The 72,089-nt window shown below is 39.3% G+C and overlaps 2 protein-coding genes across 2 annotated transcripts in view; both read right to left on the bottom strand.

The window, feature by feature from the left end:
• Nucleotides 1–24,590: 24,590 nt before the first annotated feature.
• rpa1.S (replication protein A1 S homeolog) lies at nucleotides 24,591–58,390 on the bottom strand. Its single transcript, XM_041583312.1, has 17 exons — nucleotides 58,235–58,390; nucleotides 55,418–55,465; nucleotides 55,256–55,334; nucleotides 53,041–53,149; nucleotides 51,350–51,438; nucleotides 46,856–46,936; nucleotides 43,247–43,370; nucleotides 41,158–41,260; nucleotides 37,878–37,946; nucleotides 37,593–37,785; nucleotides 37,379–37,518; nucleotides 35,808–35,956; nucleotides 34,628–34,760; nucleotides 32,372–32,548; nucleotides 31,737–31,844; nucleotides 28,386–28,472; nucleotides 24,591–25,243 (listed from the first exon to the last, which is right to left on the bottom strand). The coding sequence occupies exons 1-17, from the start codon at nucleotides 58,268–58,270 to the stop codon at nucleotides 25,133–25,135; spliced, it is 1,836 nt and encodes a 611-aa protein (XP_041439246.1). The 5' UTR covers nucleotides 58,271–58,390; the 3' UTR covers nucleotides 24,591–25,132.
• Nucleotides 58,391–67,079: 8,689 nt separating this feature from the next.
• Nucleotides 67,080–72,089, bottom strand: part of serpinf2.S (serpin peptidase inhibitor, clade F (alpha-2 antiplasmin, pigment epithelium derived factor), member 2 S homeolog) — a 14,577-nt gene continuing 9,567 nt past the window's right edge. Inside the window, exons 6-8 of the mRNA NM_001094352.1 lie at nucleotides 69,241–69,383; nucleotides 68,786–68,990; nucleotides 67,080–67,879 (exon numbers count right to left, since the gene is read on the bottom strand). Of these exons, the coding sequence (NP_001087821.1) occupies nucleotides 67,566–67,879; nucleotides 68,786–68,990; nucleotides 69,241–69,383 (662 nt within the window). The 3' untranslated portion in view covers nucleotides 67,080–67,565. The remainder of the gene's footprint in view (nucleotides 67,880–68,785; nucleotides 68,991–69,240; nucleotides 69,384–72,089) is intronic.

Raw genomic sequence — 72,089 nt, 5'->3', positions numbered from 1 at the left:
GCACCAGTATATGTGAGAAGGAAGGGCAGAAAATAACACATTGCAGTGCCTGTGGTTGCAGAAGCATAAACGCAAAGATAACGATTTCCCGAGTGAGTAAAAGGTTTGAAAACCCCAAAAATAACCCTAGACAGACTTTTCCATCCTCTGAGGCATCTACTACAAAATGTTGAATGTGAACAAAATGTGAAAAATTTGCGCATTTCCCGCGAAACATCGAAAAATTCACGAAATGGCGCCAGCGTCTCGTTTTTGACGCCGGTGTCTGTATTTTTCGACGCCAGCGAAAAATTTTTTGACGCCGACGAATTTTCGCAGGAAATTCGCAAATTCATGCCTGGCGAATAAATTCGCCCATCACTAGTCCTTAAAAACCACCCTTTTATTTGATAGTCACAAAAAGATAGTGCTACGGATGTACAGTCTTATTCCAGGCATAGGATCCATTATCCTGAAAGCTCTGGATTATGAGAAGCCCATCTCCCATAGACTCAACTTTAAGCAAATAATTCACATTTTAAAAAGGATTTTCTTTTTCTCTTAAACAGAACCTTGTACTTGATCCAAACTAGTCATCAATAAAGGGAAACAACTCTTTTGAATTTAACGTTTAAATGCTTTTTTAATACACTTAGGGGCACATTTACTAAGGGTCAAATATCGAGGGTTAATAAACCCTCAAATTCGACCCTCGAACTAAAATCCTTCGAATTTGAATATCGAATTCGAAGGATTTACCGCAAATACTACGATGGATCGAAGTAAAAATCGATGAAGATGAAATCCTTCCAATCGAACAATTCGAAGGATTTTAATCGATCGATCGAAGGATTTTTCTTCGATCAAAAAAAGCTTAGCAAACTGATGGGGAAGGTCCCCATAGGCTAACATTGTACCTCGGTAGGTTTAAACTGCCGAAGTAGGTAGTCAAAGTTTTTTTTAAAGAGACAGTACTTCGACTATTGAATGGTCGAATAGTCGAACGATTTTTAGTTCGAATCCTTCGAATCGAAGACGAAGTCGTAGTAGCCAATTCGATGTTTGAAGTACCGGAAAAAAACTTTGAAATTCGAAGTTTTTTTCATTCGAATCCTTCACTCGAGCTTAGTAAATGTGCCCCTTAAAGTATGGAGAACCAAAATACAGAAAGATCCCTTATTCAGAAAACACCATGTCCCGAGAATTCCGGATAACAGGTCCCATACCTGTTTTTTTCTTGTTTATGGTTTTCATGGTCACTGGCCCCATTAAAAGCAAGTCATTGTTAAAGGACCAGTAACATAAAAAAAAAATGTCTAAAAATTCGTTATTCACAGCATTATGAAGTCCTGGAGTGCGTCTGGTGCTGGAAAACGTTACCAACCAGCAGTTTCGATTAATATATAATTAAATATTTGCATATAAGAGTCCGACTGCAAATTGCCATTGTTTACAACATGCTGAAATTTAATCTTAAGGCCAATCGCCTCTTTACCGTGTTTTTTATAATGTGGGTGCCGAGTGATTGGGTTCAGTACTTGCAATATTCTCCCATTATAAAGCATTCTTTCCCATAAAGAAATAGGGAATGTCCATGAAATAGTCATAGACAAGAGTCCGACACTGTGTCCCGCCGCTACACTCCAACCCTGCATCGCACAGGAATCTTACACCCAATAATCCCATTGCATTTCCAAAACACAAATAGTTTTCAAAAATTTTAGTGATAAGCAAATTTATTCAGCAGCCATAGATTCATGGTGAAATTCCAAATTTCGTCATGTGCAAAATTTTTCGAGGAAAAATTCACCGTGAAAAAACTCCCATAAGAATAAGAAAAAAATGCCCTTTGACTTTAATGCATACTGAGAATAAAATTTGCCATACGAAAAACACTTTAATGCATTTGGGCAAAATATTCGCCATAAGAAAAAACGTCCGTTGACTTTAATGCATTAGGACAAAAAAGTCACCATAACAAAAAACGTCCATTAACTTTAATGAATTTGGAGAAAAAAGTCGCCATAAAAAAAACGGGCATTGACTTTAATGCATTTGGAAAAAATGTCGCCATAAGAAAAAACGTCCATTGACTTTAATGCATTAGGACAAAAAAGTCGCCATAAGAAAAAACGTTTATTGACTTTAATGCATTTGGAGAAAAAAGTCGCCATAAGAAAAAATGTCCATTGACTTTAATGCATTTGGAGAAAAAAGTCGCCATAAGAAAAAATGTCCATTGACTTTAATGCATTAGGACAAAAAAGTCGCCATAAGAAAAAACATCCATTGACTTTAATGCATTAGGGCAAAAAAGTCGCCATAAGAAAAAACGTTTATTGACTTTAATGCATTTGGAGAAAAAAGTCGCCATAAGAAAAAATGTCCATTGACTTTAATGCATTTGGAGAAAAAAGTCGCCATAAGAAAAAATGTCCATTGACTTTAATGCATTAGGACAAAAAAGTCGCCATAAGAAAAAACATCCATTGACTTTAATGCATTAGGGCAAAAAAGTCGCCATAAGAAAAAACGTTTATTGACTTTAATGCATTTGGAGAAAAAAGTCGGCATAAGAAAAAACGTCCATTGACTTTAATGCATTTGTAGAAAAAAGTCGCCATAAGAAAAAACATCCATTGACTTTAATGCATTAGGACAAAAAAGTCGCCATAAGAAAAAACGTTTATTGACTTTAATGCATTTGGAGAAAAAAGTCGCCATAAGAAAAAATGTCCATTGACTTTAATGCATTAGGACAAAAAAGTCGCCATAAGAAAAAACATCCATTGACTTTAATGCATTAGGGCAAAAAAGTCGCCATAAGAAAAAACGTTTATTGACTTTAATGCATTTGGAGAAAAAAGTCGGCATAAGAAAAAACGTCCATTGACTTTAATGCATTTGTAGAAAAAAGTCGCCATAAGAAAAAACGTCCAATGACTTTAATGCATTTGGAGAAAAAAAGTCGCCATAAGAAAAAACGTCCATTGACTTTAATGCATTTGGAGAAAAAAAGTCGCCATAAGAAAAAACGTCTATTGACTTTAATACATTAGGATAAAAAAGTCGCCATAAGAAAAAACCCCCATTGACTTTAATGAATTTGGAGAAAAAAGTCGCCATAAGAAAAAACGTCCATTGACTTTAATGCATTAGGGCAAAAAAGTCGCCATAAGAAAAAACGTTTATTGACTTTAATGCATTTGGAGAAAAAAGTCGCCATAAGAAAAAACGTCCAATGACTTTAATGCATTTGGAGAAAAAAAGTCGCCATAAGAAAAAACGTCTATTGACTTTAATACATTAGGATAAAAAAGTCGCCATAAGAAAAAACCTCCATTGACTTTAATGCATTTGGAGAAAAAAAGTCGCCATAAGAAAAAACGTCCATTGACTTTAATGCATTTGGAGAAAAAAAGTCGCCATAAGAAAAAACGTCTATTGACTTTAATACATTAGGATAAAAAAGTCGCCATAAGAAAAAACCTCCATTGACTTTAATGCATTTGGAGAAAAAAGTCGCCATAAGAAAAAACGTCCATCGACTTTAATGCATTAGGACAAAAAAGTCGCCATAAGAAAAACCGTCCATTGACTTTAATCGTTTTGGAGAAAAAAGTCACCATAAGGGGTCAACAACATCCGATTGGTTGCTATAGGTTACAAGACCTGGTACAAATATCACTATATTTCTTAAGGGCAGAGACACCCGCTGCTATTTTGGGAGAATAGTCGCCCAGCGACAAATCGTTTCTTCTACCGGCGACTAATCTCCCTGAACTGCCTTCCCGCCGGCTAGAATATAAATTGCCGGTGGGATGGCACTCGGAACGCTTCGTATAACGAAGTCGCCTAACGAGGAAACTTTGGGCAGCTTTAGAAAGCCTAAACGATCCGAGTGCCAATCCTGTGGCTGATTTACATTCTAGCCCGCGGGAAGGCAGTTTGGGAAGATTAGTCGCCCGTAGAAGAAGCGATTTGACGCTGGGCGACTAATCTCCCAAAATAGCAGCGTGTGTCTCTGCCCTCAGTGTCTTTTGTACTTGTAAGAAAATGTGCCGAGTGTTTAGCGACGTTTCTCCGTCTCCATATTACTGAGCCTTTTGTTCATGACGGAGATGCCACATCTGAATGTTATTGATACTTTAATCCAATGATTCTCTGCAAAGTGTTTATTCTCATTCTGTTTTCATTACACGTCAGATTTGAATAGAACAGCAGTGCCGGCTCTATGCTCCGAGCGTTTATTCCGGAGGCTGAGCAAATAATCAGCCCGGATCCCAGATTGATACAATACATAGAGAAAGGTGCGCAAACCCATTTACTTATAAATATTTATACAGTTGATATCTTCTTCCTAAACACAACCGTTACAGCTATTGATGGATGAGTAGATCTTCTATTTCATTGCACATTGTATATAGGAGCCATTTATCCAGTGCACTTAATCTACCTGTTCATTCAGCACTGGTGCCTTATTGCCTCCAACTGGTTAAGCAAGTTAATACCTCTAGTAATAGAATTTCTGTGCATGGCGGGTTCCATTAAATTCCTGCATGTATGGGGTGAGCAGGAAAGGGAGTTTTACTAGAGATTCAAAGAGCCGTCCCTCAAGTATCAGTTGAATATCTGAGGCTGTGTTTAAAGGAGAAGGAAAGCTACTGAAGCAGTTTATTGCCAATATATTAGCCACAATAGTGCAAGCTATAACACTAGATTTATTCTGAAGAATGCTTTACTATACCTGACTAATCAGCTCTAGAAGCTCTCTCTGTTGGTTTAGGATAGCAGCTGCCATATTAGCTTGGTGTGACATCACTTCCTGCCTGAGTCTCCCCCTGCTCACTCATAGCTCTGGGCTCAGATTACAGCAGGAAGGGGAGGAGAGAGAGAGGAGCAAACTGAGCATGCTCAAGCCCTGGAGGTTTATGCTGAAAACAGGAAGTCTGATACAGAAGCCCATGAGTACACAATAGAAGGAAAGAAATGTGATGTTTCTTTTGACAGAGGACTCAGAGCAGCATTACTTTGAGGGTTTACTGGTGTATTTATATAGACCTTTCTGATAAAGCTTACTTACTTTTAGCCTTTCCTTCTCCTTTAATAATTATTATCATGATCAAGCATAATCTGGAATTGCTAGGGGCTGGACGGTCCATGAATAAGTTCATAGTGCAGGTATGGGAAGGCTTCGAACTATGGAAAGGCTGTCTCCCATAGACTCAATTTTATCCAAATAATACATTTTTTCCCCTGGAATAATAAAACAGTACCTTGTACAAGTATGGGACCTGTTATCCAGAATGCTTGGGACCTGGGGCTTTCCAGATAATGGATCTTTCCGTAATTTGGATCTTCATACCTTACTACTACTAGAAAATCATGTAAACATTAAATAAACCCAATAGGCTGGTTCTGCTTCCAATAAGGATTAATTATATCATCGTTGGGATCAAGTACAAGCGACTGTTTTATTATTACACAGAAAAAGGAAATAATTTTTTACAAAATTGGATTATTGGAAGATGTCATGATTTGCATAGAGTTTCATACAATAATCTCAATAATTTGTGGTTTTCAGGCATCAAATCCAAAAAACTTCATACAATTCAGATCTTGCTCACGATTTTAGCAAGTATTTTCCAGTACCAGATTTTTTCAAGTTAATTTATTGATAAATACAGTAAAAATGTGCATGGGAGTATGGTATGTGCAGTGGTTTTAAGAAAATAGTAAGACATTTTTGGATTTTTGTAAATAACCCCCTCAAATTTCCCTCCCTGGTGCACAATCACCTAAGGGGCTCTATACCAATCTAAACACTACTCCTTAGGACAACAGACTGTCCTGTCTCATAAGCCTTACTACAACTATCTTCCACTCCTGGTGAACTCACACCACCTTCTTACCTTCTACCACTACCTGCTCTGAAGGGAGTCGGTCTCATAAAAAATGGTCTGGCCATGTTGTCTTTGTCCTGCCTGTGGATGTGTCATGACTGACCCGTGACCACAGGAACAAAGGCAGGAATAGGGAACCAGGCAAGGTAATATCAGGTCTGTAGAAACAGGCTGTGGTATGTAACTATGTAACATAAGGAAACCAAAGTGTCTATAATCATTTGCGTAGAATCCAATCCCAAACGTCTCCAGTGGCTCAGTGAGGTAATGCAGGAACTTTACAGTATATAGTTCAGAGTTCCTGCACTTCCTTATACAGACTCCTGAACTTCCTTATGTAGACTCCTGCACTTCCTTATACAGATTCCTGCACTTCTTTATACAGACTCCTGCACTTCCTTATACAGACTCCTGAACTTCCTTATGTAGACTCCTGCATTTCCTTATGTAGACTCCTGCATTTCCTTATACAGACTCCTGCACTTCCTTATGTAGACTCCTGCATTTCCTTATGTAGACTCCTGCATTTCCTTATACAGACTCCTGCACTTCCTTATGTAGACTCCTGCATTTCCTTATACAGATTCCTGCACTTCTTTATACAGACTCCTGCACTTCCTTAAACAGACTCCTGCACTTCCTTATACACACTCCTGCACTTCCTTATACAGACTCCTGAACTTCCTTATGTAGACTCCTGCATTTCCTTATACAGACTCCTGCACTTCCTTATGTAGACTCCTGCATTTCCTTATACAGATTCCTGCACTTCTTTATACAGACTCCTGCACTTCCTTAAACAGACTCCTGCACTTCCTTATACACACTCCTGCACTTCCTTATACAGACTCCTGAACTTCCTTATGTAGACTCCTGCATTTCCTTATACAGACTCCTGCACTTCTTCTCCCCATACAGAAGCGCAAGGCCACAAAGGGGCACAAACGAATGCCTCTAAGTGGTCAGTTAAAATGCATTTGCACCTGGGGTCTGGTTGTGCTTTGAACCTTGAGGATAAAAATTTCGGTGCCAGGTGCAGAGCACAGTGTTGGGCAGTACTGGGCCATAAATGAACCCAGGTAATCCCTGCCCCGATCTCTACTAATCTCCCTGCATCCTCACTCCTCCCAAACTGTCCACAACCATTTCTGCTTCTATTTCCTCCTCCCCAATCACCTGCTCAGGGCGATGAACAGCAGCAAGATTAGGGGCACCCGATATGTAAATCTGGCCCTGCAGACGGGTCAGAACCAGGCGTAGGCAATGCAGAGATAAGCCTAGCCCTCCTCCCCCCAAAACTGTTGTCCTATAGGCACGTGTCCAGCATTTTGTAACCTCTATTGACTTATTACAGAATATATTAAATTACAGTACAACAGAATATCAGTCAATCACCAGGGAATATGGCATTGCAATTGTGGCATTCTTGTAGACTGTGGTACAACTTCATTTTCTTGGGCCTCCTCCAAGTAATGCAACTATTGCAGGAGGGTGTCCTCTCCGTGCCACCATTGCTGCCCATGAGTTCTTGTGAGTGTTCACAACCAAACTGGATTGATGCCCTTTAGAACATCTTCTTTAGCGAACGTTTGTACAACTAGTGGCCCCGCAGAAAGCCAAGAGCCAACGGCTGATTAGAAATGCTTCAGGCTCAGTACAAGAATATAATAATTCTACACAAAGTGCTTTTCTAGAGAAAAAATATTCTTCTAATACTCAATATTATTCCTCACAGCGAGGGACCTGCTGATATGTAGAAAAGGTAAAAAGAAATAACCGCAATAACAGTTAATTGGTAGATGTTGAAACTTACAGATCTAACCGCCAGTTATGTGATCTGTGAAAACTGTCATTTTAACGGCAATGGAAGCTCCTCCAATTACGATGTCGATACACCGGGGAGACGAGGAATTAGAATAAAATGCCTCAAAGAAGGTGAAAAGAAAAGGATATTCTCAGCATCAGGATCTGGGATGTAAATAACTCGTTATGTAATAATGTTCAACAGCGTCAAGCAAAACACATTACGTTTGCTGCACTCTCAGATATTGCCGTTAATCGCTTTCCATCAGAAATAATACCTCGTTGCCACCCACATAATCGCATGATGCTGAACTAATGTAGGAGTGTGTGTCCCTTTAAATGCACCGGTGTCATGGTAACCGCAGTTAAATTTATTTCAGGGATTATACAACATGCAGTATGCTAAAAAGATTTTTTTATTAAAAAAAATAAAAAGCTTCTGCATTCTAAATGCAGGTGCATTATACAAAGTGAGGTATTGTTTGTTGTTGAAAGAGTTTATTATTCATTATTCTTAATGGACTTTTAAATAGCGTCTTACCTAACTCCCAACCCGCTTAAACGACTTGAGGATTTAGGACTAGGATTTAAGATGTAGGTATTAACACAGACTTACCTGTCCATAACTAAAGGTGAATCTAAAGGACCTTAAAGGGATACTGTCGTGGGAAAACATGTTTTTATTTTTTTCAAAACACATCAGGTAATAGTGCTGCTCCAGCAGAATTCTGCACTGAAATCCATTTCTCAAAAGAGCAAACAGATTTTTTTATATTCAATTTTCAAATCTGACATGGGGCTAGACATATTGTCAGTTTCCCAGCTGCCCTGAGTCATGTGACTTGTGCTCCTGATAAACTTCAGTCACTCTTTACTGCTGTTCTGCAAGTTGGAGTGATTTCCCCCCCCCAGCAGCCAAACAACAGAACAATGGGAAGGTAACCAGATAGCAGCTCCCTAACACAAGATAACAGCTGCCTGGTAGATCTAAGAACAGCACTCAATAGTAAAATCCAGGTCCCACTGAGACACATTCAGTTACATTGAGTAAGAGAAACAACAGCCTGCCAGAAAGCAGTTCCATCCTAAAGTGCTGGCTCTTTCTGAAATCACATGACCAGGCAAAATGAGCTGAGATGCACCTACACACCAATATTACAACTAAATACACTTGCTGCTTCAGGAATGACATTTTATATTGTACAGTGAATTATTTGCAGTGTAAACTGTGTCATTTAGAAATAAAATCTACATCATAAAAATCATGACAGAATCCCTTTAAGGGCAACAATAGATAAATCAATTAATTGCTGGTGACAAAAAGTCCTTTTGTTTCCACTCCAATGGCTAACATGACAATTGTCGCTGGGGAAACACATTCAGTACAGCAACTTTTCAAAGTGAGTTAAGGTTCCCATGATAGATGCTAGAGAGGAACCAAGGGATGTTTTGTTGCCGCTGCACCCGAGATTAATCGCACGATGACAAAGAGTCCCATCTGTCATCGCCGTAACTATACATAAGATCCAATTGGTGAGGTTGCCAAACTACTCGATCTTACCCTGATGTGCCCACAAGTGGCAGGGTGATATCTGGTTAATCTGAACGATTGGCCCGATGGGGCGCCAACGAGTCCTAGGAAGGCATCAACTAGCTGATGCAGTCCTCAATCGCAGGAAAAATCAAATTTACCTGATCAATATCAGCCCGATTTTTGGCCAGATATCCTGGGCAGATAAACTGCCGAATCAGTCTAAAGGACCGATATTTGCCCCTGTATGGCCCCCTTTAGCTAGTAGAACTCCATGTTGAAGGCAAAATAATCTTGTTGGATCTTCCAGTGTATAAATGGTGCTCCACTTTAGATAGACACCTTATCCAAATGCTCCACACAACAAGAGTTAAATCTGGTTTATGGAATAATTTATATATATATATTTATATCTTTTCTTTCTAGCACATTCTCCAGTGACTAGGGGCAATCTATGTGTACAGCGCACATCCAAAACAGTTCTAAACAGACCCCGGCATTCTACTGCCAAAAGCAATTTCATAAGATTTTAATGGGATTTCTAACAAGAAAACATTTCTACGCTCAAGCAAATTTTCCAAGATATCCAGAGTCAAAACCATAATTTTATGCAGACCGGCACATACATTGATCTGTAAACTGCAATATATTTATGCTAAGTTGGAAGTAAAGAATGTAATAAAAACTCCCTTGAAGATGACTATGGACTGATTCAGAATCAAAACGCCCAAGGCCACTGGATTCTGCATGAAAATTTCAACATGTGATGAAATGGGTGGAAAAAACAAGTCTTCGTACCCCCGAGTACAGAGGATCCCCAAAGAGAAATTAGTTCATTAGATGTGGAAGTATGATTTTTGTACTGTGAATAATTAGAACATTACACTCTAAATTCTAAAGTCTTGGAATTGCTTTTTTTTAGATTTCTCTGCAAATAAATTTCAACACAAAAAAATGTGAGCACAGAGAAACATTAGCAAGCATCATAATAAACACAGACAACTGATAGATGCAAATAGAATAACTGAATTCCCCAGAGGAGGCATCAAAGGCACCAAGTAAGGGGAGATCTTTATAGAATGGAGAAGGCAACATATGTAGAGTGTTGGCTGAAGTTACTGGACTAGTGAGCATGAAGCACAAAGCAAACATACTGCTTGGGAAGGAAGGACTCAAGTGAACAAATCAAAAGGATAAAGATCAGAAGACTCAAGAAAACTGTGTGGACTTGTCAGGAGAACAATATCATGCTCTGCAGGTTACAGAAATAGACTGCTCACCAGTGTTGCAGTTGCTCTTGTGCCTTGAACAATGGAAGCCAATGCACATTTTTAATGCAAAGAAAATTGATGTCTAGAAGAAAGTAGCCATGCCTATCCCCCAGAGCTAATACTCGTAGAGAGCATGGATGGGGCACCTTCATTCGTGTGTTGCTCTGTGGTAGATGTAGTGGGAGAGATAGCCCAGACACACTAGTAATTTGTAGGTCCCCCCTTAAGTAAATAGTAGGATGAAAGTCCAGTGGCTGATATCTAAGGCTCAGTAGAGTAGGATTAACCAATGTCGGACTGGGATGCCAGGGGCCCACCAGAAAACCTTAGAACATGGGCCCAATCTCCAAGATGATTTTCTTCCACTTCTCACTCAACCTTTTTCTTTACTTTACATGATATACTCTATTTTTCCATCTATTTGGTTCCTCTGTTTCCATAAAGAGTTAGGGAATGAACATGAAATCATTACAAATGCTTAGAAGCAGGAGGGGCCCACTGGAAGTTTTCCTGGTCCTGGTGGACCAGTCCGACACTGGGATTAGCCAGTGTTAAAGATAGATCCTATTTTTGAGATGCTTTCGGTTACTGTGGCACTGTAGCTGCCCAACCATTAGCTTATTGCTCTTTATTTACCACTGCTTCCAATTCTGAGTAATGTCACACTATACCAGTAGCCCACAGCTCTTTTATTTTTGGGCAAGTTGAAGGATGGAATCTGTAGCCTACAAGAATGAATCCAAAAGGACATTTGTAGACCATAATAGTGCTGAACTTTGGTGTAAAAGTTGGAACCCAATGAAGGCCGAGTAAATGACTCCTATGACAAGTTCTGCATTGCCAGCTAAAGAGAGTTAAATGAGACATTCTATGTAAAAAAACAAGAATGGAAGGAAACTAAGATTCAAATAATTTATATAGTGTAATTAAAGTTTATTTTGCTTGACTAACGTGCTAAAATAGGATTTGCAATATATTATTCGGGTGATGAGTCCCCTTTAATTGTCTCCTGCTAAAATGGACCCTAGTATGTGTGTGTGAATATGATAGGGACTTTAGATGAGCATAGTAAACTGCAGTCGGGCTAGCACTGATAGTGAATAATACTCTTCCGTACACTCCAATGTACTGGACTAATATATATATATAATAATTCTTTTACAACAGGTTTCACTCCACTGCAGAGCACAATAGCACAGGGAATGTCATATTGCAATTAGCTCCAGTTATAAATTCATACAGAATCATCATCATCATCATTTATTTATATAGCGCTGTCAAGATACGCAGTGCTTTACACAGAATGCTATTGCTGCTCTGATGGGGGAGAATAAAAAATAAATAAAGGTATATTTACAATGTATTTGACAAGTGATAGGTAAAGAACTTAGTCCTTTATTACCAGTTCCACAAGTGGCAGGAATGTGCCATGTATCACTCATGGTAAAACACTTTAGGATTGATGCAAGCTTCGTAAACACAAGGAGATACGCCTGCAAATCCAATTATTATTGTGATCCTATCCCAGGTTAAATCACAGCAGAGCATTAGTATTTAGTGCTTGATACATGCCGCAATCAATAGCTGTATATGTTGCCGTAGCCTGGGGATTGATCATGTCCTGGACTTAATTACACTGCTCAATATCCCTGCCGATCAAAAGGAACGAATGGCTCTTATTGTACCCAACAAAGGGTTATTTAAACATTACTGCTCCGACTGGGTGTATAATGCACCGGCTGATGGGTAACGCTGGTAGTTTAGCTACATGAACTAGTCATCACAGCTTGCACTCTAAAAACCTCCGACAGCTTCATTGCCCTGTGACTAATGAGCCGGCCCAAAGGCTGTTCGTAACAAGGTGTGCTGGATGTTTTTCTGGCCCTCGTTATTCTCATTAGGAAGGATAAAGAAGGCTTTAGAGCAATATATTACACAGGGGTCTAATTGCAGCTCTATAATATCACCGGGCAATATATGCTACAGAAGAGTGTCACTTTCATGAAATAAAGCAGGGACTGGAATTAAAAATTTAAATAAACCTAGATTTATCTACAATGTATTTTTTGGGTAACATATGGGGTACAAATACTGTATTTGTGTTCTGCACAATTGCATTTATAAATCACCGGGTGCTTCAATATTGGTTTCATATCCAGAAGCATTCACCAAAGGACTGGAAAGAATTGACTCTATATCTAGAACAATGGCACTCCCTTTGTTTAAAGAGGGTCATTGTATTCAAAAGCAATTACATGGAAAAATGAAGCAAGAATTTGACCTTTTCCTGAAAGTTTGCCCACTGAAAGCAAGAGTTTCTCAACCAGGTAACAGTTTGGAAATCAGAGTTCAAGAGAGTAAGGGTCTGATGCGGTCCTCTCCTGACAACCTGCGTTGGACCTCATTATGATCTGTTGTTTGACTACTGGGGGGGAGGGGTGATATCACTCCAACTTGTAGTAGAGCAGTTGAGAAGGACTGAAGTTTATCAGAGTACAAGTCACATGACTGGGGGCAGCTGGGAAACTGACAATATGTCTAGCCCAATGTCAGATTTTAAAATTAAATATACAAAAATCTGTTTGCTCTTTTAATAAATGGATTTCAGTGCAGAATTCTGCTGGAACAGCACTATTAACTGACATGACAGTATTCCTTTAAACATTACTGCCACCACAACCCATCCTTTCATTAGAGTGATAGCTTTGCATTATGGGCCCCTCACTTTGGCTAAATATGTTCTTACTGTCAGAGTTGCTGATACAGAGGAGCAGGTGTGTGGCCCTGACTGTAGCCCTGGACACCCCAGTCCATCACTGAAGAGATCGGTTACAATTGGGAGGTGGAATCAAAGAAAGGTCTACACAGAATTGGTTTGATGAAACAGAGGAACTTGATTGGCCTACAGTCCTGGGACATGAACTGGAATGGCAACTGAGGAGCTTTTTGAGATGCTTTTTGCTTAAAGGGCATGTAAAGTCTAAAATAGAATAAGGCTAGAAATGCTGTATTTTGTATACTAAACATAAACATGAACTTACTGCACCACAAGCCTAATCAAACAAATAATTTATGCTTTCAAAGTTGGCCACAGGGGGTCACCATCTTGTAACTTTGTTATACATCTTTGCAAGACTAAGACTGTGCACATGCTCAGTGTGGTCTGGGCTGCTTAGGGATTGTCATAAACAAAGCTGCTTGAGCTCTGCATGGCTGGGAAGTAAGGCGGGGGCTCCCCCTGCTGTACATAAGTATGATTGTTTCCCTGCAGAGCAGTTAGGGACCGTCTGACAATTCCTATCCACAGCAGTAAATGAAGGAAGAATTTCACTGCATACAGTCAGGTTTCTTATAAAAACGGTACACATTTTTTAATTAAAGTACATTGGAGATAGGTTTCTTTTTCATTAAAGAAAGTAAAAATGGGATTTTATTTTTTTTTGCCTTTTCATGCCCTTCAAATAAATACTTTTTAACTTCATTGGTTAATGGAGTGTTGTCCGGTTTGTGCCTATCTCTACATATTTGCATGGTGTTTGTCTCTCAGAGCTGAAGGTCTTGGGCTTGAGCACCTGGACCCCCCATCATATTTGGTAAGTTAACCCCTATTGTTACCATGCTCAACATTGAATGTTTTTTCTAGCAATGATCTGAATAAAAGAGAGGTCCACACATAATTTATTTGCAGAAATGGAAGAACTTAATTAGCCGGCACAGAGCCCTGACCTTCACCCAACTGCAAGCCAGGCCTGATCACACCACATCAGTGGCAAACCTCTTAAATGGAACAAATCCCACATCTAGTAGAAACTATTCTCCAGAGTAGGTCAGTTTAAGCAGCTTCATATGAATGAAACTTTGGAAAGGCAGAAGTACACACACAGTACTCTCCTCCATAAGGTTTATGTAAGTAGCACAGGCATTGATTGTGGGTTCCCATAAAGTCTGTATTCGGTGCAATGTGGATTTCTTTGGGATAATATTAAACTGTTTAAAGAAACAGGGAAAATACTAGTGCCATTGTACCAAGTGCCCAGTAACCTAGTGATCATGACTTATAACAGGAGCAGAATACACTTGAACTTGTCGTTATATAGAGATGTGGGTTTATACATTGAAACTCATTCTTACTGGACAAGAGATGGTGCCATAAACGCTCTACTGGAGTAAACGTTTGATGCCAGCTGGTAGCCAATGTAGTTCTAAAGGTGGCAAACTGTTTTAACAAGAGGAAAGCAGATTACAAAAAGGAAACCGATTGCCCCACACTCTATATCTATCTCATAATCATACGTCTTATTGCTTGCAGATTTGTTTTATAGCAAAATCTCTCTTTAGAGGGTGGCGGGGAGTTGGGGAAAAAGCTTTCTATCTGCTAATAGACAAGTAGCTCCCATGGGAGAAGAGGAATACTGCTTCAATAAATATGTTTATCATATGTCTATTTTGTAAAATGAAACCTCCCGCTGCTGGAAAAAGCAGCGCGTTCCCCTGTTCCTCCGGCCCAATGTCCCTTTTAAGCAGCATATTAATATTGAAGTCAATAACAGTGGCTTTCATTAGTGTATCGAATAGCAGAATCGATAGTATTTACCCTCGTTAACAACACACTCCTCCGGCAGAAATAAAAGCACTTGAGCCCTGGCAGTTCATGAAGTCATTACAGGGCACAAGGGACCGGCGAGGCTGTTACAGAAGGAATAATTCCCATTCAGGACAGACAGACATTGGGCTACACATTTAATATTTTTAGGATTTTTTTTTTTTAGGAGACTCGACATGAAAGTCATAAACGATTATGGAGGATTTTTAATTGCCATATTATTTTATCACAAAACACTAGTTGCATCAGAACTGCTTTGTTCAAGGGATACTGTCATGGGAAAATTGTTTTTAAAAACGTTAAAAGTTAATAGTGCTGCTCCAGATTGGTTAACAGGCAGTAACCAATCAGTGACTGGGAGGGCCACATGGGACATAACAGTTCTGAATCTGAGCTGAATGCTGAGGATCAATTACAAACTCACTGAACAGTTATGTCCCATGTGGCCCCCCTTATAGTCACTGACTAACTCAGAGTTAGAGAGCTGAAAAGCAGGAAGTAGTGTTCTGGCTATTATGTTACACATCCACTCACTCCAGCCTTTATACATTACATTTTGGCTAACTAATTATATTAGATACATTTTTTATTTTGCACAGACATCTATTTACCCAGTTTTTATTTTTATACTGAACTGTTCCTTTAAGCTGCAACATATTACATTTATCTCAAGATGCGTTACAGTAAAATGCTACTTTTAAGGGGATTCTAGTTAAAAATGTGGTTAAACTTAGCCTTAACTGAGCAGCTTTGCAATAAGGTATCGGCACAGGTGCAGTGGAAGGCTGCGAGTTTGGCAATGGATGAAGTTTGAGCAATGGGAACCAGTTCAGAATAAGGCATGAGTAAAGGTTCTAAACATGTAACAATTATGATCCTGCAACCATTAGTTTTCATTACAAACACAAAGAGATGAATTGTCAGATATACAGGTAGAACCAATAGAATTCTGATGATTCAGCCACTTCAGAGGCTAACCAATCAATGAATCGCACCAAATACTTTGTACAATAATATCTCTGTGTGTATGTGGCCACCTTAATTAGGCAGCAGAGGGTATAATTAAATTAACCATTTTAAATAAGAAAAAAAGCCACTAAGGCCCGAATATATGGATAAACAGAGCAACATTATTTTGAGGGTTTACTGGTGTATTTCTATAGATCTTTCTGATAAAGCTTACTTAATGTTAGTCTTTACGTCTCCTTTAAAGGGAGCCTATACTTAAGCAACTGATAATTTGATATAAACAAATTGACATATTAAAGAATCTCACCAAACTGGTATATATATATTTAAGTAAATATTTCCCTTTTACATCTCTTGTCTTGAGCCACCATTTCATAATGGTCTGTGTGCTGCCTCAGAGATCACCTGACCAGAAATACTGCAGCTCTAACTGTAACAGGAAGAGATCACCTGACCAGAAACACTGCAGCTCTAACTGTAACAGGAAGAGATCACCTGATCAGAAACACTGCAGTTCTAACTGTAACAGGAAGAGATCAGCTGACCAGAAATACTGCAGCTCTAACTGTAACAGGAAGAGATCACCTGACCAGAAATACTGCAGCTCTAACTGTAACAGGAACAGATCACCTGACCAGAAATACTGCAGCTCTAACTGTAACAGGAAGAGATCACCTGACCAGAAATACTGCAGCTCTAACTGTAACAGGAAGAGATCACCTGACCAGAAATACTGCAGCTCTAACTGTAACAGGAAGAGATCACCTGACCAGAAATACTGCAGCTCTAACTGTAACAGGAAGAGATCACCTGACCAGAAATACTGCAACTCTAACTGTAACAGGAAGAGATCACCTGACCAGAAATACTGCAGCTCTAACTGTAACAGGAAGAGTTCAGCTGACCAGAAATACTGCATCTCTAACTGTAACAGGAAGAGATCACCTGACCAGAAATACTGCAGCTCTAACTGTAACAGGAAGAGTTCAGCTGACCAGAAATACTGCAGCTCTAACTGTAACAGGAAGAGATCACCTGACCAGAAATACTGCAGCTCAAACTATAACAGGAAGAGATCACCTGACCAGAAATACTGCAGCTGCAGAAGTGTAGGAAGCAAAAGACTGAAATCCGTCTGTTAATTGGCTCATGTGACCTAACATGTATGGTTTGTTTGTGTGCACCGTGAATCCTATAATCCATGGGGGCGGCCCTTATTTTTTAAAATGGCAATTTTCTATTTACGATTACCCAATGGCACATACTACTTATATAGTAAGTATATTATGAAAATGGTTTATTTACATGAAGCAGGTGTTTACATATGAGCCGTTTTATGCAATATATTTTTATCGAGACCTACATTATTCGGGGGTATCGTTTTCCTTTAAGACAGTCAGGGCACAAAGCTGTCACAGATGCCATGTATCCCTGCAACCTGGAGGTTGGAAGGATTATAGAAATAAAAAGGTGAGAAGTCTGAAGGCTGCTTTTCAACATATAATTTGTCAATGTAAGCGAGTGCTGCGTATCAGTGAGTGCTTGTGAGCAAGGTCAGGACAGGAGACTTCCCAGCGAGACACCAGATGAGGAGGATGAAGGAGGAGGGGAAACCTGTAACCCTCTCATTGCCTCCAAATAAAAGAGATGGATGCTGTTTCAAGAGCACAAGAAGCTAAGGACGACGCCGGGAGTTTGCTAAAGTGCAGATTCCACTTCAGACACGGCTCTGTGAACTGTGGAGAAGAAGAAGAAAGCAGAATTTCTCCTCTGAACATCAGACAGGCTCTTCCATAGAACACGCTGCTCAAAGATCATCTCAATCAAATAGACAAAGATTAGATTTACTCCATCACTCTTCAAAGGCTCGTCACATGCGCTAACGTATATTAGATCCGTAATTAGGGAAAACCACTTGTAGTTACTAACCCCCTCGGCACATTTCTCATTCAGATCAACGTTACAAATGCGTGGTACATAGACAAAGCTTCACAGCAAAGGGCCCAGAACACAATGCATTTCCTAGGGCTAAATGATGGCAGCAATATCATTGCACTGTTGTAATGAAGGGCAATGATGTGAACACAAGAATATGACAATGATAAGATACTCGTTTCTTGGGAAAGTTATTAAAGGGCATGTAAAGGCAAAAAATAAAATCCCATTCTTACTTTATAAGAAACCTCTCTATAATATACTTTAATAAAAAAATTTGTACTGTTTTTATAAGAAACCTGACTGTATGCAGTGAAATTCTCCCTTCATTTACTGCTGTGGATAGGAATTGTCAGACGGTCCCTAACTGCTCTGCAGGGAAACAATCATACTTATGAACAGCAGGGGGAGCCCCCGCCTTACTTCCCAGCCATGCAGAACTCAAGCAGCTTTGTTTGTTTCCCTGTAGAGCAGTCGGCGACTGTCAAGATTTGTATTGGATTTTATTTTTGTACATCCCCTTTACTGTTTTCAACTCCAGCTGCAGGGACAAAGATCATGGAGCCAGATTTAAACAGATAAACTGGGATTCTATTTGGAGGATTATTTTGCTGCAGCCACTGGTTCTGCAGAGTTGGAGAAAGTTTCTATTAAACAATACAAAAACTATAAAATCCACATTAGATTATATGACAACACAGGACCCAGCGCAGTCTGTATATTCTGATTATTAATCAGTCTTGCTGTATTGGCTTCTGGCAGATATTATTTGACTTGTGCTGTTTTAATCATTCATGACGATCCCTAAGCAGCCCAGATCACACTGAGCATGTGCACAGTCTTAGTCTTGCAAAGATGTATAACAAAGTTACAAGATGGTGACCCCCTGTGGCCAACTTTGAAAACATAAATCATTTGTATGATTAGGCTTGTGGTGCAGTAAGTTCATGTTTATATTTAGTATACCAAATACTGCATTTCTAGACTTATTCTATTTTACACTTTACTTCCCCTTTAATACAACGAATGGTTAATCTAGAAAAATCAGAATCTTTTTTTTGGGGAGTTGTAATAAACAAACACATAAAGGGTTTATTTTGGCTTCATTCTCTTCAAAGGAAAGATTTTATTAATAAATGAATTGCTGATTAAATGTGTAAAAGAGAAGCAAGTGGGAGCAATCATAGGCATTCATTTGCTCAAGCTTAATAACTTACTCTGTTAGAATATACAGGTATGGGTGCCGGTTACATGGGGCTGTAAAAAATGTCAAGTTGTCATTTAGATCGTTAGCTCTTGCAAACATGGCATTGTAATTGTGAGGATCCCGTTTGATTCTTGCAGTATGCAGAGTATCACGCCGAGGGTAAAGCTATAGAAATGCATCCCCTTAAAGGGGTGGTTCACCTTTCCATTAACTTTTAATAAGTTAATGAATGGCTAATTCTAAGCAATTGGTCTTTATTTTTTATAGTTTTTTAATTATTTGCCTTTTCTTCTGACCCCATCTAAAAACAAATTCTCTGTAAGGCTACAATTTTTTTTGTTGCTGTATAACTCATAAACACAAATTAAAGAATATCCCTCTCCATCATACTAACAGTTAATTTAAAGGTGAACAACAAGCATAGGGCACTAAATAAAGTGCAATACGGACTCTGCTGTGCTTGAAAACCAGGGCACCAGTCTCCGGTGTCACTTAATGTATTGAAGCATTTCTTTATATGTTGTCTGGCTGCAATTCTCATATATTCTCATATATTCAGTTGGCCTGACAGTGAGCAGCACCAACAGGTTGTACAGGTTAATACAGGCTGCTCTTACATACACTGCATAATTATTATTTTAGAGAGCTCTTGCCCTTGTCTTACAGCCAATACACGAGCGCTGTGCTGGCTCCAATTAGCCAAATATCCCAATACCCATTAGGCAGGTGCAATAAAAGTATAGTCCTTTTGGTGAGTTTATTATACATCACATTCACCTGACTGGTGGGAAACAGGGAATTTTTGCGTTATTGGAGCCAACAAAGAAGTGCTTATCAAGAATGGACCCTGGGGTGGAATTAAGAGAAAAAAAAAAAAAGCTGTGCAAAGCTTGTTTGAAAATGCAATTAAAGGGGAACAATCCCGAAAAAATTGTATAAACTTCAGCATACTGAATAAGAAACTTTTTAAATACAATCAATTAAATATTCTGTACTGTTCCTGAAATAATTTATCTTCAATATCCCTCTCTCAGCATCTGTTTCTCTTCATGCAGCAGTTGGGTGTCAGATATTCACTGACAGTTAGATCCAATATATCTTATAGGGGGGCTCCTTTTGCCTAGAAGATGTATTAGAGCTCACTCAACTAACTGATTCCAGTACAAACAAAATCAGGGCCAGAACTAGGGGTAAGCAGAGTAGGCATGTGCTTAGGGCGCAAAGCTGGGGGGGCGCCAGGCACGTACCTGCTCTGACGCCTACCCCATTGTCCGGTCCCGTCTCTCCCCGACTTGCACGCGTATATTTTGGAATTGCAAAGTTTCGCGCATGCGCGCCAGAAACTGCGCTCAGCCGGCGCCGTACCCAGCCAGGTTGCCTATGGCGCCTGGCTGGGTTGGCCCGGCTCTGAACAAAATAACTGCCTTTTGCACAAATCCTGCATGTAGAGAGACATGATGTCTGGTGAGTTTAATAAAGTGACCTCTAATACATCTTCTAGGCAAAAGAAGCCCCCCTATAAGATATATTGGATCTAACTGTCAATGAATATCTGACACCCAACTGCTGCATGAAGACAGAATGAAGAGAAACAGATGCTGAGAGAGGAATAGTGAACATGAACTTGATTCTTTCTTTTCTCAACTGATTGGGACTCATTTATCAACACTGGGCAAATTTGCCCATGGGCAGTTACCTATAGCAACTAATCAGTGATTAGCTTTTTGAAGCCAGCTGCTAGTAAAATAATGCAGCAATTTGATTGGTTGTCATGGGTTGCTGCCCATGGGCAAATTTGCCCAGTGTTGATAAATGTATTTAGAAAGTTTCTAATTTCAGTATGATGAAGTTTGTATTCAATTTTCATTTTTGCGATAGTTCCCCCTTTAACAGACAGATATCTGCTAGGGGCATTAAAGGAGAATCCAACCTGTAACATAAAAAAAACCCTACCCCCCTTCCCTAGGTAGACCCCCCCTCTCTGCTCCCCCCCCAGCCTACCTGGTACCCGGGGCAAATGCCCCTAACTTTTTACTTACCCCTCAGTGCAGATTCTGTCCTAGGGAGTTCACGGCAGCCATCTTCTTTTCTTCGTTAAACTTCGGAAGCAGACAGTCGTTTCAGAAAATTTTTCAGGAAATTTCAATGACATTTTTCTTGACTTTCAGAAATTTTGGTGGCTTTCGGCACATGCGCAGTTGTTCGGGACCGGAATGTTACTCCAACCACGCATGCGCAGAAAACAATGTCTGCTTCCAAATATTTTTATCTTTTTTCCCTATTAATAACATTGGGATCAGCCATCATTTTTACCAGCCAGGCCACTGAAATACCGGCCAGGTGGCAACCCTAGTTGTAATATTGGTGTGTAGGTGCATCTCAGCTCATTTTGCCTGGTCATGTGATTTCAGAAAGAGCCAGCACTTTAGGATGGAACCGCTTTCTGGCAGGCTGTTGTTTCTCCTACTCAATGTACCTGAATGTGTCTCGGTGGGACCTGGATTTTACTATTGAGTGTTGTTCTTTGATCTACCAGGCAGCTGTTATCTTGTGTTAGGGAGCGGTTATCTGGTTACCTTCCCATTGTTCTGTTGTTAGGCTACTGGGGGGAGGGGCAGTACAGCAGTAAAGAATGACAAGTCACATGACCAGGGGCAGCTGGGAAATTGACAATATGTCTAGCCCCATGTCAGATTTCAAAATTGAATATAAAAAAATCAGTTTGCTCTTTTGAGAAATGGAATTCAGTGCAGAATTCTGCTGGAGTAGCACTATTAACTGATGTGTTTTGAAAAAAACATGTTTTCCCATGACAGTATCTATTTAATGGGGTGGTTCACCTTTAGGTTAAATTTTAGTATGTTATAGAATTCCATTGGTCTTTTTTTTTTATAGGTTATACATTATTCACCTTATTCCTCTGACTCATCCCAGCTTTCAAATGTCACTGACCCCATCTAAAAAAAACAAATGCTCTGTAAGGCAATGTATTGCTTTTGCAACGCATCTCCTATTCATATTCTAGCGTCTCGTTCAAATAAATGCATGGTTGCTCGGGTAATTTGGACCCTAGCAACCAGACTACAGAATCTGCAATCTGGAGAGCTGCTGAATAAAAAAATAAATAAATAACTCAAAGACCACAAATAATAAAAAATCAAAACCAATTGCAAAATGTCTCAGAATGTCCCTCTCTACATCATACTAAAAGTTTCAAGGTGAACAACCTGTAAATGGCGGGTGATATTTGGAAAGCAGTTTCAGTTGTAGATTGTGTGTGCAGGCAGGTGAGTGAAGCTAAATGACTGTACTACAGACCTGAATTCTTTACAACACTGATTTCTATAGCAGATAAGTTATCCAAAGGAAGGAGTATGCTGTGAATATAATGTGAATATAATGAAGCCCTCACTGGGGCAGCACCGAGCTCCAAATACATCCCCACCTGCAGAATTATGTTTTTTAAGGCAAATTTTAAATTTTTGTTGCATTCCTGGGGGCTTTGCGCGTCAATAGAAGCATGCAAAAAAAATGCTGTATCAGCGCTTTAAAAACAGTGAAATTCAAAAATCCAATCAGAGAAAAGCAAATGATGTTAAGGCTGGGAAATATCAGCTTTCTTCATCTTATTCCACCCAGAGGAAATTAATTGCTTTCCAGCAGAAACAGGATTATACAAAGGCAAAACTAAAGTTTTTGTTTTAATTCCGTTCAGGGAATGAAAGGGTACCCCCTTCTTTGTACTAGAACTACAGCGATTCATTCAGTCACTGAGGAAAGACACACAAAAAAAAAAAAAGTAATATGTACAGACAGCAATTACACTCTGTCAAGAAAAGGGGAGAGCAAGGAAGCAAAATATTAATTTAAATGAAAAATAAAGCCAAGCTTTGTAGTTGGCCAGATTTCCCCAGGGGGCAGAGAGTCAATGCTTATCAGAGTTCCTCACAAGAGAGAATTTTGATTGAAATCAAGGCCATCTGACTCAGTCTATTAAACCCCGAAGGAAAGTATTCAGATAGAAAAAAAAAAAAGGATAGGCCTTTGATTAAGAATTCTTCCGTATTGTCATTCCAAGCGTTCCCAACAGTTTGGCACATCCATCCGGCTGATGCAAAAAGCTGCAGAGGAGGGTGGAAGCCCCAGGTCTTTTACAGGAAGACAGGGAGTCCCTAAACTATACAGGCAGTCCCCCAGCTTATGCATGAGATAGGGTCTGTAGGTTTGTTCTTAAAGGGAAACTATCTCAAAAAGGAAAATTTAACATCAGCTTCCTCATACTGAAGAAACTTTCTAAATACAATCAATTAAATATTCTGCATTGTTTCTGAAATAATCAAGTTTATCTTCACTATTCCTCTCTCAGCATCTGTTTCTCTTCATTCTCTCTTCATGCAGCAGTTGGGTGTCAGATATTCATTGACAGTTAGATCCAATATATCTTATAGGGGGGCTCCTTTTGCCTAGAAGATGTATTAGAGCTCACTCAAATAACTGATTCCAGTACAAACAAAATAACTACAAATCCTGCATGTAGAGAGACATGATGTCTGGTGAGTTTAATAGAGTGAGTTCTAATACATCTTCTAGGCAAAAGGAGCCCCCCTATAAGATATATTGGATGTAACTGTCAGTGAATATCTGACACCCAACTGCTGCATGAAGAGAGAATGAAGAGAAACAGATGCTGAGAGAGGAATAGTGAAGATAAACTTAATCATTTCTGAATCAATGCAGAATTTTTAATTGATTGTATTTAGAACTTTCTTATTTCAGTATGATGAAGCTCATATTAAATTTTCATTTTCACGATAGTTCTTAAATGCAGCTTAGAGAGATGTCTGTCTTAACATAGTGTTTATTTTTTATCTTTCTGTGCTCTGTAGTAGACAACAGACACCAGATGGGATTAGGGCACTTATTAAAGGAGAAGGAAAGCTACTGAAGCAGTTTATGCCAATAGATTAGCCACAATAGTTCAAGCTATAACAATATATTTATTCTGTAGAATGTTTTACCATACCTGAGAAAAAAGCTCTAGAAGCTCTCTGTTTGTTTAGGATAGCAGCTGCCATATTGGCTTTGTGTGATATCACTTCCTGCCTGAGTCTCTCCCTGCTCACTCATAGCTCTGGGCTCAGATTACAGCAGGGAGGGGAGGAGGGAGAGAGGAACAAACTGAGCATGCTCAAGCCCTAGCCCTGGAGGTTTAAGCTGAAAACAGGAAGTCTGATACAGAAGCCCATGAGTACACAATAGAAGGAAAGAAATGTGCTGTTTCTTTTGACAGGGGACTCAGAGCAACATTACATTGAGGGTTTACTGGTGTATTTATATAGAGCTTTCCAATAAAGCTTACTTAATTGTAGCCTTTCTTTCTCCTTTAAAGCTAAATTCTAATAAAAGTCAAACCACAGTATGTTACTGTAATAGCCCCTGTCTGTAAGTGTGAGTTGTATGTAAGTTGTATGTATGTAACTCAAGGACTCCCTGTATAGGACTAATGGCACCTAGTGCTACCATAACTATGAAGTGTTCCTTAAACTTCATGACATTTATGGAATAGCTCAGAATACCACTTTCTGAATGTCCAATTGAGTTTTCCTGACCTCATCTGCAGCTGGGATACATACGGAATAAAACGTTAAGCAATGACAAATGCAAAGGCCTTGGGTTTCTGCTGGAGGCCTTTTTCTCATCCATGAGAGAGCAGTGCTGAATGCTTTGTTGATGAGAGTTGAAGCAGAATGAAAAGAACGCAGGCTTCTATCCACTTCACTTGCTCGACACTCTGGGAAGCAAGTGCTAACGGTGATCATTTTTGAAGTTGATGCAGTTTAAGCTTCAGTGCTTTAGCATGGTGCCATTCATGGAACAATTTAATATTTGCTCCCACATCTTTAAGCGATTTTATCATTGGCCTTTGGTAAATCAGACACCTTGAGTCGCCATTTTCCTAATGTTCATAATAAGCCTCCGAGAGTATTCTTTGTGGTCAACAGGCTTCACATCCATGGCCGTGGCCTTTATACGAGATTCATCCTTTTAAACAAAAATACAAACCACTGGTTAGAAACGAAAAATGAAGGCATTTATGGGGGGGGATGTAACGTTAGACGCCAACACAAAAATCATTCACAAATTGAAACATGTTGCCTTTGCAAACACTTTGCTCCTCTCACTACAGTAGGATAGCAAATGTGAATAGTTTGCAGTGAATGGAATAAAACTTCTCAATGAAAAGGTTGCACGTTTGCTCCAAAAGGTTACGCCACCTTCAAGCAGGTGTTAAGGCTATGGACACACAGGCTGTTTTCAGAGGCTATTTTAGCCTGCGTATTTGGACTGATCTCGGCCTGGGTGTGACACCGCACACAGACTGATCGGATTCAAAGCAATGGAGCAGGGGCTCACTCAGCCTGCAGAATTACTGAGGCTGAAAACAGCCTGTGTGTCCATAGCCTTAATGTTCACAATGTAATAAAAACCTAACAAAGATTATTACAGTGCGACATGCAAATCTGCATTCTTATTGTGCGCAAATCTGTTCTTTTTGTAAAGCTTTAAAGGAGAAGGAAAGCTACCAAAGCAGTTTATTGCCAATAGATTAGCCACAATGGTGCAAGCTATAACACTATTTTTATTCTGCAGAATGCTTTACCATACCTGAGTAAACAGCTCTAGAAACTCTGTTTGTTTAGGATAGCAGCTGCCATATTAGCTTGGCATGACATCACTTCCTGCCTGAGTCTCTCCCTGCTCACTAATTGCTCTGGACTCAGATAACAGCAGGGAGGAGTGGGAGAGAGAAGCAAACTGAGCATGCTCAAGCCCTAGCCCTGGAGGTTGAAGCTGAAAACAGTTAGTCTGATACAGAAGCCCATGAGTACACAATAGAAGGGAAGAAATGTGCTGTTTCTTTTGACAGAGGACTCAGAGCAGCATTACTTTGAGGGGTTACTGGTCTATTTATATAGACCTTTCTGACTAAGTTTACTTTCTGCTTTAAGGGGGAAATGTAATAAATGTAATAAAATTCACAAAGACATTAAGCTTGTGTCTTGTTGCCATTCTTTTTCTGTTCAAACACCCCTTGGAGGTTCAGCTTTGGCAAGGGCTCCCCCCCCCATGGCTCATAACAAGGTCAGAGAGAGTGAAAAACAAATATTGTATTATATACTCCATAGCCATAGTTTCAAGAATATCTGCACACCGCATATTTCACCCTAATTAACCTTGAACAGGCTCTTTCAGCTATTTATACAAGGGCAAATGGGCCATACTCCCCAATAATTTGACTTTTTACTCCAGGCAATGCAGCATCAGTCATCCTAAGAATCAAGGTTCGAGGCTTCTTCTACTTTGCCAGCTCATATGATATTGTCTGCAAAGACTTTAGTATCTGTTTTTATGGTCTCCTAAATTCCTGCTTGGATTAATTTAATGTAGGAGACATTAAATACCTATTAACATAATATCTTGACACTTTATGATGTTCAGCATTATGCAAGCTGAACCAAAATGCAGCCAACAACCTTCTGATTCCTTAATGTTGTACAGTTTATGCATCCAGTTTATGATTGTAATAAATATTAAAGACCACTTTACATCTAAATGTAATTCTGGAACTCCCAAACAGGAGTTAAATAAACTGACAACGTCGTTAAAAGGACAAGAAAAGGCTTAATTGCTAACCCCAAGTAGTTGGGCATCCCCAGAGATTCACTGGCCCAGGGTACTATACTAGAAAGTGCAACCATGATGTTTCTTGCAGTCCATGTTTTGCAGCAGAGCAAAAGTTCACTGTCCAATAAGGATAGCTGAATCTGTCCCATTTCATCAAAAAATTTGTGAAACAGCAAAAAATAAGCGAAATGCATTGAAGTCAATGTACTTCAAAATAATTTTGAGGCAACAATTTTGACGGGAACAACAATTTTTATACGTGCGACTATTTTGTCCAAATGCATTTAAGTCAAGAGGCGTCCAAATAATTTTAACACACGACAATTCGCCTGCGGCAAAATGTGGAAACTCGCCGCAAATCCATGCCTGGTGCATTTATTCACCCATCACTACTGTCCAAGTTCTAAATTTACTCTATTGCACATGTGTCCTATGGATAAAACTCAAGCAAAGACTCAAAGGAGAACTAAGCCCTGAAAATGATTTGTTAAAAATGTCCTATTTTCTATAGTGAACTTATTGCACGAGGCTAAAGTTTGAGCTTGTCAATAGCAGCAATGATCCAGGACTTCAAACTTGTCACAGGGGGTCACCATCTTGGAAAGTGTCTGTGACACTCACATGCTCAGTGGGCTCTGATTGGCTGTTGAGAAGCTAAGCTTAGGGCTCGTCACTAATTATCCAGCAGAAAATGAGCTTCCCTGGCTGTAATATAAGCTGATGCTACAGGTTTGCTGATTATTCAATTCTGATGCTAATTGCACTGGTTTCTGTGCTGCCATGTAGTAATTATGTGTATTAATTACTAATCAGCCTTATATTGTGACATTTCTATTCTATGTGTACTGTATATTGTGAGTGGCTCCTTAAGCTCAGTAAGTGACAGCAGCACAGAGCATGTGAATCAGTGAATCAGCAGAAAAGAAGATGGGGAGCTACTGGGGCATCTTTGGAGACACAGATCTTTACTGCTAAAGGGCTGTGGTTGCCTTGGGCTGGTACAGAAGGCCAGACACAATGTACAGCATCTCTTTCTACCCTGCACCTTTGGTTAAGCTTTAGTTCTCTTTTACAGTTAAAAGTAAATTGAATGATCCAAAATGCTTGAATGCTGAAATGTTTGTTAATTAAAAGCAAAAGTATTGTGTTAACCTTATAACGGTATCTGTAGAACAGGGGTCCCCAACCTTTTTCACCCGTGAGCAACATTCAGATGTAAAAAGTGTTGGGGAGCAACATAAGCATGACAAATGTTCCTGGGTGTTGCCAAATAAGGGCTGTGATTGGCTATTGGTAGCCCCTATGTGGACTGGCAGCCTACAGGAGGTTCTGGTTGACTGTACATCTGGTTTTCATGCAACCAAAACTTGCTTCCAAGCCAGGAAATAAAAAATAAGCACCTGCTTTGAGGCCACTGAGAGCAACATCCAAGGGGTTGGGGAGCAACATGTTGCTCGCGAGCTACTGGTTGGGGATCACTGCTGTAGAATATACTTACATTGTAGGTCTCCATCTTGACTCGGATCCTAAAGGTGTAAGAACGGAAGTTGGCATTCTGAAACACCTCGTCAAAGGCTTGTTCGTTCTGCAAGTTGAGTAGAGAAAGGATTCAGAGTTATAAAGGACATATCAGCCGGTGGAAAGCTCCATCAGTCCAGGAACTAACTGCACCTTTAAACTTGTCAAAATAGCTCAGCAGTCATCAGAAAATAAGCCCTTTCCTCTCTCTCCCCAGAAGGAACGTATTGAACTAAGAAAGTGCTAGCTGTAAGTGTGGGCACCAGACTACTTTTAAATGAAAAGCAGCAGAGAACATTTTTTGCTGGAGAGATGAGGAAGATCAGTTTGCATTCAGATAAAGACAAAACCATCAAGAAGTGCAGAAGGCTTGTTAGAATCACTTATAGTCAATAGCCGCTGCCTGCTTCTATAAACACTTATTCATACTATAAACCGGCCTCTTGTCTCTGCACAGCAACAGAACAAGGCATCTGTCTTTTTACACAAGATTCTTTATCAAAAATATGGCGGAACAGTGAAAACAACTTCCTAAATGCAAGCTTTCTTTCCCAACACCACTGCCCTTTAATCTGCATCTATTTACATAAGTAGAAGGGTAACAAAAATAAAGCCCCATCTGCATTCATCCTTCACATTTCAATGGCTGATGCAGCAACATTTTAAATTCTATTAGGTGATTAAGAAAGAGAAAATCATAATACATTAGACTCCTGCTCCCATTACAATCACCGTGGAGTACCTTCTCTAAACAAGAGGACGGTGAACATGCCTTTCTATTTCAGACATGCTTATGTGCTAGTACACTGTGCTTCAGAGAAGGTTTCCAAATCCCCCTTGTTTACGTATGTGATCTCTTATCTGGAAATCCATTATCAAGAAAGCTCTGAATTTCAGGGAGGCCATTTCCATTAAGTAAATAATTCTAATTTTAAAAAGGATTTCTCTGTAATAATAATAATAAATAAAAAAGCAACTTGTACTTTATCCAAACGAAGCTGCATGAATCCATATTGGTTGCAACATCATTCTAGTGGGTTTCATGTTGAAATGTTTTCGCTTTTTTAGCAGACTAAATATGGTGATCCAAATTATGAAAAACCCTAGGTCCTAAGCATTCTAGATAATAGATCCCATAAATGTAGTTGCACTCATTTGAGAGTGTAAGGGTAAGGGTACAACGGCAGATTCAGGGAGATTAGTCGCCCAGGCGACAAATTGGCTCTTCTTCAGGACGACAATCTTCCCGATCTGCCTTCCACTACCTTCCCGCCAGCTATAATGAGAAATCACCAGCGGGATGGCACTCACAGCGCTTCTTTTTCTAAAATCGCCCGAAGTTTCCTTGTGAGGCAACTTCGGAAACGAAGTGCCAAAAGTGCCATCCCGCTGATGATTTCTCATTATAGCCGGCAGGGAGGTAGGGGAAGGCAGATCGGGGAGATTGTTGCCACGAAGAGGAGCTGATTTGTCGACTGTGCGACTAATCTCCCCGAATCTGCCTTTATCATATGTATACTGTGGATGAGATTCATGTCCCATAAACCCCAAAATCTGAAGCTCTCCATTTAAAGCTCAAATCAAGAGAGGGTTGGGCATGGTAGGGCCGAGATGACCGTTTTGGTGGAACTGCTCCAGCTTAAAGCTTGATTACAATTCTCTTTGCATTACCCAGTGGGAAAAGATGTTGCAGAACCAGCAGTGTTTTGGGGAGCAAAAAAAGGGGAAGATTTTCTTTTCTCCACATAGATTTTCGCATTTCCATGCTGATTCCAGTCTTGGAGGTGTTGAACTTGATGAACTTTGGTCTTTTCTCAACCAAACCCAACTTAACTATGTAACTATAGGCTGATAACTGCAGACATTCTGTAAAAGTGGACCTGTCACCCAGACATAAAAAGCTGTATAATAAGTCATTTTCAAAATAAACATGAAATCCAAATTCTTTTTTTTTTTTAATTAAAGCATTCATAGCTGTTGTAAGCTCATTTAAAAATCTCAGCTGTCAATCAAATATTGTCTGTCACTCCTCTATGCCAGTGGCATAGAGGCGGGGCAGACAATTCCTTTCACTTTCCATTCAGCACTTCCTACATGTCACTGCTCCCCACATTCCCCCCAATCTCTTCACCATTTAATTGTGTAACCAGGACATGGGGATGGACATCAGGTCCCACATTCTCTTCACCATTTAATTGTGTAACCAGGACATGGGGATGGACATCAGGTCCCACATTCTGGTGCACAAACAAGATTCTGAGATGATACAAGACTTGTCTTAATAACAGTGTCCACAAAATGGCTCCTGCCTGCTTGCTGTAATTAGAATTAGCTCCAGATGAAAACAAGATTCATATAATTTAAACAATGTAATTAAAGTTTATTTTGCTTGACTAATGTGATAAAATAGAATTTGGATTAATTCTTTTGGGTGACGGGTCCCCATAGGAGCTACCAAATGGCCAATCACAGCCCTTATTTGGCACCCCAAGAACATTTTCCATGCTCGTGTTGCTCCCCAACTAATTTCTCTTCTGAATGTTTCTCATGGGTTTAAAAGGTTGGGGATCCCTGCCTTAGAGGGAACAGTGCACGATATTAGAGAGCTCAACCCAATGCCTAAATAGTTAACACTTGTTGAAAGTAGGGATGCACTGAATCCACTTTTTTGGATTCGGCCGAAACCCCGAATCCTTTGCGAAAGATTTGGCCAAATACCGAACACGAACATTTGCATATTCAAATTAGGGGTGGGAAGGGGAAAACATTTTTTACTTCCTTGTTTTGTGACAGTCACGTGATTTCCTTCCCCGCCCCTAATTTACATATGCAAATTAGGATTCGGATTGGCCAGGCAGAACGATTCTGCCGAATCCTGCTTAAAAAGGCCGAATCCTGGATTCGGTGCATCCCTAGTTGAAAGTGCAGATTGCTTGACCAGAAGACCCTTCCATTAGACCAGGATCAATGGATCAATAAAAGGAAAAACCCTGATGCACACCTTTTGCTTGAAATGTGTCAAAAGTGATTTATTAAGCCCAAATACATCAAAAAGTAGGAACATTGACTGTCACTACTATTTCTCCGACATAACTTTTGTATCATTGCAATCTGTCAATTAATGGCCAGAACATCGTCTCACCCTATTTGAATGTTAGATTGTTAGACTGAAACGAACAAACAAAGAATAGAATCTGCATGTCTTCCTGACTTCTGAGTACTGTATATACTTCAGTGCTGGAATATTGGGAAGCAAGTTATTTGGAAAGCACAGTCTGCGGTCAACAAATATATAGCTAGGATGTGTTTTTGATGTGATTCTGCAACTTACCTTTTCCTTAAGTTCTCCAAGATAAGTAGCATTCTGACCCAGAATACTCTCTGCCGATTCTTGGAAACAGGTTATCCACTGATTCTCCCCAAAGTCTGCAATGTTAGCCTGCAAAATGTAACAGTATGGGAGTAACCAAAAATCTTGTCGATGACGAGCATAAAAATATATAGGAAGTAGCAGGCAGTAACCTACAGGGACAAGGTTAAAGGAACAGTAACACTGAAAAATTAGAGTTTTAAAGTAATGAAAATATCATGTACTGTTGTCCTGCACTGGTAAAACTGATGTGTTTGCTGCAGAAATACTTCTATAGTTTATATAAACAAGCTGCTGTGTAGCAATGGCGGAAATTTAAAAAAGGCTATGTGGCACAGGTTAATTTAATTTAAATTATCTGAAGTGCTGGCTCTTTCTGAAATCACATGACCAGGCAAAATGAGCTGAGATGCACCTACACACCAATATTACAACTAAATACACTTGCTGCTTCAGGAATGACATTTTATATTGTACAGTGAATTATTTGCAGTGTAAACAGTGACATCATAAAAATCATGACAGAATCCCTTTAAAATATTTGGGTTTATTTCGGCCATTATTAGAAGGGGCAGTAAAATCACTTCTATACTTACTGAAAGGATGAGACGATACTTGAAGTTTGGGAATTCTTTGTTACATTTTTCACAGCGGAAAAGCCCATTCTGTTGATCTATCACCTTTTTGTTGCAGTCTTCTGAAGGGCAGGCCTGATAAAGACAGTTTTCTTTCCGAAGATACACAATTGTAGCAATGCTGGTGAAATAATCTGCCTGAAATAGTGAAAGTAGAATTAACTCAATCTGTGATCACTTAAAGGACACCTGTTGCCAAAACATATAATCCTTAACCAAAGTTGTGGGCTAATAAAGCCCGCACTCAGGTTGGGGGTAAAAGTACACCTCCGCCAGCTATCACCAGAGTCCTGCGCAGAACCAATTTTTAAGACCCGGACCTGACCGTCATTTTTACCCACTTTGATCCGCTACCTGAGCCGGATCCGCAACCTCCATCAAACAGGAAGTGATGGTGCAGCAAACCGGAAGTGATGTCATCAAAAGTGGGCGGGGACACATCTTTAGTAAACTTTAGTAAACTTTAAAAGGAGTAAAATATAGACATAAGATAAGAAATTTAGATGAGACCCGCAACCCGACCTGCGGGTATACCTGCACCTTAAAATCCTCCCGTCGTTCCACAGGGTGCACGATTTTTTGCTGGTAACCTGCAGGTACCCGGCCAGCTGCAGTACTCTACCATCAGCGCTAGGCATTGGGAGGGAGCTCCCAGTTCGAGCTGCCATGTTGGGGATAATATATTTTGGCAACAAGTGCCCTTTAATGGGTCTTGGAGAGACTGATGCAATAAGACTATACAAAATAAGTCAGATATAACTTGCTTTTCATAAACTGGTTTATTCCCCAGTTTCTATACAGAAGCTGCTCCCGAGATCCATTTACTGAAATAAACCAGCATAGCATCCTATTTCTCAGAAACTAATTGTATCGCTTTCCCATGCTGTATGGGGTCTACAATGGAAAAATAAATGGATTGTATTCTTGCACTAGAGTTGAATATACAAGTATGATACCACTGCACTAAAATGCAATTTTGCCCGACGTGTGAAAAAAGGGGTAAATTGTTACTATTGAGTGCTGTTCTTAGATCTACCAGGCAGCTGTTATCTTGTGTTAGGGAGCTGCTATCTGGTTACCTTCCCATTGTTCTGTTGTTAGGCTGCTGGAGGGGGAGGGGTGATATCACTCCAACTTGCAGTACAGCAGTAAAGAGTGATTGAAGTTTATCAGAGCACAAGTCACATGACTTGGGGCAGCTGGGAAATTGACAATATGTCTAGCCGCATGTCAGATTTCAAAATTGAATATAGAAATAATCTGTTTGCTCTTTTGAAAAATTTCAGAAACTTTTACCTTCCTCAACTACATCCATGTGTTTTTTCCTCTTTAGCAACTACTCAATCAGTTACCAATATCATAACAATATTCTAACCCCAGGACCATTGTAACCAGTTGTATATCCAGTGCAATATGAGAGGGAGGCAAGCAGATATATGAACTTCATAGTCTTATTTTAAAGGAGACATATTGTGTAAAAAATAAGATTGCACCAGTGCATTATACTCATTTAGATAGAGAAGAATTGTGCTTTATAAAGTAGTGTTTCAGGCTGATTTATTGAATATTTCTGCAAAAACCCTAATAATCCCTCCCTTCTCTTCCACTTGTTGCTCCCTGAATTCCCAGGCAGTGCACTCAGCTCACTGCACTGTAGGACAGGAACCAATCAGCAGCTAGCAGGACCTGATAGGGAACTGAAGTCTGTCTGTGCTTGTGTGACTGCAGGGCTGTGATTGGCTGTCCCCCTCCCACTGTGCTTCTGGCAGGGACAGTTAGGAAACTCCCACCCCTCATTTGAAACCCAGACAGGGACCAGAGAACATCTATAGGGAGCTGCAATAAAGGGATATTTTTTTAAGATCATTTTTATCACCATGTAAAGGCAACACCATATATTAGTTATAATTGCCTACAAAATTAGGGTTTTTTCATTTATGCTATATGTCTCCTTTAAAAGCTGCAGAATTTGTATGCAATTCCTGGCATACGTATCTCTCACAATTCCCTGACAAAGACAAAGCACCAGAAAATGTTATATGCCATTAGCGTGAACCGCATGCTTTTGTATGTATCATCTGTTAGTACAACCTTTATCTAGTGGATTCTTCTGTAGATTTTTTGGAGCAGGTAATAAATGTGTAGGAGCTACCAGGTATGTACCTGTGTGAGTTTCCCCCATACAAGGTAAAGTAGCTCGGGCCCTAAAATATTTACCTTTTCGCCATGGCCAAGGTTTTCATTTTTCACTTCTAACAAAGACTTCCAGTTTGTGTTTCCACCTCCCGTTCCACCACCGCGAGATTCAGAGATAGATGTTCCTTCTACCACTTGCCCCTCGGAGTCAAACCTTGGGAAGAGAAGCAAATAGGTTTCTGTAAATTCATTGCCGTTGTTAAGATAAAACTAGGTAAGGATAACAAATTGGCAGGGACAAGTAAACAAAATTTGGGAGGGTTATAGAACAGCAAGGACACAGCCACTTACACCTTTCCCTGCACAGCCAAATCTTCTGTTATTTAGTTGCATTATGAACTGTATAAATTACTATCTGCCCTAAAACTAACACATTTTATTTAATGTCTTAATTTCTGTAGTATATATTTTTCTTAAAAAAATGACTGCCCATTAAAATCACTTTGATACAAGTCAGGTAAGTGTGCACCATATCAACAAATGAGATGTTTTACTTCAAACAGCAGCTCCGTAAACACTCCGTGTTGATAAGCTGCTTGAACAGAAGCAAAACGTTGCAGCTGTTTTAATAAACTAATGCCGTTTACCTTTAGAGAGCAAACATAACTAGAAAGGCTACTATATACCATATAATACTTTGAGTAACACTAGAACACTTACATGCACCATTTATCTGACATTTTCTTCTGCTTCAATGTAGGGAAGCATCAGCAGTAATAGGCAATAATAATAAAATCTCGTTTTTAAGGTGCAAACCTGTTGGGAGTACTGGAGGACAACTCTCGTGTTTGTATGTGTGTAATTGAATAAATGTGTGATTTTCCTTAACAACCTTTGCTTTCCTACAGATATAAATGTGTCAGATATAAATGAGAGACTGTTTGAAAGAGTTACAGTTGGTTAGGTTATTATTCTTTGAAAGCTCATCACACAAAAAAATGCATTACTGCAGATGATGAACAATATGTATTTAGCATTGATGCAGTGCCCACTAGTGTGCAGATAATAGAACTGCAGTTTAACAAAACAAACTGGACCGTGCTTGGATTTAAAGCCTATTTTCTGCTGATAGGAGCACCAGACCAGTGTTTCAAGTAAGTATATAACATCACTTGGGGTGCCTAACTTTTGGCACACCCAAGTAAATACAGCCTTTACTTCTTTAAATCAGTAGGCCACAAGGAATAAACAGAATCCATACCATGCACGGAGTTTGAATGCTTCAGGAATATCAGGATTGATCATTAAAGTGCTAGACGACAAGACTGAAAGAGATCTCCCTCCGAAATCGGAAAGCCTCGCTCCTTTGATTGCAACAACAGGCTGTCGGGAACCATCAAATTTATCTGCCTATTATGAAATATAAAATGATTAGTTATTAAAATTAAGAATGTTGTTACAGCCATTCTTATCCACAGAGGACTACAATACAGTCAAAGTGCTGCCAAGATCAATGACCATTTAAACTAGGCAGAGAAATTAACCAAATGTGTCAGAAGATATATCCAAGGAGAGAGAAAAACAAAAAAAAAATAAAACCCCAAAAACAGTCCACTACCATGTCGAATTGATAAAGGGCATAAGGTGCCCACCTTGTAAAATATCACCTTTTTCATATTGGCTTTTACAATGCTACCATCATTAACGTTTAACTAGATGGCATGTCAAAAGCAAGTGTAAACTACAATAGTGCTCAGGAGATACTGTGGGTTGGGTAGATGTCCCCTTTAAAGGAGAAGGAAAGGTTGAAATCAAATGGGTGGTTCACCTTCAGGTAAACTTTTATTCAGTTATAGAATGGCCAATTCTAATTGGTCTTCATTATTTATTTTTTATAGTTTATGAATTATTTGCCTTCTTCTCCTGACTCTTTCCAGCTTTCAAAAGGGGGGTCACTGACCCCTTCTAAAAACAAATCCTTTGTAAAACTACACATTTATTCTTATTGCTACTTTTTATTACTCATCTTTCTGTTCTGAACTTCCCTATTAATATTCCATATTCTCATCCAAATCAATTCACGGTTGCTAAGGTCATTTGGACCCTAGCAACCAGATTGCTGACGCTGCAAACTGGAGAGCTGCAGGATAAAAAGCGAAAACTCAAAAACCACAAATAATAAAAACCAATTGCAAATTGTCTCAGAATATCCCTCTCTACATCATACTAAAAATGTATTTACAGGTAAGCTTTATCAGAAAGATCTATATAAATAAACCAGTAAACCCTCAAAGTAATGCTGCTCTGAGTCCCCTGTCAAAAGAAACAGCACATTTCTTTCCTTCTATTGTGTACTCATGGGCTTCTGTATCAGACTAACTGTTTTCTGCTTAAACCTCCAGGGCTTGGGCATGCTCAGTTTGCTTCTCTCCCCTCCCCTCCTCCCTGCTGTAATCTGAGCCCAGAACTATGAGTGAGCAGAGAGAGACTGAGGCAGGAAGTGATGTCACACCAAGCTAATATGGCAGCTGCTATCCTAAACAAACAAGAGAGGGCTTCTAGAGCTTTTTACTCAGGTATGGTAAAGCATTCTGCAGAATAAACATAGTCTTATAGTTTGCACTATTGTGGCTAATTTATTGGCAATAAACTGCTTTGGTAGCTTTCCTTTTCCTCCTTTAAAGCCTCACTTTTCAAATTTCAGAGAAATGTGTAAATGTGGGAGGCATATTGCACTAATTTGTTTTGTTCTGTGACATTTTCTTCACAAACCATGCCTTACTACTGCGGTTACAGGCAATCTGCATCTACAGTGTAATTTTAGAAACTTACATCTTCGCCCCACAGAGTTGTCGAGACCAATTTACCAGATGAATCCATTAGATGAATGTTGCGCTTAGAAACTTCTCTGTTGTTGGATCTTATTGTGACCTTAGTTACCTCTTCGACGTTCTTGCAAATTCCTATGATATCTGAAGGTAAATGTACAAATTTTAGCATGAATTTCAATGAAGCAAATAATCCCAGTATAGCAACCAATCCTCACCCAATACTGTATCTTTGTTCTTGCTTTCTAATTCGCCAATAGGTACAAATTCAAACTGCACCGTAGGGACATCAGCAGAGTCGTCGCAGGGAATAACGGACGTCTCACTGTTGAAAGTCATCTCGTAGTCGTTCTTCACAGAGGTGTACTGCTTGTTGGCGATCTTTAATGTGCCTTTGGAGAAGTAATACACCTAGGCAGATGGAGAACGCAAGGTCATAATAAAGCAGCGGGAGTCCGTCTTTCACTTCTTAAAAAAATTGGAACAAGCAGTAAGAAAATTACCTTGTTGACTTCAATAAGGGAAAAGAACTTGTCAGCTTGATCATTGAAAGCTGTAGCTCGGATCTCACCCTGTAGAAAAACAAAGGCAGCAACTGCACTGACCTATATTGCAATGTCAGACAAAAAGGATTTACTACATTACAGCTTAACCTTGTCATGGTAAAACATTTATTTTTAAAAACACATCAGTTAATAGTGCTGCTGCAGCAGAATTCTGCACTGAAATCCGTTTCTCAAAAGAGCATATATTTAATTTTGAAATCTGACATGGGCTAGACATATTGTCAGTTTCCCAGCTGCCCCCAGTCATGTGACTTGTGCTCTGATAAACTTCAGTCACTCTTTACTGCTGTACTGCAAGTTGGACTCATATCGCCCCCCAGCAGCCTAACAACAGAACAGTGGGAAGGTAACCAGATAGCAGCTCCCTAACACAAGATGACAGCTGCCTGGTAGATCTAAGAACAGCACTTAATAGTACAATCCAGGTCCCACTGAGACACATTCAGTTACATTGAGTAGGAGAAACAACAGGCTGCCAGAAAGCAGTTCCATCCTAAAGTGCTGGCTCTTTCTGAAATCACATGACCAGGCAAAATGAGCTGAGATGCACCTACACACCAATATTACAACTAAATACACTTGCTGGTTCAGCAATGACATTTTATATTGTAGAGGGAATTATTTGCAGTGTAAACAGTGTCATTTAGAAATAAATACTACATCGTAAAAATCACAACAGAATCCCTTTATAATGTTTTTACAGAGATGGCAAAGGAGAGAATTCCAAACAATACACTGATGCCTGGTCAGTTCAGAGCAAGTCTCATAAACACTATAGTCTGGGGATTTTCCTATTAGCTGGTATAACAGAACGTCCATATAATATGTATTTACACACACTTGTGGCTTATGTATGAAGATATTCTGTCTGGTTAATGGCAATGTAGATGATTTTCTAATTAGTTTAAGACAGCCCGTGATGAGTGGGCTATGAAATAGTTTGCACCTAATTGATGAGAAAAATGTCACCATTTGCATTCGCTGCCCAGACTCCCAGATGACTCGTCCACCCCCTCGTTACCCTGGGCAAGGAGAGCTAATTATTTGAGAACAGATTTTTTGTTCTTGCATCAGAGAAACAACATCTGCACAGAAAAACATTTAAGTCACTGTGTTCTTTTGCAAGTGATCGAGAATAGAAAGAATGACTAGTCCTGCCCAACTCAAATAATTAAGGAGGGTAGAAGGGCAATAACAAAAGATAGCAGTGCAGCTCTGTAGCAGGGGAACATTTGCAGGCAGCTTTGGAAATGCGGCAACGAGTCGCATCTACCAATCCTCTCCCTGCGTCAAAAATTCTAGTCCGACTAGGACAGTTAAAGGAAAACTATACCCCCGAAATTAATACTTAAGCAAAATATAGTTTATATCAAACTAAGTGTCATATTAAAGAATGTTACCAAACAGGAATATATATTTAAGTAAATATTGCCCTTTTACATCTCTTGCCTTGAACCACAATTTTGTGATGGTCTGTGTGCTGCCTCAGAGATCACCTGACCAGAAATACTACAGCTCTAACTGTAACAGGAAGAGATCACCTGACCAGAAATACTGCAGCTCTAACTGTAACAGGAAGAGATCACCTGACCAGAAATACAGCAGCTCTAACTGTAACAGGAAGAGATCACCTGACCAGTAATACTGCAGCTCTAACTGTAACAGGAAGAGATCACCTGACCAGAAATACTGCAGCTCTAACTGTAACAGGAAGAGATCACCTGACCAGAAATACTGCAACTCTAACTGTAACAGGAAGACATCACCTGACCAGAAATACTGCAGCTCTAACTGTAACAGGAAGAGATCAGCTGACTAGAAATACTGCAGCTCTAACTAACAGGAAGACATCACCTGACCAGAAATACTGCAGCTCTAACTGTAACAGGAAGAGATCACCTGACTAGAAATACTGCAGCTCTAACTGTTCGAGGAAGAAATGTGGAAGCAAAAGACAGAACTCTCTGTTAATTGGCTCATGTGACCTAACATGTATGGTTTGTGTGCACCGTGAATTCTACGATCCCAGGGGCGGCTGTTATTTTTTTAAAATGGAATTTTCTATTTAGAATTACTCAATGGCACTCACTACTACTATTATAAGTATATTATGAAAATGGTTTATTTACATGAAGAGGGGTTTTACATATACAACTGTTGTATGCAATATATTTTTATCAAGACCTACATTGTTCGAGGGGTATAGTTTTCCTTTAAAATGCTGTAGCATAACTTGGGTTTAAACAAATAGCAATCAACACTTGGGACACTGATGATATAGCAATGCTGAGAGAGTACTGAGAAGTCCATTAATCTGCAGGGGGCTTTGGACAGACCTGGGATCTCAGGAGACCCTATTGACTATATTAGGAAGAAAAAGGCTTAACTGCATTATATACAGAACTTCAAAAGAGGCTGGCACAAGCTGGGAGCCACGAAATAGTGAAGCCGGAGACAGGTTGTAAAAGAGTTAAAAAACAGGCCTGACGCGTTTCGTGTCTACCAAGGACACTTACTCATATGCGTAAGTGTCCTTGGTAGACCCGAAACGCGTCAGGCCTGTTTCTTATTTATGAAAAATAAATGTAAGCTTTTTTTTTTTAACTCTTTTACAACCTTTCTCCGGCTTCACTATTTCGTGGGTCCAGCCTTGTGCCAGCCTGAAGTTCTCTGGTGTTTCTCACGTTTACAGCAGTGAGCTTATACGGAATGCCTTTAAACGTAGCACATGCTGGTTAAATAATTTGTTTAGTTTGCATTATATACAGGTACATGTATGAAGGTTAGATGTAGTCATGAGGTTGATCAGAAAGCATGCAAACATGCATTATTGCAGCATCAAAAGAACCACAATACTTATTTATCATCAGCAGGGTTCAATAATAAGAAACACTCTCTATAACTACAGTTTTGCAAATGAAGGTTTTAACTACATTACAAGTCGCTTTCTATTAAAGGAGAAATAAACAATACTATTTAAAGAATTATCCCGTTACAAAGAAAAAAATCTTTTCTGCGCTGGATTTTCTTCGGATTTTTTTTTTTTAAATTATGACTGGAGGCCCAAATATATGTTTGATTTACATGAAAATCACTGACTGCTGCTTATAACCTTTCAAGTCTGATTCTGAAATGGCAGCGACAATATGAAAAATGTTAAATCACTAGCAATCCGTATCCCGTGTGAGAGTAAAAGAAATTAGCGCAGGCTGCTTACGCTCTCATCCACCATCTCAATTGAAAACAGCTTCCCATCCCCTCGGGAGTTGCTCCATGTGCGGATCTGACCTTTATTGGTGACTCTAGCACGAACAGTCCACCTTAAAGAGACAGAAATGTTAAGTGTTTAGCAGCAGCAACATGACAATGTGCTTAATTCAGGGCATAGACCCTTTTTATTTGCACTTTTTTCTCATTTCTATGAACAGGGCACGACTCCAAATGAGCTTGGGCAACGAGACAGGCAAACAAAGGAGAAAGACTGCTGAGGAAATTACTTTCTGGCAAGATACTGTCAATGCCGAGAGTCAAGCACTTTCCAAACAGAGGTTGTAAGTGTGTTGTACCACAGGAAGCTTTTACAAACTCAAGCACAGCCAACAAATCAAATCAATTGCCTGCAGAATGCAAAAGATCCCTATTATAGCCAAGCAGCCACCTTGGAAAGAAAATCCAATACCTCAGACAAGGTTCACATTGAAACAACCACTGTGCAAATTGTCTAATGATAATGGCTCCTAATTTAATGTTTGTGCTGGGAAAGGAATGGTCGGGGTGGGTCACGTGTTTAACTGCAAAAAACATATTCTAATGAACAGAGAATAAGGATGAGCAGCAATATGAAACTTTCATTTGCCAACAAAAAAGGGAAGTCATTTAAAGGAGAACTATTGCAAAAATTAAAATTTAATTCAAGCTTCCTCATACTGAAATAAGAAGCTTTCTTAATACAATCAATTCAATATTCTGTACGGTTTCTGAAATAATCAAGTTTATGTTCACTGTTCCTCTCTCAGCATCTGTTTCTCTTCATTCTCTCTTCATGCAGCAGTTGGGTGTCACATATTCACTGACAGTTAGATCCAATATATCTTATAGGGGGGTTCCTTTTGCCTAGAAGATGTATTAGAGGTCACTCTATTAAACTCACCAGACATCATGTCTCTCTACATGCAGAATTTGTGCAAAAGGCAGTTATTTTGTTACATTTTGTTTGCAGTGGGATCAGTTATTTGAGTGAGCTCTAAAGGTGGCCATAGATGCAAAGATCCTATCGTACGAATCCTCAATTCGTGCGATTTTCAGACCTTGTGTGGAGAGTCCCGTCAGATCAGTCGTTTGGTCGATCAGACAGGTTTGATTTTTTCCCGACCTTCCCGCCAGAGCCCATTGCGCATCATAATCCGGTCGTTCGGCCATAGGGCCGAACGTTCAGATTACCCCCGATATAGCCATGCCGTTAGTGGCATATGGGGGAAAGCGGCTCATTTGTCGATGTTGCCAAATGAGCGGATCTTTTCGTTTATGTCCACCTTTATACAACTGCTAGGAAAGGGAAGAGCTCCCCTATAAGATATATTGGATCTGTCAGTGAATATCTGACACCCAACTGCTGCATGAAGACAGAATGAAGAGAAACAGATGCTGAGAGAGGAATAGTGAACATAAACTTGATTATTTCAGAAACCGTACTGAATTTGAAATTGATTGTATTTAGAAAGTTTCTATTTTCAGTATGATACATCATGTCTCTCTACATGCAGAATTTGTGCAAAAGGCAATTATTTTGTTAGATTTTGTTTGTACAACAAACTCATCAACAAATTCATCTGCTAGGAAAGGAAGCCCCCCGCCCCAATATAAGATATATTACTTTAATAAAAGCAGTAACAGTGTAAAAAACTTATTTTCTAACCTCACTTCAGTGCGGACTACATTGTTGATGAGCGTGGGTTAATCAAGCTCACAAATGAGTGATGTTTCATTGATTATAATTTTTCATTGGATGAAATGAAACTCAGGGGAATGACTCCAATATTTCAATATCTAACAATTGCAATTGTCAGTCGATTCTTTTCAATGACAGTTCTAACTTGAAACTCCTGTGTAAATGTATGTGCAAATTAATGGTGAGCACACAGGCTGTATTTTACAGAAATTTTAACACAGATACAACAGGAATTCAAAACATTGCCAAAGAAAGAACGAGTTATTTCCATAGTTCACATGTTTATACATTCCTTTTTTTTTCCCAAAAGAGATGTTTTGTAATTAAAAATGTAATCCTTGTGGAGAATGGGACTTACTTGGACTGGTAAGGATTGAGACTTGCAATGGGCACTACCTTTGTCTGAGATCCCCCAGGTGTGTTCAACATACCTCCTCCTCCAAACAATCTAGATGTTCCTCTGTTCATTGAAGGAGGAGGAGCTGTGGGAAGAAAAAATCCATAGCAAACTCTCAAGGATGATTACAAAATAAAACAGCCTATTTAAAGATGCAGAACTATTAGGCACATATAACATGAGTGCACTTGCTAACCCTCCAGTCAGAAACCGCATAAGCTTTTAAGACTCCATAATACATTGAAGTAAAAATAAGTAAATAACCCACAAGGCCCAAGAGGAATCATGCAGATAAAATGAAGAGCTATCCAGAGGCCTAGCAGAGAAAGATTAGACGGCATACTCACAAACACAGTAAGACTGTCTGCAATGCAGATAATTATGGCAAATTTACGGAATTTGAAATCTGTAAATCTGTGGTTGTTTAACCACAGCCTGAGGCAAGAAGCTTCCACACTTAGGGTCGGGGCACACAGGCAGATTCGGGGAGATAAGTCGCCCAACGACAAAGCTCCTCTTTTTTTGTACGACTAATTACTCCCCTGCCTTCTGGCGGCTTAAATGTAAATTGCCCGCGGAATAGCACTCTGAGCGATTCATTTTCTGAAGTCGTGCAAAGATTCGTGAGGCAATTTCAAGCGACTTCCCGCCGGCAATTTTCATTTTAGCCGACGGGAAGGCGACTAATCTCCCTGAATCTGCTTGTGTGCCCTGACCCTTAAATGTATTCCCTGACAATAAAGATGCATTCCTTATGTAGCGTTCCTACACAATACATACATACACACACATATACATATATATATATACCATATATACTCGCGTATAAGCCGAGTTTTTCAGCTCCCAAAATAAGCTGAAAAATGCTGCCTCGGCTTATACGCGGCTTATACGCGGGTCAGTTAAAAAAAATTACCTATTTGATGCGCGTGCCTCTTCCGTGCTGATGGCTGCGCCTGCGCCTTCCCTCTCTTGCTGACTGCTGCCTGGCTGCCGCCCCTGACTCCCAGGCTAGGGAGTGTGTGTGCCCGCGGTGCGCGCTCCCTGCAAGGCGTGCTGCTGCTAGTGGTGTCGGAGGAGGAGAGAGTCAGGGAGGGGGGCGGGCCGCGTGTCTCACCGAGTTTCCTCGTTATCACTTGCCGAGTTGGGGGGCGGGCTTAAGGGCCCACCCCGAGTTAAGTTGCGGTCGGTGGATACCATGGCGGAAGCAGCGGGATCGTCCAGCCGGCACGAGAAGAGCCTTGGGCTGCTCACTAGTAAGTTTGTGTCGCTGCTGCAGGAGGCGAAGGATGGGGTGCTCGACCTGAAAGTGGTAAATTCCCCGTAATCCGTGAGCAGCCCGGGCTTGTTTTTCTGGGTTTCCAGACAGTGGCTGGATACTGTGCAACAGGGCAATTAGAGGGACTCAGTAATGTGCTGCCTGTAGTACCTGCACTGACCACAAGGGGCGCAAGTTAGACTAACGGGGCTGGCATGGCATGCTGGGTATTTTACCCCAGGGTTGCCATGTTGTCTGTTTTCCAGCCAAATTAGGCTAGTAATTTAAAGCCCAGGCGGGTTTTGAAAGCACAAACTAGCCAAGGTACGGATTTGGGCTACTTTTTGGGCCTTTGGCTGCTTGGAAACCAGCTGAAATTTTTCCTTGCCCTAATGTGCTAAATATCTCCCAATGTATGTTGGGAAATGTAGTTTTTGTTTTAACAATTTGCCTACTGCAAAGTTTAATGTACAAGACTAAAATACCCAGGAGCCAAAATATTTGAATAGTATAAAAAAAAGTATTTATTTTACATTACCGGTACTCATGTACTCTCCCACCTTTCATATTTAATACAGCAGCCTCAGTACTAAATGTGTAAGTAGGCATGGTGTGTGGAGGCGTGACATGATTATTGAAACTTACCAGTAGCTGCTGCATTTCTCACCTTAGGCTTATACGCGAGTCAATAAGTTTTCCCAGTTTTTGGAGGTAAAATTAGGTACTTCGGCTTATACACGGGTCGGCTTATACACGAGTATATACGGTATATAATATCCACTATTTTGGATTCAGCCAAACCCCCAAATCCTTCGTGAAAGTTTCCTCCAAACCGAATCCTAATTTGCATATGCAAATTAGGGTTGGGAAGGGGAAAACATTTTTCACTTCCTTGTTTTGTGACAAAAAAAGTCACGCAATTTCCCTCCCTGCCCCTAATTTGCATACGCAAATTAGGATTCAGATTAGATTCGGCCAAATCCTGCTGAAAAAGGCCGAATCCCAAAACAAATCCTGGATTCTGTGCATCCCTAATTGGAAACCGTAGAATATTATCTGAATAATATTTGAAGTGCTTGGGACCTAAGGTTTTTCTGTATAAGAGGGGGCTCTTTCTGTAATTTGAATTATTATTATTTTGCTGCAGCCACTGGCTCTGCAGAGTTGGAGGAAGTTTGTATTAAACAATACAAAAACTTTAAAACCAACTTTAAATGACATGACAACACAGGACCCAGTGCAGTCTGTATATTCTGATCAGTCTTGCTGTATAATAATTTAATTATAATAATTTATAACCACATTGAGCATGTGCACAGTCTTAGTCTTGCAAAGATGTATAACAAAGTTACAAGATGGTGACCCCCTGTGGCCAACTTTGAAAACACAAATCATGTTTTATTAGGCTTGTGGTGCAGTAAGTTCATGTTTAGTATACAAAATACAGCATTTCTAGCATTATTCTAGTTTAGACGTTAGTTTCCCTTTAGCCTTCAAATGTACTTCATGGCCTTCCTGTATTTTGGAGCTCAAGTAATGGATCACATACTTGTACTAAGAACAAGCAGAACTTGCCATGTTTACATATGCTCCACTCCATTGATTAGCACAGCACTATGCGCAGATTAATCATGGATATTTCCATTAACACTCAACATTTTGGCTCATAATAATCAGTAAGTAAAACTATCAACGAAGTGAGCTAGCCACAACCCTAGTTTTAGAGTGCCACCATTTGAGATGAAGGAAGGAAGCTGTGCAGGGTGCCAAGTAATCACAGGCTAATTACAGAAAAAGACATACAATAGTATGGGTATATAAATTGTTATTTTATCACTAGAACTTTATCCTTGATAAAGGCCTCAATGAGGGCTGAAGCGTTGCATGCACAAGTGATGGCTTGATAAAAAAATGTAAGTTAACTTAAAAAAATAAAGACATACATCAAGTTCAACCTTTTATGTATGTAAGTATGTACAATATATGTATGTGTACGAAATATATATATATATATATATATATATATATATATATATATATATATATATATTTATATTTATATTATATGTGCCTCTCATATGCAGCAGGAGGAAAAATTCCTTCCAGACACCACGATAGAAATCAGACCGGAACTGTCTACACTAGAGCTTCTTGCCCCCGTATGCAAAGCTCTGGATACTTGATGCATTCGTTCAGCTAAAAAAATGCCAGGCAGGAAATTTTCACCAAAGCTAGTAGAAATTGTACAGTTCATTTTACAGAAAAAAACAAATACATTATCCCCAGCCATCAACACTTACATAAAGACTCACCTGAATTGTTCTGGGGTTTGCTAGGTGGGGGGGCTGGAGCAGGAGCAGATGCGGGTGCTGCAGGCTGTGGTGGCCCTTGCCCTGAATAACAATCAACTCTTTGTTAAATGATAACAGATGGCAGATGTTAACAATTATTTCTGCTGTAGCAAATATACATTCCTGAAATTAACTTCCAGCATGGCTAACCTTACAGCAATAATTAGAAGTTACAAACTAGTGAGTAAAACTTAACGCTATACAGTACTATTTAGAAATTAGATTATGGCCTTAGTTAACACAACTGCTTTGCAAAATGATTTGGATACTTCATATAAAATATGATATATATATATATATATATATATATATATATATATATATATATATATATATTCGTTTTCCAAGGAATGACGCACTCCAGGACTTCATAATGAGATCAAGCAAAGTGAAGTTTATTTGTCAACGTTTCGGTCCAGTCTGGACCTTTCTCAAGACATGCGTCATTCCTTGGAACACGACTATCTGCACTATATATGACAGCACCCAGGCAGTAAAACTCTGCTGGATTGGAGACAGTTAGGCCCATAAATCTTTGGACAGAGACAACTTTTTTTTCTAATTTTAGTTCTGTAAATGACCACAATGAATTTTAAATAAAATAACTCAGATGCAGTTGAACTGCAGACTTTCAGCTTTAATTCAGTGGGTTGAACAAAAGGATTGCATAAAAATGTCAGGAACTAAAGCCTTTTTTTAATGTTAGTTTCCAAAAAACTATATATGTAGTTTGTGAAAAGTGTTTAGGTTGTACTGTATACAACTGTGAAGATTCCAGCCCAGCCTAGTAATGGTGTCTTTGTGGAATGCATCAATCCTTTCACACGGATATGCCAGACATCCAAAATGATCCACTTTTTCGATGAACGAAAGGAGGACACTCACCCGCAGGTTAACTGCTGATAATTATTTATTATTCACACTGCTTAACACAACATGTTTCGGGCTACTGGTGCCCTTTCTCAAGTGTTCTAAGTGTTTAGGTTGTACTGGTCAGATTGTTAATATGTGTTTGATTTTGGCTGTGATAGGTGCCCTTTAAGCATCCTAAAATGTACTACTACTACTAAGTCACATTCTCTTTGAAAGGTAACAACTTCAAACGATACATTTGTGTAAAACAAGGGAGCAGATGTGAATAACAGATGTAGCAATATGCAGAGAGCACAATCGCAGACGAGTTATCGTGGGCTTCAAAATCAATAAATAATCTCATTCGTTCAACCGCCAAGAACAGTTGCAGGAATACGGAGCGCTAACCAAATAAAACTCAGCACGAATGTGACAATTCTATCAAATGTGTAAATGAGGTTAATGGGCCTAATCATTTTTCTGAACAGGAGGCAGTGGAGTCACAACTAAAGGCCTGCAAAGTGCAAGCTCTATTGCTAAATATTGTTTTGGTTTCATGGTGCCGACATGAAGATAAATCCTTTTTCTAAATCCATAAAGGAAATTCAAATGCAATTTTTGCTAAACGCAGATTACTACTGATGTCTTGCAAGAGATTACAAATATTTGGATTTTAACCCTTACTGAGACAAAGACCAACACTAAGAAAAATAGATGTGCCCTCGGTTCAAACCAGAGCTGAGCACAAGAGTATCAGTCCCACCCAATGACTACAATGGTCTGCCATTAAATATATGGCAGTATATCTGTTTTTTATACAACCAAATTTGCCTCCATTATGCACACAACACTGCCTCCGAATAGGGTTTATCAGGCATGTTTGGGGCTTACAGGGGAACTATAGGGAAAAAGAAAATTTAATATAAACTTTATCATACTGAAATAAGAAACTTTGTGCATGGGAAAAAAATTTTTTTCAAAATGAATCAGTTAATAGTGCTGCTCCAGCAGAATTCTGCACTGAAATCCATTTCTCAAAAGAGCAAACAGATTTTATTATATTTAATTTTGAAATCTGACATCGGGCTAGATATATTGTCATTTTCCCAGGTGTGCCCAGTCATGTGACTTGTGCTCTGATAAACTTCAGTCACTTTTTACTGCTGTACTGCAAGTTGGAGTGATATCACCCCCTTCCCTTTCCCCCCAGCAGCCAAACAACAGAACAATGGGAAGGTAACCAGATAACAGCTCCCTAACACAAGATAACAGCTGCCTGGTAGATCTAAGAACAACACTCAATAGTAAAAACCCATGTCCCACTGAGACACATTCAGTTACATTGAGAAGGAAAAACAGCAGCCTGCCAGAAAGCATTTCTCTCCTAAAGTGCAGGCAAAGTCACATGACCAGGGGCAGCTGGGAAATTGACAAAATGTCTAGCCCCATGTCAGATTTCAAAATTGAATATAAAAAAATCTGTTTGCTCTTTTGAGAAATGGATTTCAGTGCAGAATTCTGCTGGAGCAGCACTATTAACTGATTCATTTTGAAAAAAAATTTTTTGCCCATGACAGTATCCCTTTAAATATTCTGTACTGTTTCTGGAATAATCAAGTTTATATTCACTATCCCTCTCTCAGCATCTGTTTCTCTTCATTCTCTCTTCATGCAGCAGTTGGGTATCAGATATTCATGAACAGTTAGATCCAATATATCTTATAGGGGGGCTCCTTTTGCCTAGCAGATGTATTAGAGCTCACTCAAATAACTGATTCCAGTACAAACACAATCTAACAAAATAACTGCCTTTTGCACAAATCCTGCATGTAGAGAGACATGATGTCTGGTGAGTTTAATAGAGTGACCTCTAATACATCTTCTCACATCTGCTGAGAGAGGAATAGTGACAATAAACTTGATTATTTCAGGAGCAGTACAGAACTTTCTATTGATTGTATTGAGAACATTTCTTATGTCAGTATATTTTATATTTTTGTGATAGCTCCAATTTAATAACTAAATAACTACTTTCAGAAAATTACTTTTTTTGGTGTTTGCACATAAGGAATATAAGCATAGGAGATCAATTACATGTATATTTTGCCCACAGTTATTATGTGCAACATCGGTTTAGTAATTTCCTACTACTTTACTCATGGTGGCATTCAAGTAATGTAAGCTTTCATGGCTCATATCACTGGACTCATAAACCAGACTGAAGTGTAGCTTGTAGTCATTCTTAAACACAAGATCATTAGAATAGTCTTACATTTGCACCAGTGTCATGAACTTGATTCTCTATTATAAAATGCAACCTTGGAGTATATTTTTGCAAGCTTCCCACAGTCATTTTTTATAGCTTAGAGCAATAGTTAAAGGGATTCTGTCATGATTTTTATGATGTCATTTTTATTTCTAAATGACACTGTTTACACTGCAAATAATTCACTGTACAATATAAAATGTCATTCCTGAAGCAGCAAGTGTATTTAGTTGTAATATTGGTGTGTAGGTGCATCTCAGCTCATTTTGCCTGGTCATGTACTTTTAGAAAGAGCCAGCACTTTAGGATGGAACTGCTTTCTGGCAGCCTGTTGTTTCTCCTACTCAATGTAACTGAATGTGTCTCAGTGGGACCTGGATTTTACTATTGAGTGCTGTTCTTAGATCAATCAGGCAGCTGTTATCTTGTGTTAGAGAGCTACTATCTGGTTACCTTCCCATTGTTCTGTTGTTAGGCTGCTGGGGGTGATATCAGTCCAACTTGCAGTACAGCAGAAAAGAGTGACTGAAGTTTAACAGAGCACAAGTCACATGACTGGGGGCAGCTGGGAAATTGACAAAATGTCAATATGAATGAATAAAGTGAGTGATCTGTGCCAAGCCTTAATCACACACACTGATAAATCTGCCCTTAAAAGTTTATTTAACCTACTGTGCATTACACTGATTTTTTTGTTAACCACAACACGGAAGTTGCTACTACTGTATGCAGAGATGACTTGCTTGCTACCCAAGCTAATTTAACTTACAATTCATAAGTAATATTCAGATACAGGTATTGGAGGGGTTATCCAGAACGCTCTGGACCTGGTGTTTTCTGGATAACTGATCTTTCCGTAATTTGGATCTTCATACCCTAAGTCTACTAGGAAATCAAGTAAACATTAAATAAACCCAATAGGCTGGTTTTGCTTCCAATAAGAATATCTAGTATAGATATACTATGACCTGGATGAATGAAAATCTTCATAGTCATACTTCCAATAAGAATTAATTATATCTTAGTTTGGATCAAGTACAAGTAAATGTTTTATTATTAAAAAGAAAAAGGAAATTTATCATTTGGATTATTTTAATAAAATAGAGTCTATGGGAGACAGCCTTTCTGTGAGTCGGAGCTTCCTGAATAGTGGGTTTCTGGATAATGGATCTTATACCTCTGTTTTTTGACAAATTCATATTTCACCTGAATTTTCTGCTTTCATTCGCAATTTTAAAAGAGTAATGTGCCAACATTTGTAGCACATATTTATCTGGAAACAACATGTTAAAACGGGAACAATCGGAAGTGGAAATAGTCATATTTCATACACGTACCCTCGTTGTAGGGCTGCGGAGTGCCAATCTTTTCCTTAACCAAATCAGCAGATTTCAGAATCTCCATCTCCATCACAATGATAACTCTCCTAGAGAACAAGGTAAAGTAAAATATGGGAATACATGTTAATTTCTCCCCACACTTAAAGGACATGTAAAGCCTACATTTTCCTACCATGTATACATGTTGCATATCTTCCCCACCCAAGTCACATAATTTGTACTGCATATACCCCCTCTATTTGCCGGAGCAATCACATTTTCCTAAAACAAATAGAAGCTTCCACCCGGCGGACATTTTCCCTCTGACACATCATCAGTAATATTGAGACATGTAGGCTGTAAAGGTCATACAATGCAGAATGCAGGTTACACAGGCACAACATACTTTGATAAAAAGTTCTGCTGAGGTTCAGCACTGTAATGGTAAAGCTGAGCTCAGGAGAGGTGGTTAGGAAAAAAGAACGGACCAGACAGCTAGAGTTTCTAGGGGAAGCAGCAATGCTATCTCTTCATTGGCTGTTAGACTGGAGGGTGTGTTTAGTAATCTGAGCTGAGAAGAATGGAGCATGCTCACAAAAGCCAAAGCAAATTCCTGAGAGAGGGGCTCAATGGGTTAGAGGAGGAGAACAATTTCTAAGTGGTTAAGGGGATGCTGCAAACTAAGGTTGTTACCTTTTAACAACCAGAGTGGCAGTTATCTAAAGATTTCAAAAAGGCTGTTCAAGGATTACATTTTTGTGGGGAGTGTGTACAAATCCTTCAACATAAACATAACAAATATACGTATATCTATAAACATAGATGCCTACTAACATTTGGTCAATGCATGGCTGCCTTTAGTGTGTTAGCTAAGCATTAGAAGAAAAGCAATACTATAAATTCAGTGATTTATTTGTATTTAATGCTTTTAGCTTGCTTGTCTATCACTTCCAAATATTATTTTTCTTGCAACCATCTTATATAAAAAAAAGATTTTAGTCTATAGGTCTGGACAGAGGCATATGCATTTGAGCTCTCTCCTCTATTTCAATAATTAACCATTACATTCTAAACATCATATTTTAATCTGAAATGCAAATATGGGCCACAAAGCACATGGCACAAGGGGTGATTTGTCTCCTTTACAAAATCTAACTCTCTGTTAGGGATGCACCAAATCCAGGATTCGGTTCGGGAATTCAGCCAGGATTCAGCCTTTTTCAGACGGATTTGACCGAATCCTTCTTCCCGGCCAGACCAAATCCTAATTTGCATATGCAAATTAGGGGCGGGAGAGAGATCATGTGACTTGTGACAAAACAAGGAAGTAAAAAAATGTTTCCCCTTCACACCCCTAATTGACATATGCAAATTAGGATTCAGATTCAGTCGAATCTTTTGCGATGGATTCGGCCGAATCCAAAATAGTGGATTCGGTGCGTCCCTACACTCTGTGACGGACAAAATACCTTAAATACTTTTCTACAAGAGAACCTTAAACTGTGTTTAAGTAGTACAGTGTGTAAATGCTCTTTACTATATTTTGGTGAAATAGCAGGATTCTATTCACATGGAAATTAATGTTTTCTGCTATACAAAGGTAAAAATGTTATCAGCTGCAGGAAGATCTCTAAGAACTGATACATTTCCTGCACCTCTCTAACAGAAATGAGCAGAAGAAAAGACTAAAAAATAAAACGTCACATTACCTTCCATCTTTCAGATTATTTACAATAAACCGTGTCACCTGACAAATACAGTTTGTGGCAAGAAGATTGTGATCCACAAGGGAGTTCAGCTGGGTTGCCAACATAAAAGCTGTCATGGGTGAAAAATAATTGTAAAATGGATGAAAGAGACTACTTAATTACAGTGGGTCAAATTAAATGTTTTCATTCAGAGCCAGAGGCAGAAAGCATCACAAAAACACCAGCACTAAGAATCATTTTGCATTTAGTTTGTTTATGTTAACAAGGAAGCAACTGCAAGATTGATTTGCAAACAGCATCCCTTTCAGATTTGGAACAATTTACAACACCCTGATCCCCTTTGGCTGCTAGAAGAAAACAAATTAATGCAAAATGTTTCTTTATTTCTAAGCTGGCTGCTGATTTACTTATGTTCTTCACATGTCGCCACCGACTTTTATAACTTAAAGGGGTTGTTCACCTTTGAGATAACTGTTAGTATGATGTAGAGAGGGATGTTGAGAAAATTTGCAATTGGTTTTCATTTTTATTATTTAAGGTTTTTGAGTACCGTATATATTCGAGTATAAGCAGAGTTTTTCAGCCCCCAAAAAAAGCTGAAAAACTAACTCGGCTTATACTCGGGTCAAGCGCAAAAATAGGCGTCCGAGAAATGGTCGCCGGCGTCCGAGAAATGGTCGCCGGCGTCCGAGAAATGGTCGCCGGCGTCCGAGAAATGGTCGCCGGCGTCCGAGAAATGGTCGCCGGCGTCCGAGAAATGGTCGCCGGCGTCCGAGAAATGGTCGCCGGCGTCCGAGAAATGGTCGCCGGCACCTCCAATGGGAGCAGAAACCCTCAATTTTTTGATTGAAACTTACCAGAAGCTGCTGCATTTCTCACCCTCGGCTTATACTCCAGTCAATAAGCTTTCCCAGTTTTTGCAGGTAAAATTAGGTACCTCGGCTTATACTCGGGACGGCTTATACTCGAGTATATACAGCAATTTAGCTTTTTATTCAGCAGCTCTTTAATTTGCATTATAAGTAATCTGGTAGCTAGCGTCCAAATTCCCCTAGCAACCATGCATTGATATAAATAAGAGACTGGAATATGATGCCTGAGTAGAAAGAAGAGTAATAAAAAGTAGCTACAACAATTAACATGTAGCCTTACAGAGCATTTGCTTTTTATAAGGGGTCAGTGACGCTCATTTGAAAGCTGCAAAGAGTCAGAAGAAAAAGGCAAATAACCATAAAACTATAAAAAAAATAAGATAATAAAGACCAATTGAAAAGTTGCGATTCTATAACATACTAAAAGTTACCTAAAAAATGAACCACCCCTTTAAATTTACCAGCTTTGCCCTGACACTAATTTAGTCAACTTCTCCAGAGTCTGTTCTATTTAACTTCTAGTATCTGATTCAAGCTGCTACCTGGTTGCTAGAGTAAATTGGACCATAGCAACCAGTTAGCTTCTCAAACTGCAAAGCAGTTATAATGTGTATAAAATATCACTGTTAACATCACACTAAGGGGGTTATGAAATAAAAGGCACCAAGTTTGCCCAGGAGGCCTAAATACAGTTTTGATAGAATTTGACAGAAGTTTATTTACCCTGGAATGAACGCGCCATGCAAAGGGCACAACAGATTCACCATATAGATTGTTCTTTAATAGGCTCCAGCTTGTAGCAAGTGCAAACTTTATCCTATGTTAAGTAATATAAATGTTAAAGAGGTTCTTTACCTTTGAGTTAACGTTTATTATGATGTAGAGAGGGATATTCTTGGGCAATTTGCAATTGTTTTTCATTTTATTATTATTTCAGGTTTTTGAGTTATATAGCTTTTTATTCAGCAGCTCTTCAATTTGCATTATAAGCTGTCTAGTAGCTAGGGTACTAACTCCCCTAGCAACCATGCATTGATTTGAATAAGAGACTGGAATATGAATAGGAGAGGCCAGAATAGAAATAAGAGTAATAAAAAGTAGCAATAACAAGTAATGTGTAGCCTTACAGAGTATTTGTTTTTTAGATGGGGTTCGCAATACCCATTTGAAAGCTGCAAAGAGTCAGAAGAAAAAGGCAAATAACTATAAAAAATAAATAATAAAAACCAATTCAAAAGTTGTTTAGAATTGGCCGTTCTATAACATACTAAAAGTTACCTTAAAGGTGAACCATCCCTTTAAATATATGATTTTAATTGTGTAAAAATATATACATTACTAACAAGAAAGGGTATTGAGGCCATCACTCATTAGGAGGCGATAACGTGGAGGGCCATTTCCAGTGTTGATTGAGCGGATATTCTAGAAAGAAAAATAAATCCACATTATCGGAACTGCTTGACTCATGGAAGACTCATTGGAAAAAGCTTAAATAATATACATACAATCACTTGCAGAGTTGGCTTGCAAGAAGAATCGCCACCCAACATAGCCTGAAAATATATAAATAAATTAATACATTAGTAATGATAAAAACACCCTGAAATTATTTTTTTCATGTTTAGCAGATTATTACAGTACAATGGAAGGATCTGGACAGAACGGTCTGCTACATTTTCCCTTTGATTGTGAATTGCTGGGTATAACATTCAACACGTACAATAGGTATAGAGACTGATCTAAAAAGTACCGTCAATAAATTGGTGCATGTATGTTTATATATATATTTATATAATACACAAAAGCCATGAATATCTTGTAAATTATATCCTTATAAACGGTGAGTTCTGATGTCATCAGTTATAAACGGTGAGTTCTGATGTCATTTCTGTCACATGACTCACTGAAACGTGTGTATTATAATAAATAAAGTACCCCCAGTTGTAAAATATGAGGATATTAGAAGTTACCTTGGAGTTCCATGACCTGTATAAAAACACTCGGCCTTCAGCCTCGTACTTTTATATGGTCATGAAACTCCTCTGTAACTTATAATATCCTTATATTTTACAAGAGGGGCTACTTTATTCACTATATGATACACAAAAGCCATTAATATCTTGTAAATGATATCCTTATAAACGGTGAGTTCTGATGTAATCAGTTATAAACGGTGAGTAGTGATGTCATTTCTGTCACATGACTCACTGAAATTTGTGTATTATAATAAATAAAGTACCCCCAGTGTCCACAGACAGGGTGAATATATAATATACACACAACTGCAAAGTAGCATGAGATAACAAGTACAGGTGGAATTTAAAGTAAACATCGAAGCACCTGAAATAGGTAGCCATGTTATGTGGAACACTGCATCCGTGCACTATGGTTCCCGTTTCATCTTGACACAGGGTCCCTTTAAGTAGTGACATCATTGCATCAATTTTAAGGAGAATAAACACAACCCTGGTCAATGCATGGGGGAGCCCCTCTTTTTAATCTTTATTTTTAAAACAAAGCTGTGTGTTTTATGCAGAGGTTTTAGGTTCAGATCCAGATAACAGGGACATTGGATTTAAAAAGGGCAAGTCACCAAAATAAAACCTAATTCTCAGCAACTTTCCAATATACATTGATTACAAATTCCCAGTGCTTTTAAAGTTATTTGTAAAAACAATTGCAAAATTGAAAGCAGTATTTGCTTAAAGAGTTACTGACACCAGAAATTATTTTTTTTATCCTAATATTGCCTTTGGAAGCTACTTATAATTTTGCCATAAAGTATTTGCACAATGTTTTTACATCCCCTGTCAGATCTCCCATGTTCCTGTATGAGGGGGCTGCCATATTTGTGCAGCAGAAGTCCGTTACCATTAGAAACTCTAACTGACAGATTGAGATGTGACAGTCAGGTTGGCAAATAGTCAGGTTTTAGCAACTTATAATTACAGAAACAAAACCTCTCAATGACCTATAGGTGACTTTTAATGTACATTCATATTTTAAAAAGTAGTTTTTTAGCGTCCGTATCACTTTAACTCCCAGTTTTTACTTTTTAAACAATGTTGCAAAAGTCTTGGTTCCCCATCAGAAAAGTCAGGTCTGTTAATCAGCTGCTTGTCTTACATTGTATCAGCAGTTATCAGGGCAGAGAATAGAAAGGGACTGACACTGCTTTCAATAGCAATTCATATAAATAAAAAACCATAGATAATTTGTAATCAATGTACCCAGGTATGGGACCTGTTATCCAGAATCCTCAGAACCTGAGGTTTTCCAGATAACGGATCTTTCCGTAATTTGGATCTTCATACCTTAAATCTACTAGAAAATCATATAAACATGAATTAAAGCCAATAGGCTGGTTTTGCCTCCAATAAGGATTAATTATATCTTAGTTGGGATCAAGTACAAGTGACTGTTTTATTATTACAGAGAAAAAGGAAATCACTTTGTCAAAATTTGGATTATTTGATTACAATGTTGTCTATGGGAGACTGCCTTGCCGTAATTCGGAACTTTCTGCATAACGGATCCCATACCTGTATTGCAAAATTGCTTAGAATAATGTTTTCTCTGATTAGGGACATTTTTATTGTGGGTTTGACTTGCCCTTTAAAGTGCAGTGGGTGAGGAAGTAAAGTAAATGATGTATGAGCTCTGTATAGAGCGGCACAATAAGACAACACTATATACAGGACATAAGGACTGAATGAATGTTTACTTTCATATGTTATAGGACTTCTAAGCAACTTTTCAATTGGCCTTTGTTTTTTGTTTTTTCTAGCTTTCAAATGGGGGTCACTGACCCCCATCTAAAAAAACAAATGCTACTTTCTATTCCTCCTCTTTCTATTCAGGCCTCTCCTATTCATATCCCAGTCTCTTATTCAAATCAGTGCATGGTTGCTAGGGGAATTTGGACCTTAGCAACCACATACCTGTGGAAATCTTTCATCTTTCTATTCAGGCCTCTCCTATTCATAGTCCAGCCTCTCATTCACATTAATACATGGTTGCTAGGGGAATTTAGACCCTAGCAACCAGATGGCTGACATTACACAGTGGAGAGCAGCTGAATAAAAAGCGAAATAAGTCAGAAAGCAGAAATAATGAAAGGCAATGGTGTGACAATATCAGGGAGTTAATTTAAAGGAGAACACGTGGTTTATTTGTGTAGAAGGGATGGTCACGTGCTTGTCTCACTACAGACAATGATAAAGTACAAGTGAGGAGTCTCTAGTTGGAGACAAGGTGTCGGGTTTGTGTGAGAACACGTGACACACGTCATTACCGTATATACTGTACAGCTCAGCACTTACCGAGATGGCGCCCTCGCTGAGGTGTGGAAGAGCCATACTAGTTCTTCTCTCGGGACACCACTTCTCCTCTCTGTCTCACTCACTGCGACACACTATAGCCCGCGCGCGCCAGCCTTCTGCCAGCACTTAACCTGGCGCCAAATCCCACGCACAGGAACGTAGGGGCCGACTACGCGCTTGCGTCATCAGCCGTGCGTCGCCAACAACGTCCGTCCTTCTTTAGCTCTGGCAAATGTTTTCACGGAATAAATGTCGTCTCACTGTAGGGCAATACGACCTTTCCAATACGCCCTTTTAAAATATATATAGTTCCTCCAGATGTTCTGCGGAAAAAGGAGACCTTAATTGGCCTGCCATCAACAATCATGGCGGCCTGAGAGAACATTTGAGCTCAATGTTATTGGCTGGCGGGGTGACGTCGCAGTGGCGCCAAAACTGACAGAACTGAGTGAAAAGCAGAGAGTGAGTGAGAGAGAGAGAGAGAGACAGGTCCTGGTTGAATGTGGAAGAGTTAGTATGTCGGGTTCAACAGCCTATAAAGAACAGGTACATAGCCAAGAAGTCATCAGCCGCAGTGTTACATCAATTCCCCCTGTCCTAATCCTTCCTCTGTGAGCTGCTTGTGTGGCCTGTCCCCTGCCCACTAGAAATCTTCTTTTTATTTTTGGCTGGTTATTTAACTTTTTAGTCAACTCTCAAGTTTACAGTTTCAGCAATATGGTTGCTAGGGTCCAACTTACCATAGCAACTGTAGACACCCATAGGGTTAATGTGCCCCTATGGCTTTAATTCCCTACACTTCCTGATCACCATAGTTTCTAGGCAGAGGCCCATGTAGCTAGCTGTATTTGCATAGTTGTGCTATTGGCCAGGAGGCGCTGTGACCACTTCCTGTCACACTTTGGTATAGTGAGTGAGAAGGGGTGGGGCTTCCTCTTTGGCTTCTGGTTGCTGATGCAGCTGGCTGTTCCAGGGGAGCCTGGGTACAACAAGGCCCAGTAAAGGCAATTTGCCCTAGAGGGAGCTGAACCTCTAGTGTCGGGGAGCAGGGACCCCATGAATGAGGCCAGCTAGAGATAGGTTACTAGCTGTAATAGGAGTCAACAGGAGAGTGAGGGAAGAGAGAAATAACAAGGAGGTGTAACAGGGAGGAGCTTCCCAGGCTGTAACATTTGCTACAGTGAAGGGACACAGTGGATATTGTGTGAGGCTTTAGCTTCTCCTCTCTGACCCCTCCACTTCAATCGAAAGTTGTCAGTTAGTCTTCATTTTTTTTAAAAAAAAAATAGAGTTTCAATATTAAATATGCCTCTTTACTTCTTGCCATTGTAGGGAAGTGTTATTTGCCCTTTCCCTAACTGCATAACTCTGTGACTTTAAAGGGATCCTGTCATCGGAAAACATGTTTTTTTCCAAACGCATCAGTTAATAGTGCTGCTCCAGCAGAATTCTGCACTGAAATCCATTTCTCAAAAGAGCAAACAGACTTTTTTATATTCAATTTTGAAATCTGACATGGGGCTAGACATTTTGTCAATTTCCCAGCTGCCCCTGGTCATGTGACTTGTGCCTGCACTTTAGGAGAGAAATGCTTTCTGGCAGGCTGCTGTTTTTCCTTCTCAATGTAACTGAATGTGTCTCAGTGGGACCTGGATTTTACTATTGAGTGTTGTTCTTAGATCTACCAGATCTATTTCTGGTCAGGTGATCTCTTCCTGTTACAGTTAGAGCTGCAGTATTTCTGGCCAGGTGATCTCTTCCTATGTATTCCTAAAGTATGTATGAAGTTATAAAAAAAAACTGAAAAAAACACAAATGTAAAATGCTGGCATCTAGGTTACTGGCATCTTGGCAGCCTTGGGAGCTCAATTGGGAGAGGAGTATTACATTAGGGAAATATGGTGGAATGCCTTTATATGGAATACTTGCAGAGACGTGCAACTAAATTGGTTAGAGGGACGGAAGACTTAAATTATGAGGGTAGACTGTCAAGGTTGGGGTTGTTTTCTCTGGAAAAAAGGCGCTTGCGAGGGGACATGATTAGACTTTACAAGTACATTAGAGGACATTATAGACAAATGGCAGGGGACCTTTTTACCCATAAAGTGGATCACCATACCAGAGGCCACCCCTTTAGACTAGAAGAAAAGAACTTTCATTTGAAGCAACGTAGAGGGTTCTTCACAGTCAGGACAGTGAGGTTGTGGAATGCACTGCCGGGTGATGTTGTGATGGCTGATTCAGTTAATGCCTTTAAGAATGGCTTGGATGATTTTTTGGACAGACATAATATCCAAGGCTATTGTGATACTAAACTCTATAGTTAGTATAGGTATGGGTATATAGAATTTTAATTAAAAGTAGGGAGGGGTGTGTGTATGGATGATGGGTTTTCATTTGGAGGGGTTGAACTTGATGGACTTTGTCTTTTTTCAACCCAATTTAAATTTAACTATGTAACTATATGGCCACCTAACTCTACAACAAATACCAAGGAATACTTCTATCTATATATACTACTAGATACTACTATCTATACTATTATCTTTTGGGATATCCCTGAGCCTAGCCGCATGAGTGCCTATGCTTTTGGGGTACTTACCTTTTTCATGGGACCTTCTGGCTGCTCTGCTAACCATGTGATGGCCTATCTCTTACTCCTAGAGTGAGCTATCGCTACTTTCTAGGCCTACCTTGTAGATGCATTTCTGCTACCGAGGCCTCAAGCCTCCAGATGTTCAACACCAACCTCACCCTCTAGAAACTGTGGTCCAAAGTGGCTGCTTTTTGGGATCCCTCTCATTTTAAAAAACTAGGGGACACTTGTTAAGCCTGGCCAATCTCTTAATTTCGCCAGGGCATGGTTAATGGGATGGGGACATACTGCCTCAATGGAATAGACCAGCCCATAGGTGGTGTTAACCCTAGGGGATTTTCCTAAGTAATGGTAAAAGAAGTGTACAGTAGGATAAGTGGGTGCCATTAGCAGAGGCAGTATTTATTGTCTATGCTGTAAGGAATCATGACGGCGTTCTGTCAGGCGCGGGACGCCGGCGATGGGCGCGAGGACGCAGGCGGAAACGCCTAAGATGGACGTGCTGGCGTCAGTACTGCGACGTCAGCGGAATGACGCCAGTTTGGCGCCAAAGTAACAATATTTAAACCTGATCCAGATTGAGATGCATTGCCTGGTTATAGGTTGTTCCAACTGAAATCCTAGCGTTCTACACTTCTGGAATTCCTGTTATTGACCTTTGCTTGTACCTGGACTGTGATTCTTGCTGCCTGTCTCGATTTATCTGCCTGCCTCATCGTTTACGAATCTCGCTGCCTGCCTTCTGACCTCGGACCTCCTGACCACGATTCTGCTTAATCCCTTGTACTTCGCTGATCGCCTCACTGGCTACTCTCCACAACTCTACTCCCTGTTCCACACCAGGTGGGTAGGGGTTGTGTGAGGCGCTTGTGGGTTCACTATCCACCACTCCAGCTCCTTCTACGACTGGATTATACTGGTAAGTCTGACATGTGCCGTCATTAATCGTTCAAAAGCTGGAGTGAATGCTATTTACCAGGTATCCGCTGTTGTGCTGAAAAACATTGCATTTTATATTGTTCTTGTGTTAGTAAGTGAGCTCTCAGGTGTGTAGGTATAGCTTGCTATAGAATTGACTTATCTGCAGAGCCTAAACTGACATATATTATCTCCAAATACATATCCAAGTATCTTCACTGCCATCCCTAGATCAACATGCTAGTTTAGTATTTTCTGATTTACTAAGCAGGAATTCAAGCAGCTTTTGAGACTACGGTTATCTGGCAATAGCCCAGATAACCGTAGTAGGGAGCGCAATCCTCCTCTTTACTACTCTCACTGGAAAATGTTTTTCGCATAGAAAACTGATAAAATGCCCTTCTATAAGAGAGTATTAGTAAATCCTGCAGAATTCGTGTGCGAGGAGGATACATAGCAACTGAGCATTTTAGTCATTTTTTTCTGTAATATAAATGAACCCAGAACAGGCAGTCCGTATACACATAAAGTGGGCAACTAATGCATCAGTCAATATATAATGAAGCCAAATGAAAATTTTAAAAATTTGGATTATTTGATTATAATGGAGTATTATGTGAGCATAATTTGGAGCTTTCTGTAAAATGGATTTCTGGATAATGGATCCCATACCTGTATAGGAGGTAGGGATTACTTAGTCATCACTTGTGCGCAAACAAAATGTTGGGTCTATTTAGATGAAAAGCCACAGTTGAAAACATCTCTGTTTTATTATCAATCTTTGCAAAAGGCATTAAACTTTGTTTTTGAAAACTCTGTAAAGCGTTCAGGCATCTCATGTACATCATACGTTGACCTTTTTCAGAACTTTTAGCACAAAAGATATTTATGTGTTATACTATAATTTTAAAGGATAAAGAAAATGAAAACCCAGCAACCCCAGAAAAGAAAATAACTATAATTTCTCTATGATTAACAATGCGCGTTTTTAAGCTGTTGTTTTGGGTTCTAAAACCATTTACGTCTCATGATTATTACATTCATACATTACATTGATCCATTCTTCTGCTCTGTGTGTTTGGCAGCCTACAGCAATGGGAGATCATTCCTCCTTTTCCCTGGCAGTCTGATTGTGTATCACAATGACTGTGACAGCAAAAGTCGTTTCAGGTAATGGGGCTTTTAGAGACATTTTAAGCAATTTCTATTGTAATTAAAGTGGCAGTTTCATATGTCTGCAAAGCAAAATGTATTTATGGCGTATTTTTCAATCACTGCCTGGTACAGATGTACAGTATGTGTGCACAAGTGTAGAAAATTTGAATATAGGAAGAGACCATCCACTAGTAAAACAGTAGCCAAAGTATTTGTAAAATTAAAAAGACTTTATTAGGACATATGTAAGCCTAACGCATTTCGTGCCTGAAGTGGGCACTTACTCATACTCTACTCATTCATTCATTTTTTTTTTCTTTATTTTTTCATAAATGTTTTTTATTCATTTTTATTATGCGGTTAATTGTGCACAAGTGTCCCTCCTTTATACTAGTCAATGTAATAATTACTAATGACCCGCGGTTATAAAGTTTATAGGAATAGGAGGGGGTTGCATTGTAAACCTTTATGAATTCTATAAGGCACCTGTAATAAAATCTTACCCTTGTGGGGGTCGGCGGGGACGCCCGCCATGAATGTATTCAGCGCTGGTTTCCTAGGGCGCACGCGGCATACCTCCTTGTGTTATAAAGGCACAGGTGCAGCGAGCAATGGCGCGAAATTTTAAAGTACTTTAAGGTACATTTTATTTTTAGACACTGCCCGTTATAGGAGTTTGTTCCTGGTGCTATCTGAGCTTTTGCTAATCTGTTTTGAACCTGTTTGATTCCTGTTGTGACCCCTGCCTGGCTTTTGACTATTCCGACCTCTGGATCCTAACCCTTGCCTGAATACCGACCTCTTCTGCTTAACCCCTCTTATTGACTTCCTGGTTTGACCCTTGCCTTCCTGACTACGTTTATTCTCTGCCTGCCCCGACCCGGCCTGATCTGACTACTCTATTGCCTAACGTCTTGTACCGCAACCTTCGGCCTATATTTAGCACAATAGACTAATTTTGGAATTGGCAACAGTCTGCACAGAGTACTCAGGTGCAATGTCGCCTTCGCCCACAACTAGGGGAGCAGATCATCCAAACTGTCAGCACCGCTCCTTTGCGGAATGCTCCACTTCTGCAAAATGGCAACACCAATGGGTACATAGTGATGTCATCATGCCACGTTTTGATGTAAAAATTCTAAATAAAGAAACGCGAGAGACCCAGGTTCAATGCCAAAATATAAGTTCAACTCTTTAGTGTTCCTGGGTGCTCTGCAATTCTCTACTGACTGATTCCTGGATTTTGGCCTTCTTGCTTTGTTCCTGACTATGCTGATTGCTCTCTGACCTTGATTTATTGCCTGGATTTCGACCTTGATATTTATGCCATCATCTTCTTGCCTGCTCATCCCCCTTTTATGTAGATGGGGAATCAACTAAGGTTCTTCTGCAGGATTATCACTACTCAGCCCTCAACCAGATGTGATACTACAACTCCCACTGTGAGCTGAATCACCCCAGGATGCTCTGCCATACATCCCTCTCTAGTTTATGAATAATATAACAGTGAATATATTTATTAATGACAAAAGGGGTTATTCCAAACAACAAGCTGAAGTGCCCTTAGTCTCTGATTAAAAATCTTCTTCAGCATCTTATTTGTCTCTGAAAGAGAGAGTTTTCCTACTAAGCACTCAGAAATAAGTCACTAACGAGTAATTAAATTTGCATATGAAACCCAAATTAATTACTTAATCACATCTCTATTAGTGAACGTCTTGAAGTGGCAATTATATATATGCGCTGAATGGAAATTTCCCTAATGGGTGACGAGGAAGTGATCTCTGCCTTTCCCTTACCAGAATATACAGCCCTACAGCCAGACAGATGCAGCCGGACAGAAATTCCGCAAATGAAATTCAGAGTGAATGTAAGTGAAAGGGCTATAGACAGACCAAATAACCAGATACTGCTCTTTCTTCCTGCTTCCTTCTTTCCAGAAATTCTGAATAGTATGAACGAGACAGCAGTTATAGATGTAAAAATATTTGCTTTTGTGAAGTCTCTCCTGGGTATTGCAGTTTGTGGGTCAATGTTTTCCATCCCTGATGTATGTCTTTTTAGTGGAGACCCAAGCCTTCCTCCAATGACCTCCAACCAAAGGCATTTGGAGCAGAACTATCCCTAACAGTTCCAGATGGAATGAGCTCCTTAGCACAGTGAAAGAAAATATCTTTAATATGAGCCATCAATGCCGTTTGCTCGGTTTGTCTATATTTCTTGGACTAAACAAACAAGGGAATGGCATTGAAGCCAATGCTTCTGGGCACAGTACATACCGTCCCTGTGAATTCTTTTCCAAGCCTGTTTGTGGGATCTGTGAGTACCATTTTCTCCTTTGGTCGGATATCTCCACCTTGAGCTGTAGGTCTGGGGCATGAGCACCAGGACCCCACATATTACTGGTGAGATTATAACCTTCCTAGGTTTTTATATTGGGACCTTTTCTATAAATATTCTTGACTTTCCCAGCCTGAAATAACAGAAAAATGTGAATATCTGAAGCTTTAATTGCTCTTAAGCAAGTAGAAGTGCATTTGGTCGCTTCCTCTAAATGTTTCTGTAGCTCGTTTTCTGTAATCATTTGTTTGGGGGTGCCAACTCAGCCATTCATTTGGTTTTTGATGACTTTTTTGTGTTCTTAATTGAACTCTTAATGGCTATAACAATCAATTTAGAACTTGTATTTCACCCTTTATTATCACTACCATTATTTGACTAAATGTATAAATCTTTTGATTTGTTTTCTTTTTGAATCCATTTCTTTCCCCTTTCATTAAGTGGTCATATATTTTGAAAAGCACCATTAGGCAAATTTAATCAAATCCACTTGAGTGGAGCATTTATTTGTAGAAAGAGAAAATGTATCTCACGCTGTATGAACGCACAAGCCACGTTTTAAAAGTGAATTGCGTTTTGGAATATTTGTTCTCCCACCTACCACTGATTTCTAAACTATACTGGTAATATTATATTGAACTTGTTACTTTGCTCAGTCACTTTTATTTAAATATTCTTTGGGGGATGAAGAAGAGGTTACTCATAGCTAAAGACATATTAAGGCAGTGGCATAAAAGATGATTTTGGCACTTTAGGTGATTCATTTCCAACAATCACCTGACAAGTGCTTGGAGCCAATCCAGACGTTAATAGCATAATCATTTTGCTCATTCCCAGTTTCTTGTATGAATTTCTTTTCAACGGGCCTATAACGTACACTTAGGGGGTTATTTATCAAAGTCCGATTTTATCTCAACATTTTCTGCTGAAAACTCAGATCAAATCTGCTTGGAACTTGCTTAGTAGGAAAAAATCAGCGATTTTTTTCAGATTTTTCGCCCCAAAACTCAGATTTTTTGGTATTTTTCATCAGAAAACTCAGAATTATTATGTTTTTTCCCTGAAAACTCGGAAAACGAGGTATTGCACGAAACCCAACGCACATCAAAAAATCATTGGGACTTCTCCCATTGACTTATATGCAACCTCGACAGGTCTGAGATGCCGGATTTTCTGATTCATACTCTTCCATCCTCAGGGTTTAATAAATTCAGAAAAATTTGTGATTTTTTAAAAGTCAGATTTAAAAAAGAAATCATGAATTTCGTGAGTTTAGTAAGTAACCTCCTTACTGACTTTGATGTTGCTGTCAGAGAGGATTAGGCTCCAGGAAAGGAATGTGGCGAGTAATTATTCCACTTTATGGACCCTTCTTCGAAATCTTATAACAATGTTCTATAACCTTTGCACGATGGTTATAACAATCAATTTAGAACTTGTATTTCACCCTTTATTATCACTACCGTTATTTGACTAAATGTATAAATCTTTTGATTTGTTTTTTTTTTTTAATCCATTTCTTTCCCCTTTCATTACGTGGTCATATATTTTGAAAAGCACCATTAGGCAAATTTAATCAAATCCACTTGAGTGGAGCATTTATTTGTAGAAGGAGAAAATGCATCTCACGCTGTATGAACGCACAAGCCACGTTTTATCTTTCAACGAAGCGCTCAGAGTGCCATCCCGCCAGCGATTTAGAATCTAGCCGGTGGGAAGGCTTTTCGGGGACATTGGTCACCAAAAGAAGAGGCAATTAGTCACAGGTGACTAAATCTCCCCGAATCTTCCCTTGTGTCTCTTCCCTTAAGCTCTTCAAGTATATAGAAAGCACTATTAAGATGGTCACAATAAAAATTTATTAAAAAGATAAAACAGATTAAAACATTTCCCATGCAGCTCACAGATTGGACAAACATAAAACCATAAATACCAGGTTATCAATAATCACAATGTAAGGAAGACAAAGAATACATCAAATTTAAAAAAAAAAAAAAAAGAAAACACAAACACATTAGAACTTTTTTTTTTTTGCCAATCTAAGTCCTGTACTGGTATAGCTCTTATGGGCACTATAAACAGGCACACAGCAAGTGAGTTCTTCTTAAATATAGAATATTTGGATTCTCTCCTGAGCGTTTCACTTCCAAGAACTTTCAGTTGCAAAAGCAAAGACATACTAGAAGAACCCTGAGTATACATCTCTATTTTTTATTCATCAAAAAATACAAAAATGAAATATGAAAGCTTGATAAATGGCTGTTTAAATGTTCAGTTTCACAGAGCAGGATGGAGTCCCATATTCTTTGTATGTACAAATTCCTATTTTGGCAAGAAGCCCTTATTGAAGTTTTTCTTGTCTTTGGCATTGGTCTTCTTCTGATATCCTGAACTAGGGTCACGGACCTGCCCCATAAATAGTGGTAGACCCATGGTGTCCTCGAAGAGGAAGAATATGAACGGACGATCGATGCGGTAAATCGAATGTGAACGAGATGTGATCACAGCTGTGGCTGCGGATGCTTCAACCCCTTCCTCATTCAGCTCTAGACATGATTGGTGTTGGATACTGGATACAAACAATGGCTCATCGCTTATTCCACTTAAATCTGGATTAGTAAATAGCTGCCCAAGTCCTGCAAAGAAATGACATGGGGAATATTCCACTCTCTTATATAGCACAGACATTAGCCACCTTGACATCATTAAGCCCTGTTTATAAAATATTTTATAGTTTATTCAGTGTATACTATGGTATTACTATTACACTATTTCTATTAGCAGTCAAAGGTGCATGCATATAAAATTGGACATGTAGTTGCACAAAATGAAAGAATGTACAGTAATGCTGTGCCCCATCAAGCAAGTTCTATGTGACCATAAACCAGTGATCCCCAACCAGTAGCTCGTGAGTAACATGTTGTTCTCCAACCCCTTGGATGTTACTCTCAATGGCCATAAAGCAGGAGCTTATTTTTGAATTCCAGGCTTGGAGGCAAGTTTTGGTTGTATAAAAAACAGTTGTACTGCCAAACAGAGCCTCAATGTATGTTGACAATCCACATAGGGTCTACTAAATGGCCAATCACAGCCCTTATTTGGCACCACAAGAACATTTGTCATGCTAGTGTTGCTCTCCAACTCCTTTTAATACAGAATGTTGCTCACTGGTTCAAAAGGTTGGGGATCCCTGGCATAAACAAACCTTGAGTGTGCACTTGGGAAGACGACCCAAATATAAAACTTTCTAGTATATATTAACAGTGATTTTGCAATTGTGAATGGAATAGCGATTGAAAGCTTCATCTGTCTATCTTTTGCTACCCTGCACTGCTAGTCCTGACTACATAACCACAAAACAGTGCTGTAGTAGCCTTTCTAAAATTTAAAACCCTCAGTGACTTGCTCTTTTAATTTCAGAACATCCAATGCATTGTGGGAGTCATGGTTGAAGGAGAGTTGACTACATGATGGTAGAGGTTACCTGAACTAAACCAAACAAAACTTCAGAGAATATCTGCTTGGAAATGATTTGAACTTACCAAGGTTTGTGAGAGCCTCGTTAAGCTCCAGTTTATAGTCCAAGTTTAGTTTAGGCATTTTCAAATTAGAGACCTTCTCCTTAGAGAATCGACTGTAGAGGTCAGTTTGATTAAAATTGGCCAGAAGTTTTGAGAGGTCCCAGGTTGAACTGAAAGGCATTAGGATAACAAAACTCATATTTCCTTTGAATTGCAATTTAGCTACCTGCAAAAGATAAGAAAAATAAAAAGCATTTAATAATGGTGTTTATGAACATTAAAGTAGTATTATTAAGTATTCAAATATTTTACACATGTGCCTTTTCACTCATGGGGGCACAAGGACCCTCTAGTCTAGGAAAATTAGAAATCCGGGCCTGAACATAGAAATTAAGCCAGAATATCTAAAGCTTTATTCTCAGCTGAAGTGTAGATGTGTCTTCTGGTCTCCTCCTATTTGTAAGTTAATAACTCACGTGACCCTCAATGGCCTCCAAGTGCAACCAGCTGAAAGGATATTTCGGAGCGTTCATCATCTCCACTTGAATACCGTCGTCATCATTGATATAAAAAGTGTCCTCAGATGTTAAACTGGGATCAAATGTATTTTTCCAAATTCCTGCACAGGGGGAAGGAGAGTTTTTAGTATTCAGCACAGACGTTATGGCACACATTATACAATTTTCTTGCATTCAACAAAGGCTTCCCATAAGCAACCAATAATAATAAGTCAATCAATTCTCAAAGAAGTGCTTGTCTCTTATAATCACACCATAATTGTTCAATGGGTATTTGATAAAAGTTTACAATATAAGCTTAAATGATCAGTTTGTATTGGGCTATTTGTACTATTTTAGTAATGATGGCATATACATACAGTAATCCAATTACAAAACAGGTTTTATAGGCTGAATGAAACTGTCAAGGAGGTGCAAATATAAACAACAGTTCAGTTACAAAGATGTTTTCAAGATTAAATATTTTCTTCCTTAGAATGGACGAATGTGGACTGTGGACAGCAGCCATGGTATACAAGACACCGTGTAGAGAAACTTTCACCAATAAGGTAACATCACATTTGAAGTCTGTAGTCAAAGATACCCCAAGTCCCATGTGTATGCAGATTTTTAGCTGCAACATGGTCCGCATTTTCTGTAGTCCCCCAGAGTGACAAGAGTTGGGTTTCCTTGTTGGACTACAAGCTGCAAGATACCAAAACAACTCCCTCAACCATGTTTGGTTATATCTGTACCTTTTTCCTTTTTGTTTCTGGTCACTTGAATTTTCCATAGGATAGTCATTGTGAATACATTTGTAATTTTTAGCTCAGCTAATAATTCTATAGAAAAAATGGCTACTGGCTTCAAGCAGCTTGGACTTAAGTCCTGCCTGTGTCAACATGCTCACATTATTTTAGAGTAGGCCAACAGTGTATTTGCTCTAGACCTCAGCAAGGCTGCCTCAGGGATAAAGGTAAACCAAAGGCTATAAACTGTAACTCCCCTGGCTGCTGGGAGTTGTATTATAAAAGCAGTCGATATATGTGCCAGTGTAACACTTGAACTCATGAGGGCACAACCTGGGACTGGTTTCCAATGAAATCATGCTGCTAGGAACAACAACACAAATGCTGGTCTCCATAATAGCTGTGCCGAACCATCAGCTCCCATTTATGCCCAAGATGTGTCTTTGAGACTGACCATAATATCAGTGGACTTTTTTAGGGGGAACCAGGTGCTCAGTTTTTCTAGACACAATGAAAACTTTTCCCCAGATATCAGGCAAAGGTATCCACAGGTTGGGATGGCTGCAGTTACAGAGCAAAGAGGGATGCTTCATACCTTCAGAAAATGTTTCAGTCAGGAGACACCAAGCTGCTGCCCTCCAGAATTTGGGTGCCCTTTAACACCTTGCGACCAACAGCTATGCTCAAAGCTGTAGCTGTTTAAAGGGGATCTATCGCAAAAATTGAATATACACTTCATCTCACTTAACTAAGACACTTTCTAAACAGAATCAATTAAAAATTCTGTAGTATTTAAGAACTAATACAGTTACTCTTCAGTATCTCACTCTCTACAACCTGTCACTCTTCATGATCTCTTCATGCTGAGGTCTGGGTCATATTTTGATTGACAGATGGGCCTAATACGTCTTTTAGGGGGGCTCCCTTTCTTAGCCTATGATTAAGTGTCCTTAGGTGACACGAAACGTGTACGGCTATTATTTTTTATACATAATGTAAAATAAAGACTTTTTGTATTATTGAAATGCAGAATAACTTAAAGGGCATGTAAAGGCAAAAATATAAAAACCCATTTTTACTTTCTTTAATGAAAAAGAAACCTATCTCTAATATACTTTGATCAAGAAATGTGTACCATTTTTATAAGAAACCTGACTGTATGCAGTGAAATTCTCCCTTCATTTACTGCTGTGGATAGGAATTGTCAGACGGTCCCTAACTGCTCTGCAGGGAAACAGTCATACTTATGAACAGCAGGGGGAGCCCCCGCCTTACTTCCCAGCCGTGCAGAACTCAAGCAGCTTTGTTTATGACGATCTTTAAGCAGCCCAGATCACACTGAGCATGTGCACAGTCTTGGTCTTGCAAAGATGTATAACAAAGTTACAAGATGGTGACCCCCTGTGGCCAACTTTGAAAGCATAAATTATTTGTTTGATTAGGCTTGTGGTGCAGTAAGTTCATGTTTATGTTTAGTATACAAAATACAGCATTTCTAGCCTTATTCTATTATACACCTTACATGCCCTTTAAATAACTAACTTCAGCACAAACAAAAGGTAACCAAATTGGCAAACATGCTCGACAAGCAGTAGAGCCCAGGAACCATCTAAAATGCCATAGTGTTTTGGGTGGGCTTTTTAATTTTCACCGATGTTACTTTATTAGAAAATGAGGTTCATTACCATTAAAATACCCACAGGTGCAGTGAATACAATTTGTTTCCTAGACTCATAGAACAATCCGGTGTGGATGTCCCAACAGACATAGCGTTTGCTTCAGGTTTAAGAAATTATAACCAGACACTTTATCGTTGGCCAATGCACTGCCTTGTGATGAAGGTCCAAACAGGAAACACATGCAAGAAAACAAGGAAATGACATCATCTAAGAAAGGTTTCTTCACCAATGTTTGCACTAGTAAGGCTTCAATGACAGTTGCTGTCTCAGTTATCAGGATGATTGAAACCTAAAGAGCTTTGTGTTAATGTGTGTCCTGAAGTTGATAGTGGCCTACGGGAAGTTTTGGTGGCAGCCGCCTGAAGAAGAAGAAGTTTTGAGTCTTGGGAGATTCAAACCT

The sequence above is a fragment of the Xenopus laevis genome, chromosome 2S (assembly GCF_017654675.1).
Source record: "Xenopus laevis strain J_2021 chromosome 2S, Xenopus_laevis_v10.1, whole genome shotgun sequence".
Lineage (NCBI taxonomy): Eukaryota > Metazoa > Chordata > Amphibia > Anura > Pipidae > Xenopus > Xenopus laevis.
The sequence above is the reverse complement of the archived record's forward strand: the minus strand, read 5'-3'. Positions and strand labels throughout refer to the sequence as shown.

Bases quoted from the DNA above. Each gene is read 5' to 3' on its own strand.
- rpa1.S (XM_041583312.1), bottom strand. From the start codon at position 58,270: ATGGCTCTTCCACACCTCAGCGAGGGCGCCATCTCG. The intron at 43,371-46,855 runs GTGAGTCTTTAT...TTCTTCCCACAG, and splicing joins CAAACCCCAGAACAATTCAG to CTCCTCCTCCTTCAATGAAC. The intron at 25,244-28,385 runs GTAAGTATATTC...TTTGTTTAAAAG, and splicing joins TCAAGATGGAGACCTACAAT to GATGAATCTCGTATAAAGGC.